This window comes from Mytilus californianus, unplaced genomic scaffold (assembly GCF_021869535.1).
Source record: "Mytilus californianus isolate M0D057914Y unplaced genomic scaffold, xbMytCali1.0.p SCAF_9, whole genome shotgun sequence".
Classification (NCBI taxonomy): Eukaryota; Metazoa; Mollusca; class Bivalvia; order Mytilida; family Mytilidae; genus Mytilus; species Mytilus californianus.
Genome location: NW_026262745.1, coordinates 4,716,911 through 4,788,999, shown reverse-complemented (window position 1 = coordinate 4,788,999; position 72,089 = coordinate 4,716,911). Strand labels below are relative to the sequence as shown.

Here is a 72,089-nt window from a genome sequence, read left to right as displayed (position 1 = left end):
AAGAAGATGTGGTATGAGTGCTAATGAGACAACTATCCATCCAAATCACAATGTGTAAAAAGTAAACAATTATAGGTCAAAGTACGGCCTTCAACACGGAGCCTTGGCTAACACCGAACAACAAGCTATGAAGGGCCCCAAAATGACTAGTGTAAAATAATTCAAACAGGAAAACCAACGGTCTAATCTATATAAAAAACGAGAAACGAGAAACACTTATGAACCACACCAACAAACGACAACCACTGAACAACAGACTCCTGAAGCATGGATCAATTTAACATATCCACATTTCAGTTTTAATCATTTCATCATACTTCCAGTAAGTATATCTAGCCTATTTGACTTTAAATTATAGAAGAAGGCTTAATATGACTTGCAGCAAATAAATCCGTATTCAGATTTTTCAAATGACTGCAAATTCCTAAGGCCTTGATTGTGTGTTGAGTAATTAAATCTCATATGACATTTGGTATGATCGAAATTATTGTGAATTAATTACTATCAGTTAACTCATTTCCCTGACGTCAGTCTATGATTCTAACTAGATAATTTTTCAAGAATCCACTGACCACTCAGAAAACTGTTAAGTTGCTACGTTCGAGCTTTTTATCGCTCATAAACAAATTTCTTATTTAGTTTTCGAACTTGCGCGTATTTTCTTTAATACTCAACATAGTGTACAATTAGTGAAGCCCACAAGGTTGACTGGGGAAGAAATATGGTCACTACAGGTCTTCTTCCGACCGGCAGTAAAACCCTTGCCAAAGTGGGGCGTCTGTTTGGCTGTGCGGGATGTACAAGTACGCAGCCAAGTCCGGTTAGAATTGGGGAAGTTAAATCCGATGCCTCGTGTAGAGAGTGCCACGCTCTCTGCACGTTAAGAACCCTTGCAACAACTCTTTTAGGGGTCCGTATGTAGCCTGTTATCAGGCAAAATTTCTATCCCTATCCAATTTACCCTCATTTTCCAGTGGCAGTCTAAATGGCCTCGACCTTCATCCCGGACGGTCTCTATTACAGGACCTACTTATTATATTTATTGTTAATTTGTTTTCGTCCTGAACATGCATGAAATATTTGCCACTGGACGTTAAGCATCCAAAAATTAATTAATCAATCAATTAGGAAATGATACCACTTGACCACGACTGCTGACATACAATATGTGAAACCGTATACTCTTAAACCGCTTAATTGAACATTGTCCATACGCTGTCTTCTTCTTCTTCTTCCAAATACTGCCCACATTCAACATGATGAATATTCTGTCTTGTTGGGCTTCTTTAATTTGTTTAATACATATACACGTAAAATATATTATGTCTTGTCTTTTGTTGATTTATTGTATTGTGAACATTATTTTTTAACTTAAGGAAGATACCATTCGACATTTAACCGTTCTAAATTAAAGGTAGGATCATTATTACGAATTAACGAAAAAAAAAATAAACAGTATAATTGTATAGCAATGTAAAAGAGGGGGCGAAAGATATCATCGGGACAAACATCTGTACACCCTGGCAAAACACAGCATAGAAAACTAAAGACTGAGCACCACGAACCCCACCAAAAACCGGGAGTGATCTCAGGTGCTCTGGAAGGGTAAACAGATCCTGCTCCACATGTTGCACCCGTCGATTTGCTCACGTAAGTACAAACCTGATGAGAAGTTTAAAAATCGTCGCTCGTTTGTTTTTTTTTTTATGAATAGTTATCAAGTGGATTAACCTTCTACTCTACCTCTATCCCTAGAACTTTGATGAATGGTAGTTTATTGCTTAACTTCATAAAGACCAAACGAAACAACAATAACTGCAGATATTTAAACGGCATTTAGCAATCACTGCATATAGTTTCAGTACTCAAAAATGATCTAGTCCTGCCTTATGCATATCAACATGTCCCAAGTCTCGATCCCCGTCAATCATTGACCTACCGCAAATCTTAATGTGTTGTCCTGTTTGGAATTCTGGTATTAATGACATTTCTTTAAAAGTCTTTGTCAAATTTATTTGATCAATTTCCAGAGTTTGAGCTTGATAAACTGTAAGCATCTATATGCACTTATCTCTCTTGTCTAACACTGGGTTGATACCACTGCTGGTGTACAGTTATCATCAGCTCCGGTACTCTCTCTTGTCTAACACTGGGTTGATACCACTGCTGGTGTACAGTTATCATCAGCTCCGGTACTCTCTCTTGTCTAACACTGGGCTGATACCACTGCTGGTGTACAGTTATCATCAGCTCCGGTACTCTCGCTTGTCTAACACTGGGTTGATACCACTGCTGGTGTACAGTTATCATCAGCTCCGGTGCTCTCGTTTGTCTAACACTGGGTTGATAACACTGCTGGTGTACAGTTATCATCAGCTCCGGTACTCTCGCTTGTCTGACACTGGGTTGATACCACTGCTGGTGTACAGTTATCATCAGCTCCGGTACTCTCGCTTGTCTGACACTGGGTTGATACCACTGCTGGTGTACAGTTATCATCAGCTCCGATACTCTCACTTGTCTAACACTGGGTTGATACCGCTGCTGGTGTACAGTTATCATCAGCTCCGGTACTCTCGCTTGTCTAACACTGGGATGATACCACTGCTGGTGTACAGTTACCATCAGCTCCGGTACTCTCTCTTGTCTAACACTGGGTTGATACCACTGCTGGTGTACAGTTATCATCAGCTCCGGTACTCTCGCTTGTCTAACACTGGGTTGATACCACTGCTGGTGTACAGTTATCATCAGCTCCGGTACTCTCGCTTGTCTGACACTGGGCTGATACTACTGCTGGTGTACAGTTATCATCAGCTCCGGTACTCTCGCTTGTCTAACACTGGGGTGATACCACTGCTGGTGTACAGTTATCATCAGCTCCGGTACTCTCGCTTGTCTAACACTGGGTTGATACCACTGCTGGTGTACAGTTATCATCAGCTCCGGTACTGACATGATTTATAACATACTAGTATATTACTTACATTCTCCCTTGACAAATTAAGAAATTATTATGAAACTACGGTTTCAACTCCATCAGCCAAATTTTACATTAAATGAATAAAAAAGCACCTTCGTATAATAGAAAAGCAGCAAAAAAGACACATAAGACAGCTATGGCGTTCCATAAATTTGGCTATTCTGTCTTTTTTATCATACAGCTTTTAACGTTTCTACTTATCCCTGGATTCCAACTCTTTAGCTTTGAGCGTTTCTGATGAAGGTCAATCCTGCTTTGAGCGTTCCTGATGAAGGTCAATCTTGCTTTGAGCGTTCCTGATGAAGGCCAATCCTGCTTTGAGCGTTCCTGATGAAGGTCAATCCTGCTTTGAGCGTTCCTGATGAAGGTCAATCCTGAAAGATGTTTCGGACGCTTGAAATTTATAAAGAGTATTTTTTATTTACTAGCACAGGTTGATACCATTGCTGGTGGACTGTCAGTCCTTGAGTGTATCATCAGCTCTGTAGTCAATGATTCAGTACCGAAATAATTTATAATATGCATAAACGGTACATATTTACATAAAATCACTAGTTGACTCCTTAGATATGATCCTACAAACACACCGCATAGGAAATTGTTTGCAAAACAAGCCTATCGACTAATCATAGCTCTACTACTGTTTCGGGTCTTATACATCCATGGCTTTCAAATATTCGGCTTTTGGACGTTCCTGAAGAAAGTATTTCTAGGACAGCGCTTCAGACTCATGCAATTTATAAAGTATTTTTTCATATTTTTATCTATTAGTAATTGAAATATGTACTGGCTAACAAATTTAATAATAAAAGCAAAAAACAAATGTACAAAAAGTACACAACACAATACTAAAATCAAAATGTCCCTTACTACAGCAGTCTACTCTATTGTATATTGTAATAGTGTCAATAGCATACTGCTCTCCAAGATCAACTGTCCACCAATAGTTTGCTTGATCTGGTAGCGTGTGGCTGCAAGTTGTTCTAGAGTCTAGATCATAGAAATTTTGTTCCCTGATACCATCATTAGCTAGGTAAGAATTACCTCCCTTATATGTTGAGCTCTGCATACTATCTTTGTTAAGGGCAATGTTCTTCCTCAATGCTTTTCAAAAATCATAAAAAACAAAATCTTTATTTATCAAACTTTCAAACAAAACCTAACTCTTAACGACACATAGTAGATAATACGAATACAGTACTACATGAAGTAATAACTTTCTTTTATAAAAAAAAAAATACATCAATCTAATCTTATTATATAATTACTGGGTTTGAAAAGACGTAAAAACTGCACTTTAACTGAGACGTTGAGAAAATGCCTTGGTACTAACAGGGATCTCCTTTGTTATTGGTTTCTATTGATAAAAAAGTCGAAGAAGTTGAGATGATATTACAAACTCAAGACATATAAACGAAATGGGGAAAAGAAAAAATAAGCTTATCTGACGTTGCTTGTTTGAAGGAAGTCTCTTTAGTGTACATCAGCGCTTGGGAATAGATAAAAATGAGACATTTAAATTCAATTAAGTACAATAAAACTTTTTAGATTCTTTGGACATATATACAAAATGTTTTTTTTTCAAATGCCCTTAGGCTTGTAACTTATATTTTGATGAATTCATTCAAGATATGAAAATATAATGACAGTTTTTATTGTACAATACTTACCAACGCTTTGCACAACAAAGTTCAACAGAATAATAATCCAGTTCTTTCTTATCATCTTCGATTTGTTTGTTAAGAGAAAAAAACTCAAAGATACCTAGACTTCTAGTTTTGTGCGCAAGACGTGCGTGTCGTCTACGAAAGACTCATCAGTGAAATGGATTTTTTTTTATCAGAACAAAATTGTATTACAGAACCTGTAAGCTTCTTTCAATCATTTCATAGGTATTACTAATAAGCAATCTGTCAGCCGCTATCGACCAATTGGTGCATCGCATTTGTCAGACGAAGAATCTGAATCACTGAAATTGGTCGGATATTTTACGGAACTATATATATACGAAAAGTACTTGTACTTGGTATTAATAGCAATAGTGTTTCAGCATTAGTTATTTAGATAATTAAATTCACGAAATTTAATTCATTTTCCAAATGTAACGAAATGATAACATGTAAATTATTTTTCAAATGGATTTATACAAAACAGGTTTTAAACAATTCTATGCAATTTTAATTCAAATCCTTTCCCTTTCCAATTTAAGTGCCTCATCTGACCAGTACTTGTTCGAACTTTTGTTGTTTTGAAGAATTCTGTAGATTTTACGAACAGTTCCTTAAAATTTTATTACAGATTAAGAAGTTGAATGTCTCATTTTTCGGTATAGGAAATAAATAATTTTTGCATGTCTGAATAAATTGTATTCATGCGTTAAGTTTTGAAAAATTGTATTGTATTTTTTTACCAAACTAAAATTAATACGCTTTTCTTCATTAGAAATATTCATCTGATATAGAAAGGGAATGATATTGGTATTTCAGAGAAAAGTGATATTCAAGGGACAGGTAAATTTTGAATGCAAGAGTGAAATGGTGCGATGTACCAGTCGTGTTGCTTACGGCAAATACACACTCGGTGATAGATCGTATTCGGTGATGTCAAAATCGACACAAAGTTGACAAGATTTTTGCTGCGAAAGTGGAACATATACTTAGTAATCTGTGACACAAACATTTCATAACGGTTAGCTAAATTATGATGACGTTCGTTAAACTTTCGAAGGGAGAACTTCAACTTTACCATAAGAACTCTAGTTGCAATAACTTCCTTGAACGTAGCAACCCTGCATTTCCACATGCATACGCGACTGGAATCATGATACCGTTAAAATGGAAATTCTCTCTGCTGTTTGTTTAGTTGTTCAGTTTAATCCACAACCGACCATTGCTATCAATTTCTACATGTTAGCTCGGATATGACACAGAATTGTAATAAAGCAACTGTTGTTGACATTATAAAGTAAGAAACAATCATTTCAGGTTAGCAGTTCCGAAAAGATGTGGACACACATGTTTTACCCTGCTCCCTTATGTACTATGTGCTTGTCCCAAGTCAGGAGCCTGTAATTCAGTGGTGTCATTGGTTGATGTCCATCTTATTTGTTTTTCGTTTATTGTTGTGTACATAAATCATGCCATTGGTTTTTTCAGCTCGAATTATTTCACATTTTGTCATTTTGGGGCCTATTATTGGGATTTTCCCATGGTTGAATGTCGTACGGTTGCCTGGTGAATAATTGTGTCATTCGCAATCATACCACATCTTCTCAATTTTATATGAATAATTGAGACTAGTATAAAGCTGGATAAAGGGATACTATTGAAGTATATTTGTTTATAAAGGATTGAAACTACGTAACTACGTATGGAAAGATTATTTGCCATGATTATAAAAAGAAAAGATTGTTGATCATCAATCAAATTACAGACGAGACTTCCAATATATCTATCTGGTGATTATGTATCAATTCACTGGCGAAACTGTAGAAGAAATGTTGAAACTTGAGACAATTTACAAAATAACAAGGGCGATTAATATCATAAGGCTATGGAAAGAGAAAGTTGTTCTATCATTAATAATTCTAGTACTGTAGGGTTCGTGTAGAAAAAACAATTTGATGGTATTAAGACGGATAACCTGAATATTAAGTAGATATTCAATTACCTAATGATATGCGTTGAAGAATATAAAGCTTTTCTTGCATCTGTCTTAAATGATTAAGTCAAGTGTCTTTGGACATTTCTATGTTTTCAAAATAAATCAATTCTAATGTTTAAAAAGCACCTCTTCTCACGCCTTATCTAGAACCAATAAGAGTTATTTTTTTCATCTAACTAACTTCTATTATAATTGATTTTATATTGCCCAATACTTTTTGTTGATCGAATTCTGTTGTGCGTTTTTTCAACTGTATTTTGTTTTATCCACTGATCGAAATAACAGGTAGAGTGAAGAGTATTCATAAAACTAGTGTGTCACAACACCACATGTGTGTGCGCATTTCCTTGGTCAGTCATCTTGTACGTATATGTGTCTCTGCTGGTCTATACAGAACCTGGGTTTGATGTCCGATATTTGGTCGATCCTTTGAAATAGTTCACATTAGTATTAAATGGATCAATTCAGCACTAGTCGTGTTGTGTAGACTGTTTACCAGGTTAAAGATCGTTCGATACGAATTATTGAGTTCCTATCCCATTTAAGTTTGTCCAATTCAGCATAGCTTTAAAAATGTTGTCAAAAATAGTGAGTTAAAAATTAAAAAGATAACGCTAACATAACCCAGGTTTCGTCACACATTGGCCTACTATACCTATCAATGATAGATTTGAAAAAAAACTTGACAAGTTCATTTTTATTTTGCTGAGAACAAGCCTTTAAAATACACTTATAAATTGATATGTTTCCAAGGATTGCCCATAAAAGCGTCTTCGCTTATTTCCAATGGGGTACTCCTAATGTATATCACTTGTTAACAACGAGCAAAATGCCAGAAATTTAGCTTATGCTTTTTTCACGATGTAATTTAGATATTAATTTTACACTTCAACGATTTCTAAGATATAATCTTAACTCGGCAATTATATGGTGTAAACATTTCTTTCCTTACATAGCAAAATTTTTTTTGAAGGAACTATTCAAACCCGTAGTTATGTGTACTGTTCTAACACCATATATGACTCATTACCGGGTACTGCAAATTGTTGATGCCCACAGTTGTGCCATATGCGATGTGGGGATGGATGACCGTCCATTTGAAATTAGGGTTTTTATTGTCCAGTATTTATTAGAAAAATTCCTTGTTTACAAAAGCAAACATGCCAGGTAAACCAAAGTATTTGCAAAATCTTTAACAAATGGCAGAAACAGCTGAAATGATATATAAACAGTAGTGCATAAACTAATTCAATATATGTGATATTATTGCCATGTCGTTAAAAATTTATGACTTTGTTTGCTGTAAGTGGTTCTTAACGAGAGAAAGTTACGGAGGAAAAGTCAACACAGTTTTGTATGATATATAGAGGTTCCAGCAAATACTGGAACGTCATTTTTGTCATGTTATTTTATCGACCTTCCAACCGTTTACATTTTGCATTTTTTTATGCTCATGTTTCCCATGTTTCCTGCTTTCAAAGCCAATATGACGTGTAGTGCAGAGGAGTTCTGATAAGAACATATAAACGATCTCTCGTTTGTTAACTTCATTGAAGATATCACGATAACAAATTCATGTTTCATGCAACTGAAATACAAATCCCTACTGAAGACATCTGGTTTACTGTGTGCATTTTTTTTTAAATAAGTCTTTTTTTTCGAAATGCTAAGGATTTTCTACACCAGGAATACATTACCTAAGCTGTATTTGGAAAACATTTTGATTGACGGATACAATACGTATCAAAAAATTTGATTCCACCTTCCTTTTATAATTAAAATTGATGTTGTCAATTGAGCTTTCCATTTTCAGATATGAATGACGAAAGGAGTAACACGCATCTTTCGTGCATATATATATATAACAAGCATTTGATAATAAAATTAACATGAACGTAAATTTCAGGTACGAAGAATACACACATGACAAGCAATAAACAAATCAATATAAACAAATGTATAATACCCTTTTAAATCGATCGTTTGATGGGCAGGCGATCCAGTGTATATAAAGTGCGAATCCAGTTAGTTCATTTTCACTGTTGTATGCGAGTATGTCTATTGTAGAATAAAGGATGATGGGAAAAACTGCGTTTGTTTACTTTTTGAAAATACACAATAATTGATTTGACTGTATGTTTTAACACAATTTCATTACAATATAACTTTTTAATGTTTAATAACAGGATTTAAGTCCAAAAAAGTGTATTAAAGCTGCAGAATCCATATTATTGATTACTGAATGCGATTCATTTTAACTATAGATGCGATGAATTGTCACTGTAAGTGCAATCATTTCTGATGTGGAATTTTTGGAGGTGCGATGAATTTTCATTGTTGTTTTTTATATGTATTCGACATGCAACAACTGAAAATAGTTTTTAAATGACTTTAATATTGATGATATTTACAATTTGAAATGCAAGCTAGTCGTAGATGCTTACATGTACTTGAATAAACATGGGTATAACCACGTTCATATCATGCATATTCAAATATTGTTGGTGAGTTTGCTATAAGCTTGTCATGGATCCGAAAATTTACTGGAGCAGAACATTCTTGAATATAACGTATTTCTACGGAGAATTTTCCTTTAAAAGTTTAAGAACTCTCTTAAAAAAGCTTTGAAAATTTGTCACGCCGTGTCATTCGTATTTCTACCCTATTGATAAGCTTTTTCACAACGAACAGTACAAGAATGTACAACGAACGGTGCTAAAGAAAGTAAACATCTATACAAAGAGAATGAATCGTACAGTGCCAAAATTCTGAGGTCAATTTTGCAAGTAAATGTCTTCAAAAATAATTAAAACAACGGGTTTCTCATTCGCATTATGTATTTTTAACAACAACAAATCACAAAATACGGCGGTCGAATTTAGTGTAAGAGCCAACCCACTACTAGTATGCTCTATTTGTAGTTTAATCAAGTTTGAGTTACACAGTGTTTGTTTCGCGATGTTTACAAGTAATTCACAGACCTGTCTATTTGAAATAGTCACATGGTGTTCATGTAATATAAATACTATACAATGATGTCAGGAGCAGTAAACTTTGTTTTAATAAATATTGAATACTTATTATATAAATAATATTACTTCAATTAGTCTTTAGTGGAAATATAAGAACAGTCTATCTACCAACATCGCTTCGCGATTAACGTCCGGAATCAACTGTACGGCGGTTATACCACGTAGTATAGAACCATTAAAATGACTGTTGTCAATAATTCCTTGTATTCTTACAACTGCGTATTTGCTTATTTGTAACACCAACTTATAAGAAATTCAAACATAAATTAAGGTGACTCGACTGTTGCTCGAACTTTCTTTACTGTATTAGATGTGTACACAATTGCACGATAAATATCAATTATCCAGTCATCAAAGCGTCAATTGTTTGTACAAGATGAAAACGTTTTCACTCATTTAATCGTGAAATGAAGATCGTTTTGTGAATGCTCTTTGTTATCTAAAATGCATCCATTAGAGCTATTTTCCTAGTGCTTGTAGTTTAAAGGTTTGGTTGGCTTGTTTGCTTTGTTTGTTTTTATAAATGTTTGCTCAATCTCAATGATAATGCTGTAGCAAACATTTATACAAAGCAAGCAAGCCAAACATACCTTTAAACTACAAGCATTAGGAAAATAGCTCTAATAACGTTTATTTTATTGGTATGCGATGTAGACTTAGACCGAAACAGAAACTTTGCTTTTTTCGGTGACGTGGATTGGCTTAACTTTCCAAGATATATGTATTAAATGATGTCGTGTCATAGGAAAAGATAAATTTTATCCTACATATAGATCTGGATCTGGACAAATTATTAGAGAAAATAGAAATAACTATATTAGCAATAAATGCCATTTTTAAGGTATCTTTGGATGTATTACCTCAGACTTTCACTCACTAAATATGCATATATAATCAATCCTTCTGACTTCATAAATTTTGTTAGAGAGTCGGCTGAATTAACACTCTATATAATGAAAATTAATTAATTTCCTTCTGTGAAAATGCATCGCATGTACAATAGAAATGAATCGCCCTACAGTGAAAATGAAAGTCTAGTATTATTATTCGACAGTAAACATGAATTGCATAACGAAAACAGCATAGTGGAATTTGATTCAATATCAAGAAGCTGAATAACACCACCTGTTTTAAGTTATACAACATTAATAATTATGTTAAAAGGTACATTTTTTTGCAAATGAAACTTAACTACTACTTTGAAATCTCTTGCACGCTCTGTTCGTGAACTATTCTTAATATATATCTATTTGTGTATCAATTTTGCACCTAGATGGCTGTAGACGCGGTGAAAACCCGTCCTCATCTCATACCTATATCATGAATTTAAAAAAAAAACAGTACACATCATATATTAGTTCTTATTTTATTAAAAAATCATGAATTTGTTGTCTGTTTATTTATCATTCTACATCAGAAATTCATCACGGATGCAGTGAAAATGACATTTCAGGATTCGCAAATTACACACACTGCGATTTGTTTATGTAAACACTTGTTGTAAGATCTTGTAGTTGGAAGATTTTTTAATTGTGCATTCAACGACGAATTCAAAATCCATGGAAAGCAGATTAGTTGTGGATTGTTAATTGTGAAAAAAAAATGTCTAAATGCAAAAGTTTACTTCCAGTTTTCCGTGGCAGCAGTGTAGACGTGTGCATTTTTCAAATGCAAAACATGATTAATGAATGTATTTTTTTATATATACAAATAAGGAGATGTGGTATGATTGCCAATGAGACAATTATCCACCAAAGTGCAAATGAAGTAGCTGTAAGCAATTATAGGTAACCGTACGGCCTTCAACAATGAGAAAAACCCATACCGTTTAGAATAAACAATTCAATTGAGAAAAGTAAAGGCCTTATTTATAACAAAACAATTTACGAAAAACAAATATGACAGACATGAATCAACGACAACCACTGAACTACAGGCTCCTGACTTGGGACAGACATGCGCATAAAGAATGTGGCGAGTATGAACATGTTGTGAGCGCTCAACCCTTCCACTAACATTGGACAGTGGTGTTACAGCACAGCATAAGAACAAACTATACAAATCAGAGGCTTTTTTTCACAAAAAATCATAAGAGTAAAAATACTCGTAAGTCATACACATTTTAGTATAACTTACGATCAATTTTAAGGTTTATAACCCCTTCTGTGGCACTTTGAATTGCGAAATTTTCAAAGTGTGATAATATCAAAACAGCAAAAATACTGAATAAATGAGACATACCATTTTGTATATATACCAAAGGGAAACGTCTTTAATATTAATATTTATTGTCTAATTGCATTTAGTAGAAAATGTGGATTTTGTGTCAACTCAAGCCCAACTTTTTGTAGAAAATCCACAGACTTTATCACAGAGACTTTCTTTATAACATTTGAAACCAAGATTACTCACTAGTTCATCTATGGAGTGCTAGCGTTTATTGTTTCCAAAAGTCCTAAACAACATTTACAATCCAAAAAAACCTCGTGGTGAGTCATTAAAGTCGAGCGCACCCTGAAAGGTGTACTTGAGTTGGTCCATATTTGTACTCGTTTTAACTATTAACTTTATTTCAAGACTTGTTTTGGGGAGATCATTGCTATCACTGCATTTATAAATCCATTTTCTATTTAGTACACAATTGTCAAATATAAGAGTACACGGGGAAAGGCTGTGGATTTTCTATAAAATTTACACATCCTTAGCATTGAAATAACAAAGGGGTACATAATCCTTAATCGTTAAATTTTTCGTGAAAAGAGTTACAGTTGAAAAGAGCTTAACACATCAGATCGATACAAAGCAGAAAAACATCTAACAAAATCACAGACCGCACATTGCAGGAATTTATACATCCCTAACAACAAAAAAGACACATAGTACAGATCTGAGAATACTCGCAGTTAATGACAGCTAGTTCAAAGCCAGCACAACTAATTTAAAAAATGCATGTATTAAGACTAAAATATCAATCAGTACACATTCAACTTCAAATTGATTTAGTGTAAAGACGTCATTCACTGTAAAAAAAAAAAAAAAAAAAAAAAAACATGACCTTGTGCAATGTCAAAATATAGGTATCGACAGATTGTAGTACCGTGAAAGTGCATAGGTGTATACCAATAATATTTAGTATGGTTTAAATTTACTGATAACAAAATCAATATTTATACCAATAAAAACAATATTCAAAGAGCTAATTACAGTGTTGAATTGGAAACCTTTTAGAATAAGTTTATTTAAAGGATTGATAAGTTTACCCGGATCGTATCTAAATTTTCGGGCTCGGTAAACAACATCACCGTAAAAATTAGGATGTGCTATTCCGGTTAAAATTAGTTTTCTACAGGTACAGCCAAACTTGTAAACCAAATCTTTGTATCTACGGAAGAATTAATAAAGTAGTTTAATAGTTTGTGGTAACGGAATCCCTTACTTAATTGAAATCCAAAACGTCACTAATATACAGACACAGGCATAGCGAACGAGTTGGGGTATTTAAACACCGTAAGACGGTGTCAAAGGAAAATCACCGTCCAAAAAAGGAGAATTGACAATAGGGAAAGAAAAATCGTCCCTTTTGACGTGAATATTTGTTTAGAGTTTCTCGTGTAAATCTAAAATATCTTAATCTAGGAAAGAGAATTCTTGATTATTTAACGAACAAATATTATCAAGATAACGGTAAGTGTTATTGAATTTATAAATCAAATGTAGACGGGTGTTTACTGAGTTTGGCCATAAACTGTGATTCATAACAGTACATGAACAAGTCTGCTATTAAAGGGGCGCAATGACGATTGAAGTATTATCTGATTTTTTTCTTATATACAAATGCATTTTACACTTAAAAAATTATTTTCTTTGCGTAAGAAGAATATTATAAGCAAAAAGTACTCAGTATCTTAAGGAATTTGCAATATTTAATATTCAATACTTTTTGTTTATTCACTCACTTACGACGCACCAACTGGATTAAGTGCTACAAGAGGAACTTGTTAGTAAACCTCTTTTAAATTAACAATCTCTTTAATTTGCCCTTTTGTAAATAGAGTAAGCCCATTCAGGGGTGCAGGAGGCCCGAATTCCTACCCCTTATGGAGCTACAAATACGGTAAATGCATACACCTTTATATGTCAAACTCCTAACGTTGCCTAGTTTTGGGGCCCCCTTTTTTCAAAATCCTTGATCCGCATATGCTATTTGAATTTTTCTGCAATGTGAGTGAAATTTGGGCCGGGTTTATATTGAGCTAAACTCGGTGTGGTGTTGTAAACGTATATTTGTTCCGCCTAACAGAAGTTCCATGCACTGGAAACTTTGTTATAAACAATGTCATAATATCAGTTCCTGTTGGAACAAATATTCTATAATCTTTATTCCGTTAGGAACAAATACTATTGTAATATTTGTTCCAGAGGGAATACTATTACAGAATATCTCTTCCTTTGGAACTTATATTATGAAGGAACTTCTATTTCATGACAATGTAAGTGTACTCTACACTTAAACTAAACTCTTTTTCGTTCCAATTGATAAAATCAATGTTTAAAACTCGTTTTGACTTCATGCAGTCGATAGTCAATGTAGGCCTTGTGTGGGTTAAGTGTTCATAAAACTAGATATAAAGAACATGGATTGTATTGTCAAAATTTAAGGAAGTTACATATATTGAATAAAATAATTATAATAATATTATGAATTAAGTTCTTTACCTTAAGTATTTATATGACAAAGACTCAAAAATTGTTCAGTTAAAAACACGATTAAATTTAATAGTATTAGTGGACCCTTTGATTTTCAATGGGAGGGGGATTTTTGGCTGATAGAATATCATTTTACACCGGTTGATAGTTCGGCTTATTTATTTAGAGTGAAAATCATTTTCAATTTTTTGTACACAACTATTTCTTGAAAAGTCTTGCATTTTGAATGACAAAATATTCATTTTCAGCATGTCTTGGACAAGGTTATTTTTACAGTTTAGTACCAGTTCAGGCTATTCATTTCCAAAATCACCCATGTGTGACTGGGGAATAGAAATATGGTCACTTAGGTCTACTTCCATTCGGCCGTAAAACCCTTGCCAAAGTGGGCGTCTGTTTGGCTATGCAGAATGTATACAAGTACTCAGCCACGTCCGATCAAAATAAGGACATTAAATCCGATGCCTCGTGTAGAGAGAATGCCACGCTCTCTGCATGTTAAGAACCTTTGCAACAATTCTTCGAGGGGACCGTAGGTGGCCTGTTGCAAGGTAAAATGTCTGTCCCTATCCAATATACTCTCATTTTTCATTGGCAGTCCACATTTTCCCGATCTTTATATCAATGAATAACATACATAAACATTTTTTGAAATCCGGTCGTTTTCAAAGGAATCAAACAATTTTTCTCACTTCCCTTCTGAAACAAATATTTAAAAAAATAATTTTTTTGTAATTTTGATAATGCAAATGTTGAAATTAAAATAGATACTTTAACATGCAAGTTATGCAAATATTCAAAGTCGATGAACCATGACTGAAGGTACATGGCTAAACAATCTCCATGGAATGAGATGTGCCAATGCTAATACAACTGCATACCAAATACCATTGACTTATTATAAGTCGTTCCCTTTAAACAAACCTAAACACAAACATTAACTTGTAAACTATGTAAAAGTTTCAAAGTCAATGAACCAGGATCAGAGGTAGGGCTATATAATCTCCATGGAAACGATACTTGCAAATGCTCATAAATTTGCATACCAAATATCATTGACTTAACATTAACAGTTCATCTTAAACTGATCTAATCACAAACTAATACATGTAAACTAAGCAAAAGTTTCAAAGTCAATAGACCATGACTGAGGGGGCGGGGCCAAATATTCTCCATGGAAATGAGATGTGGTAATGCCTATACATTTGCACACCAATTAACATTGGCCTATCACTAATGGTTCCCCTTGAACTGACCTAATCACAAACTAATACATGTTAACTTAGCAAAATTTTCAAAGTCTATAGACCATGACTAAGGGGGCGGAGCCAAATAATCTCCATGGAAATGAGAGATGCCAATGCTTATACAGCTGCATACCAAATATCATTGACCTACCACTAGTGGGTCCCCATAAATTGACCTAATCACAAACTAATACATGTAAACTATGAAAAGTTTCAAAGTCAATAGACCTTGACTGAGGGGGCGGGGCCAAATAATCTTCATGGTAATGAGATGTGCCAATGCTAATACAACTGCATACCAAATATCATTGACCTACCACTATTGGTTTACCATGAACTAGACCTAATCACAAACTAATACATTGTTGACGCCGCCGCCGCCGACGCCGGAAATAGCATACCTATGTCTCGCTTTTAGACTCCGTCAAGGCGAGACAAAAACCAATTTATCTCCCCCTCCAAAAAATAAATAGATTAAAATTGAGAAATATAAATATGAATTGGTCTGCGCCTAACTGATACAAAAGTTTATATATATGTTGTGTACAAGATGTAAGTTTGTACAAATTATAATTTGTACAGGGTTTTTGTACAAGTTATAAGTTTTTTGACACATACCTTCTTGCACCAGGTGATAAAAGTTTATCTTCTAAAATGTATCAGTTTAATGTCTTAAATTCAAATTTATATTCTTCAACCTAACATTTAGTGCTATTCTCTTTGTCCTCAAACTGGAAATGAGCACACCTGAATGGTTTAAATTCTAATTTTATTTTTCTCCTTATACCAAAATCATATCCATAAAAATTCTTTTTGTGTTCTTATAATATTTTTGTATCAATGCTCAGTATTAGACTGTATCATGTAGTTGTGGAAATATGACAGAAATATGCGAAACAAAAGACTGTGTGCTTGCATCAGTCATTTGTGTTTAGCGGTTCATAAAACACTGATAACTTGTACAAAAAATCTGTACAAATTATAATTTGTACAACATTACAACTTGTACACAACATATATAAAGAGAAATTTGTAATTTAATTCTATGTAATGTACATGTAAATTACGTGTACATGTTGTTTACTGGTGTGAACAATTTTAATATACAGGTAATTAAAACCGATGTTTAGATGAGAAAAAAATTAATGTGAAACCAGTGTCTAATCGTAAACAGGTTTACACTTGACCTATAATGGCTTACTTTTATAAATTTTGACTTGGATGGAGAGTTGTCTCATTGGCACTCATACATGTACCACATCTTCTTATATCTATTCACAGTACGCAGCGTTTGGTGTGGACACGGCCTTGTACATGTAGCGACAACACCATGTACGTAATATGAACTTATATTATTTGGAGGTCATGATTTGTTGAGATTTTATACTTTCTTGTCACGACCTAGTTGCTACAAATTGGTCATAATATTATATACCGACCGGATGTTTGAGTTGACACAAGTGAATACAATTCGATCGAAGTTATAAACAGGTAAGTGCGTTTGTACCGCGCACAGAACAAGAATAATAATGTGATAATTTATTAAAAAAAAGTTACAAATTTATTAAGACACTAAATCTATGAAATTTAAGGTTCATCTATACACTTCATCAAAAATGGCTATGTTTACACCATGAAACTTTCTCTGAATGCAGACAAAACTGTGTAATTTTAATAGTTTTAAATCCTGGCAGCACCTCGATATATACAAGTTGTATTCATTTTGTGTTTTAAAAAGATAAAAACCTGTGTGGTTTTTGCTACACATTTTCTTTCCTTTCCACAGGTGGTTTAAAAATAAATTACACCCCAGTTCTATTGTTATACTTCATAGTTTCTATTTCTGAAACAAGTGTTGTACGACTTTGCCCACAGCAGAGCTATAGAAAAACAGTACATTAACGGGTGTTACACGGACACTTTTTAGATGATACACGGACACTTTTTAGTTGTTACACGGACACTTTTTATGAATAGAATCACTCGTGCATGATCAGTGAGTTCATGGGCACTTTAAATTTCAATCAGATTTGAACTTTTTGTTTCACCGACATATTTCCTGTCTTTTTAATTAAAAATATTTACGTTAGCACCAATAACTATATTTTTTTTCAAACAATTCCAGTAACTATTCATATTAGTACACTAAGGGGTTGACCATTTAACTTCAAAAGGCCGGTTATGGACTTTTCCTAAAAAAACACATTTTGATCCCCAATTTTCTGAGAAAAAATATATAATGGTCAAGCAGATGACACTGAAAATAATGTTCTGGCTCCTGATTTTCCGAATACCGTATATAAAAGTGCTGATTTCGAAAAAAAATATATTTGGGCGATAGCGTTGAAAAACTAAATAATTTTCTTACTCAGAAAAGAACACACCCCCTTTTGAAGCTAAATAGTCGGTCCGTAAATGTAATTTTTTTTCAATATATGGACATGAATAGTATTCTGGACAATGCTGAAAGAAATGCTGGTACCAACGTTTATATTTCAATAAAAAGACAGGAAATATATATATAAAAATCAAATCTAATCAAAAGATAAAATCCCTATCAACTCACCAATGCACGATTGATCCTATAAATAAAAAGTGTCCGTGTAATACATGTTCAAATATGCAGCAAATCGTAAAGAAAATAATTCAACTTATGTCATCAATTTTGGACGGTAAGCTCTGATTGGATCATATAGTGACACGTGTTTAATCCTGATCAACACTATCAGAGACATATAAAAATCTATAAGCATGAACATTTTTTTTTTAATCCAAAACATATGCCTATATATATATATATAATAACAAGACATGGACATGGCACATCCTGCATTTTTTCAACAAAAAAAGGATGAAGCCTGTTTATCTTAAATTTATTTTAACCTCCCCCCCCCCCCCCCCCCCCCCCAATAAAATCAAATGGTAGCTTGCTTACCTCTGAAATCTTTTTTATACATTACTTACTTGCGAAGTTGTATTTCAAAAAGTCTCAAATGTGTATAACATTCACCTTTAACTTGAAATGGTTCTTTTTATAAAGTTATTAGATTCTTGATTTTTTTGAGAAAAAACTCTCGGCTGAAGGGAAGTGAGAAAAAAAATTTAGTTTAAACTGTAACTTACATTAACTGGTATATGGCCATTTAAGTTTCTAATATCTTTAGTTTTGCTACCTCTTCTAAATGCAAAATGTACTTCTTCCTTCTTGAAACGTCGTACAAGTCAGATACAAAACAAAGGTAACAAAAAACAGGCCGGAAACAACCTGCCGTATAGTTTGTCTGCACTTGTAGTCAGGTCAAGGTCCTCGGCTATCGCCTCGGACCTTGACCTGACTACTCGTGCAGAAAAACTATCCGGCAACGGTTGTTACCGGCCTGTTTCTTTGTTACCTTTGTATTGTATCTAACACTAAATTGAATAGATCTTTTGTTACGAATAACAATTGATTTTGACCACAGGGTGTGACGAGCGGGGTTTCTGGAAACCCCTGCTTCTTCATCCCGAAAACACAGTCCTTTGTTATTCAAAAAATAGAAATTGATTTTTTTAATAGCATGAACATAAGAGATTACTAATAGTGTTCACTACAAGTTGTTTCAAGACATATTAAAGTATTAAAATATTAAAAAAACATATTTCAGGAAATTCCCGTAGCGAAAAAAAATATTGTTTTGAATAAAAAAAATCATTTAAATACTCCTTTGCTTGAAGCTACAATTTTAATCCCATAAGGCAATGTCTTAAAGAACATACATGTAAAGAACTTTTATTTGAATTATACATTAAAAACATATAGTTTTCATTTTGACTAAGTCTTAATCATAAAATAAATATTAATTGTTTGGATTGTTGAAGACTAATTAATGATAGCACCCAGGGGCGGATCCAGCCATTTTTAAAAGGGGGTGTCAACCCAGAATAAAAGGGGAGTCCAGTCATATGTCTTTATTATAAAGCATTGATCGTACAAAAATGGGGGCTTAGATCCCCCTGAACCCCCCTCACCGTTGGATGGCCCCCAAAAAGGGGGGTATCTAAATATGCAATCTGTATTTTTGTATGTTAAGCGTGTCCGGTCGTCGGGTTTCTAATTCAGACACACCTATCCCTCAGTATGTTCGAATATGAATGTTTGTTTAATGTTGAGAAGAGTGGGGGGGGGGGGGCTTTTTTTTTTTGATAAATCCATCCGTGACATATAAAATACATTTATGATTACTTTAATTAAACTGATACTTGTAAGTACTTTGGGTTATAAATATTGCCTTCATCTTTAGTCTCTTCTACCAATTCAAACGCCTGACTCAAAAGGTCGTCCGCCTTATACCCGTCCATATTGACAACTGCATACAAAGAGCATGATGTATTTTATTTTTGTAATAAGAATGCAAGATACGATCAACCTTGACCTGCTGATCCATTTTAGCACATGGATTTAACGGGAATATGCGAAACGGCAACTTTGACATTTGTAAAATCTACTCACTTGTCAAAGTAAGGTTACTAGTGGGGTTTCATCTAAAGAAAAATTCTTTTTTTCTTATAAATCATGGTTTGATATTTTCAATAAAAATGCTATCCGTTCTTTTTCATTTAATATTCAATGTAAACAAATATAGGGTTTAGCATCGGGTGTAAGTTAGTTATACACTTCGGGATACAGCGTGTCTGGATAAGAAACCCCTCCGGCCGTCGGGGTTTCTTATACAGACACACATATCCCTCAGTGTATAACTATTACTTACCCAAGTCATGTAAAATCTTTGAGATGGTCCCCCTCAGGTAATGATTGTATTGTATCATATTGATTGAAATGGACAATAGAGGGACAATAGAAATCTACTCACAACAAAGGTGATTTAAATAGTGTAAATGAGTGGACTGTATCAGAGAAAACTCAGGTGTTTGTTTATTTCACCATCTTATTTGGCAAGGAAAGAAAATGTTCATCAAAATCCATAAAGTATTTTTACTTTTTAGAACATAAATTGGATGTAACATTTATTTATCTAGGTGCTGCCAGGCTTAAAAACTTCAAAAATTACAGTTTTGTCTGTACTCAGAGAAAATTTCATGGTGTAAACACAGCCTTTTTGTTAAAGTGTATAGATGAACCTTAAGTTCCTCTTTTGTTATTGATGTGATATAAATGCCAAAGTATCATTGACTTAAATGACATTTAAAAACGACCGAGGTGTTTACAACCATGGCGAGATTAAAAGATAGTATGTTTAAGGTTCATCAAAAGGAATTGAAAAATAAGGCCGAGTTTACACCACCAAATCTACTATGAGTACAGACACACTGATGCATCTAGGAAAGTTTTAAGTCATGGCAGGACCTAGAGTAAACGTTATATGTAGTCTTTGTTTCAGAAAATTAAAAACTTACCTGGATTTTGATGTGCATTTTTTTCCAGTCTGCAGAAAATAGCAAAATAAACAAACTATGGAACGCCACAGCTGTCTTATGTGGAACTCTGATATTACTTTATGTTGTTTTATTATTACTTGATGATATTTTGTCTTTACTTAATATGGTTTTGACATTACGTAATGATGTTTTGATATAACTCAATATGGAATAGTCATTATTTAATGATATTTCGATATTACACGATATGGTTTCGTATTGACTTGATATAGTTTTGTCATTACTCAATATGGTTTTGTCATTACTCGATGTGGTTTCACCATTATTTAATGTGGTTGTGTCATTAGTCAGTGTGGTTTTAACATTACTTGATGTGAATGTGACTTAACGTTATGTAGTTGTTTCCTTACATGATGTGGTTTTGTTATTTCGTAGTGATGATTTGCCTATTCTTTATGTGGTTTTAACATTACGTAATGATATTTCAAAATTTGACGATTTTACACTACATGATGTGTTCGTTTCATTATTTGATGTGGTCCTGTCATTCTTTGATGTGGTTATCCCATTACTTGATGAGGTAAAACCACGTGACCGATTCGGAAAAAAATATGTTCTATTTTTAAACAGATTTCAATATATCATTTGTTTAATGTGCTTTGGATGGGTATCGCTATCCATTGAGTTAAAGTTCAAATTAAAGTTCGAGTGGTTGTTCAGAGTTATTTAGCATGAAAAAGGTAACCGACAGACAATAATAAGAAAAAAAAGTATTAAATAGTTTACAGTATTTCTTACATAATTGGGATATCCCCAAACCACTTTGTCTTGTTGTTTTTATCATAAGTTATCAAACGGAAGCAGCATTTTTGTAATAAATTTGTAAAATATTCCACGGAACCCTATGTCTCGCCTGATATTGCTGCTGTAAGTGTAAAAGCGTCATGTTGATCGGCTGTATATTTACCTATACATTTATCGGTTAAAAAAAAATTCTTCTGTAGATGCTTTTACCTGAAATTGAGGAATAACTCCTATACTCCTATACAAGTTTTAAAACACTTCATGGAGGTTTACAAATTTATCATGTCAAAACAGTTTAATTCGGTTTTATTTAACTAAAACAAAACTGTATGGTTTTCAACAATAAGCAAACCCCATACCCTATAGTAAGCTATAAAAGGTCCTGAAATGAAAAATGTAAAAAACTAGAAACCTAACGATCTATAGATAAATAGATAGATGGATAGATACTTTATTCTCTAAAAACTAGTTACAAGTTTACAGTCAGAAAAACATACAATATAAATACAGATACAATAGTTGAGGTAAACAAATACAGTATGATATTCTAAAAGTACAAAATTATAACTGCATACATGTTTAGTAACATGTATAATGAAAGGTTAAACTCAATAAAAATAAAAAAAAATGGAGATGGAGACGCCGACGCCACTATCGACGACGAAATATCGGTTTGTTGGGTCTCACTGCCGCTACATTGATGTCGCAGGCTCGACACAAATCAAACGACTTGAACTTTAATGTTAACAAATGAAGCACTTCAAATCAACTCACACTAAAGTTACAGGGAAACGGGGGCAGGGGGCTCGGACTTAGCGACAAAGCATCAATACTATAAAATAAGAATTCTCCGAATTTTTTTTAGCGTAAATGATCATTTGAACTTAATATACAAATATCATCCTTTTATTTGTAATCAATTGAATTCCCTGATCTACCTCGCACTAATTGAAAAATAAACTTTTTGGAATATCTGTTTCACATGTGACGACGGACATGTTCCAGTGGTCGTAACCATAATACCGTCATCTTTTTCTTGAATGTGAACTACCAAATAAAACCAAATCACTGGGTTTGTACTTTCTCGAATAGCACGACGGGTGCCTTTCTGGCCAGGAGCATCCGAGATCACCCCGATGGATTTATATTACCCAGTCATATCGATCTATTGAGTCAGCCAAATGAAACTGTTTTGTATGCCACCGCAACTGAAAGTTTGGGGGGACATATTGTTTTACCCCTGTCCGTCCGTCCGTCCGTCTGTCCGTCCCATGATGGGTATATAGTTATTCCGCATAACTCCTCCTTCAGTTTGAATCCTAGGAAGTTTTCTCTTTACTCTCTGTTTGTACATATATTGAAGGTGTGCATGTGGTCAGGGTTTAATGTTTATTAATATTTGCTCTTTTGGGAGATAGTTGAACTTTGTAATTTTTTGGGAAATTTACTTGCATAAGAAGAGCGTTTCCAGATAACTCTCCTACAGTTTGAATGCTAGGAAGTTTTCGCTCTGCTGGCTGTTTGTACATATATTGAAGGTGTGCATGTGGTCAGGGCTTTTATTTTTATTATCTTTTGCTCTTTTGGGAGATAATTGAACTTTTTTTTGTCATTTTTGGGGTATAAGCGGTTAAATGAGTTGAGTGCGGGGCATCACTTTGTCTAGTTTACATTTGTTCTCGTGTTGTGCTGTTACACAAGTGTAACAGTCCGATGTAAGGTTATGATTTAGCGCTCACATACATGTTAAACTCCGCCACGTGCACTTTCTTTATGTACCTGCCCCAAGTCAGGAGCACGAAGTTCAATTGTTGTCGTTGTATAAATGTGTCAATCACACCACATCTAACTTTATTTCAACTTCTATGTTGCGTTTTGTATACTGTAACATTGTTTATCTTTTAATTGTACGCATACCCCGGAGCCCTCTTATCGGAATCCCGAGCAAACGTCCTTGTTCCGCGATAGAAAATTTAATTACGAACTCATATAAGATAGCACGAATTTCAACTCAAAATCTTAATTAATCTAAATGAGACTTAAATTCGAATCTTACTCAAACACAAAAAGTGACTCAAATTTAATGGTGTAACTAGAACTCTACCTTTAAATGTGACTCAAACTTGAAGTCCAACTCGAAACTCAATGCTAACTAAAACTTTAATTCTAAAAATGACTTGAATTCGGAATCGGAGACTAACTCAAAGTTCTACTCAAACAGTAACCCTAACTTTAATTTGAACTCTAATTCGATGGATGGAAACACTCATCCAAGGCACATACAACATAGAAATCTATCTAAAAATAGAACAGGTTTTTTTCCAAATTGGTCACGTGGTTTTACCTCATCAAGTAATGGGATAACCACATCAAAGAATGACAGGACCACATCAAATAATGAAACAAACATATCATGTAGTGTAAAATCGTCAAATTTTGAAACATCATTACGTAATGTTAAAACCATATAAAGAATAGGCAAATCATCATTACAAAATAACAAAACCACATCATGTAATGAAACAACTACATATATTAACGTTAAGTCACATTCACATCAAGTAATGTTAAAACCACATTGACTAATGACACAACCACATTAAATAATGGTGAAACCACATCGAGTAATGACAAAACCATATTGAGTAATGACAAAACTATATCAAGTCAATACGAAACCATATCATGTAATATCGAAATATCATTAAGTAATGACTATTCCATATTGAGTTATATCAAAACATCATTACGTAATGTCAAAACCATATTAAGTAAAGACAAACTATCATCAAGTAATAATAAAACAACATAAAGTAATATCAGAGTTCCACATAAGACAGCTGAGGCGTTCCATAACAAACACATGAGTTTCATTTGACACGGTCCACTCAGTTACACAGTTTAAATGACCTATTCGGCTATTGTTTGCAGATGCCTATTGTCCTCGCAACATTTATTATATGAGGGGAGTTTCTCAAAACTCTTTCCCAACTTAAGTTTATTTTGGTACCTTCTGCAGGAATGAAAAAAATGAATAGCAAAATCCAGAAAAGTTTATAACTTTCTGAAACATAAAATGCATTTAAAATCTAATTATCTAGTTTCTGCCATGCCTTAAAACTTTTCCTGGTGCACAGGTGTGTCTGTACAGTAAAAATTGTGGTGTAAACAGGTAAATACGGTCATAGTAGCCTAAAGATTATGATGAACCTCAAGAAGTTAGAGCAAAGACGTGTCAGAATAATGTGTCCGGGTAGGGTGACATGTTTTCCTATGGACTAATACCTTGTGAACTAACTAGCACGTTAAAAATTTGGCTCAACGTGAGTCCGTCTAGTAGAAAGCAGGGTTTATATTCATATCACATTAACAATTTTACGTCCTGAATATGCAGTTATATATTTGCCACTGGGCGTTATTTCGTAGTAAATATACATCCTGCTGATAAGTGTCGTAGTAAGAGTAGGAATTCAAATCTCGTATCAATTGACTAAATGTAGTACAGTATCTGTGGAATGTGAAGAGATGATATAATTACTTATATTTTGAGGTTTATACATGTCAAAGATGATAATGTGTTCACCATGTTTTAATTTGAAGAGGAGATTTTTGATTTCATGATATATGAAAATCTGACATTTTAAAAAATTCACTGGCGTAAGTTTGAGTAAATCCTCAATCATTTTAAATATTTTGAATCGTATAAAACGGATGTGACAAAGTAGAGAATACTTAGCAAGCGACGCAACTTTACTTTATATAAGTATATGATAACATAGGATGTATTTGTAATGAGAGACTTGACCCATTCGCATTGCATCCTTTGGTTGATAAAAAAAATCCGTCGCCTTATATTTAAATACTTGTTAAATCCGTTGCCTTATACAGTTTCAGGTCAAATGTGTTTCACCTATCGGAAATTCACCTATTATTTCATATAAAAACACATTTTTCATAAAATTTCTACTGAAGATATTACTTGTCCAAATTGAATGACTTTTTTTCTTTACAGTAAATATAGAAATGTCTGCAGTTTCTTGCAATATTTATGAAATATGTTTTTCATTCATATTTTTGGAAAAATCACAGTTTAAAGACAAATATGAGTTTCGGCATAAAAAAATCATAAGGCTATATGGGAAAAATGACACTTAATTTCAATATGTGTATACAAATAATGATTTCTCAGTAATGGCATGTCCTAAAAAGATGTCTAATTTCAATATGTGTATACAAATAATGATTTCTCAGTAATGGCATGTCCTAAAAAGATGTCATAATAACCATAAAAAACTCTACACATTTCTGAGTTTAACACAAAAAATTTCATCAAAATCGGACCTCAAATTGTATAACACCCTCCAGTCATACAGTAGTTCTTTGTTGTATTTTATAAAGAAATACTGTCAGCAAACCAGTGTAAGTTATTAGTATGCTCCCTAGATTTCAGTTTCCCGTATAGGGTCTTTCCCCTCAGTGACGTTTCAGTGAATGAAATATATACATGTTCACAGTTTAATTTTAGGTATACTGATTATAGTTTACCTATGTTTATGGAAACGTACTTATATTCTCGTTTGAATTGTTTTACATTTGTCTTTGCTCATTGTTGAAGGCCGTACGGTGACCTATACTTGTTAACTTCTATGTCATTTGGTCTCTGGTGGAGAGTTGTCTCATTGGCAATTATCATACCACATCGTCTTATTTATTATAATTATTATATATCTTTGATAATTGGAATGCTGTTAAATTGGCATTCAGGACCACCTCCGGGTGCGGGATTTTCTCGCTGCGTTGAAGACCCATTGGTGGCCTTCGGCTGTTGTCTGCTCTTTGGTCGGGTTGTTGTCTCTCTGACATATTCCCCATTTCCATTCTCAATTTTATTCATGCATTTTATTTGAAACCATACGACTTGCTGCCCTTCAACAACAATTCAGTGACCTTGGATACTTGTTTTTATCTAAAAGTTTTCTGATTAGATGTACTTAGCAAGAATAATCAAGTGTATTAAACCCATGATATTTGCAATGCTACTGTACTACCTGCTAAAGTATACAATTTTAACGTAGATGGTAACTCACGAATTAAAAGGAGTACGCGAACCAATACTTTGAAATGTTTCCAAGCTTGAGTTTGGTCAAAATAACAAAACCAAAACAAAATTGGTGATAACATTTTCCTATAGAGAAACAACAGGATCCTGAGAGCCTGAATCGCAAAAAAATCGTCATTAAAGTGCAATAACTCCTTAAGGAGTCATCTGATTGTTTCAGTCATATTGGCATTTTTGTAGATCTTGAATAGCTGATCATTTTGCTGTCTACAATTTCCACCTATCTACAGTAACTATAGTTTTCAAGGTATTTGCAAAATGATAAGTATTAGTCAAAAATATGTTTTAAGGGCAATAACTTCTATACGGATTTTTGTATATCCTGTATTGCTGATCATTTTTGCTGTTTATAGTTTTTATCTATTCTTTCCTTAGTTCTTGGGATAAGTGGCAAAAACACGAAAATTCGTCAAAATTCGTCTTTAAAGGACCATACATGTAACTCCTTATTAAGGAGTCGGTCTCTTTGGCTTATTTGTAGTGCATACATGACTGTTCATTGTTGTAGCTATTCTTGGTCTTAATAAAATTCTCAGACTGATTTGAATGTAGTTTATTTCGTTACTTCGTTCACATCAAACCGTAAGAACTACAAAAAACAAATATAACAATCATAAGAAAAAATTCCATACTATTTGGATTTAGTAATTATATACATAACAAGGCAGGTAAGTTATATCGTTTACAAATACAGTACATGTTATGCGGTGCTAATAAACCTGATCACTAATAAATAACCTGTTGTTCGTTAATAACATGTATGTTTTGTGTTCGTTTCCGTATAAGTCCAATAAAGCAATCGTCATTGATCGATAAGTTCAAAGTATCAACAAATCATGGTTGAAATCATAAATTTATACACAAATATCAAGTATTTCCTTATAATAATCATAAACCTTCCATGTGTGTTCGATAAAAATATTCAAGCTTATTTGAATACTAAATCATGAATTAACTAAGTGTTTTCATCTTAAAACCTTAAAATCTTAAAATTGTTCACAAAAATCATTTAACCCTTTCAAGCACATAATTTTACAATTTACGATAGTTAAAGAAAGATAACTCTGACCATAAAATGTGCGGGTAAAGGGAGATAATCCACTTTTTAAACAGGGGTTCAATACAATCAAAAGTTTCATAAAACGGAACTTAAAAAAGGTAAAATTACACATAACTTGCCTAGATAGTCTAAAAATAATATATGAAATGTATATTATAATAAACACTAATAAAAATGAAATATCAGGAGTGAATGGGACGTCTGACCAAGATGCTAATCGTTATTTATTTAGTTGAAACATCAAAAACATTCGTTCACATGTTCGTTCCTTTTGGATAATAATAAGAGTGGGGAAATAAACCACTCAAACAACAATAACAACATTTCGGCCCAAATACCTTTCGTCCCAAAACACTGACATTTACACTCCCCCAAAAATCAAAATTGATTTTTGTCGAGCCTGGGACTTTTGTCGCAGAAAGCTCGACATAGGGATAGTGATCCGGCGGCGGCGTTAGCTAACTTCTTAAAAGCTTTATATTTTAGAAGGTGGAAGATCTGGATGCATCATACTTTGTATATGGATGCCTCATGTTACGAAGTTTTTTTTGTAATGTTAAATTCTCTCTTATTATAAGTAATAGGATAACTATATTTAGTATGTGCGTACCTTGGAAGGTCCTCATGCCCGTCAGACAGATTGCACTTGACCTCGACCTCATTTCATGGAACAGTGAACAAGGTTAAGTTTTGGTGGTCAAGTCCATATCTCAGATACTATAAGCAATAGGTCTAGTATATTCGGTGTATGGAAGGACTGTAAGGTGTACATGCCAACTGGCAGGTGTCATCTGACCTTGTCCTCATTTTCATGGTTCAGTGTTTATAGTTAAGTTTTTGTGTTTTGGTCTGTTTTTCTTATACTGTATGCAATAGATCTACTATATTTGGTGTATGGAATGATTGTAAGGTGTACATGTCTAGCTGGCAGGTGTCATCTGACCTTGACCTCATTTTCATGGTTCAGTTGTCAAAGTTAAGCTTTTGAGTTTTGGTCTTTTTTTTCTCATACTATATGCAATAGTTCAACTATATTTGGTGTATGGAAATATTTTATGATCTATATGTCAGTCACGCAGGTTTTATTTGACCTTGACCTCATTTTCAAGGTTCATTGCTCAGTGTTAAGTTTTTGTGTTTTGGTCTGTTTTTCTTAAACTATAAGCAATAGGTCAACTATATTTGTTGTATGGAAAAATTGTTAGCTGCACATGCCTGCCTAGCATGGTTCATCTGACCTTGACCTCATTTTCATGGTTCATTGGTCAATGTTTAGTTTACTTGGTTAATGTTAAGTTTATGTGACAGTTGTAATAAAGCTTTATATTTAGGACTATCAACATTATATCAATGATTAGTAAAGAAGGCGAGACATTTCAGCGTGTGCACTCTTGTTTACACAAAATGAAGTGTTTTGAATAAAATACATGTATGAAAAAAAATGCAAAAATACTACTCTCATTAACCAATACTCTTAGCAAAGGAAGTCTTTTTAAAAATGACATGGTACATAAAATCTTGGGCAAATAAGCTCAGATTAATTTTCAACATGTTCTACAAGCAAGACTTATTTATGCACACTTCGTTCAAGAACAGAAGATGACGCAGAGTCTTTTCTTCCAATTTTCAGTTTTACTCTTCTGACAAGTCCATCATCGTCTGTGTTCACCTCAACAACTTTAGCCAATGTCCACTGATTGCAAGAAAGGTCAATATCATTAACGAGAGCAATATCGCCTATTTGCATATTACGGCGAGCATTATGCCACTTTTGTCTAAGAGAAATTTAGGCTATGTATTCCTTCTTCCATCTTGCCCAGAATTGTTCTAAAAGATACTGAACACGTCTCCATCGTTTCCTAAGATACAAGTCTTCCTTCACGAAATCACCTGGCGGTGGGTATGGTATATCTGATTTAGACGTGTGAATATGATTTGGAGTAAGAGGCTCAGGTGCCTTTGGATCTTCTATTTCACTAACGGTTAGAGGACGACAATTTACAATCGACATCGCCTCATAAAGGATAGTTCGCAAAGACAAATCATCTAATCTTCCTAGACACAACATCAATATTGAGTTGAGAATATTTCGCACTGTTCGAATTTGTCTTTCCCATACTCCACCAGTGTGGCTTGAACACGGAGCATTCATTACAAAGTCACATTGTCTTTCCACAAGAAATGATGCTATTTTGGTCAATTATGTCTCCGGTCAAATTCGTTCTTAGCACCAATGAAATTTAACCCTTAATCTGAGCGGATCTGTCTAACCGTTCCACGGGTTGCTATGAAGCAACATAGAGCATTTATGAAATCATCAGTTGACATAAGGTCAAGCATTTCGATATGAATTGCACGCGAGCACATGAACGTGAGTAAAAGTCCATATCGTTTGAATTCCTTGCGTCCTTGTTTAACCATAAAAGGACCAAAGCAATCCATACCACAATACATAAAGGGTGGCGAAGGCACAACACAATCTTCAGGCAAGTCTGCCATTCTTTGAGTTTCGGTAAGGCGTCTAAGCTTTCTACAAACAACACACTGACGAATGAATTTCGCAACAACTTTGCTTCCTATGACAATCCAGTAACCATGTGATCTTAGCTTATTCAAAGTTATCCCTCTTCCTTGATGCTGGGTATTCTGATGAACATGTGCTAGAATCAATTGTGTGATATAGCTATCCTTTGGAAGAATTATCGGATGAATACATTGAGAAGGAAGATCAGCCTTTCTCAAACGACCTCCAACACGTAAAAGTCCATTTTCAAGAATTGGGTCAAGCGGATAAAGGTGGTTCGTTGACGATAACGTTGTTGACGATTCCGGAATATTCGAACGGTCGGCAGGGATAAAGTCCCTGGTGTAAGCATTATTTATTGTCACCTTCTCACTTTCAGACGATTTGAATCCTCGAACTTGTAGACCGCATACTTTTGAGCTTTCTATAATAGTATGCTGAGAGGTCATTGTTGATAAACTAAGTCTGATAGGTTCAAACGGTATATGCAGTGATGCGGCTGTATCGCTCTGAGTGTCCAGTAATGCATATGTAAGAATCTCTCTAGAGGGCTTATCTTTGTGAGACACCCACACGGGAACGATCATGGATGTACTCTGGCCGTTATTCTGACTAACCCTTTAAGAGCTTGCTGGTTTTCACTCTACGTTGTTCTATTACAGTCTTTGTTCAAGTGGCCTTTACGTAAGCATCCATAGCACAAATTGTTTTCACGCTCATATAATTGTTTATTTGCTATAGAAATAGACAGGAACTTTTCACATTTAAAGATATAATGTCCAACCTTCTTGCAGTATTCACAAACTAATGTTTTATTCGCAGATGTGCCGTTATAAGGCCTGGTGTCATTTGAGGCTGATGTAGCTAAAACTTTCACTTTGGTGTTTGTTCTTGGGTCTCTTGAAACTTTACGTTCATTGTCATTCAAGGCATAAAGTGATGATATTGGATTGCAGGCAACCTTTGCCTCCTTGACGACAAAATTCACGAATTTGTCAAAGGAGGGATATGTAGCACTTATATCAAGGCTTTGAGTTACTTCTCGATTCCATATCACAGATGCCCAGTCTGGAAGTTTGTTAAGAAGTTTTTGGTTTTCAGTACAGTCATTCAAAATACTTAAACTTGGAACATGAGGTATCGCATATCTACACCCTTGCAGAAAGTCAGCAAAGTCTCTAAGGGCTATATGATCCTTAGGTGCTATTCTAGGCCAGGATGCTAATTTGTCTCGGAAGGCCTTCTGCATTATAAAAGGTTTTCCATACCTTTCCTCCAGAACCTTTCTTGCATTGTCATAATCAGTCTGACTATTATTATAAAAGTATCCCTCTAACGCCTTTCTAGCGGCTCCATCAACATATTTTTTTAAATAAAAGATCTTCTCTGTTGTAGGAACACCTTTACGATCAATGAGCATTTCGAATGATGTTTTCCATTCCATATACTGTAAAGGATCACCATTAAATATGTTTGGCTCTGGCACTGGCAAACGATTAAGATTCACTGACTTATTGTTAGTGTCTGTAGTAACATTTGTTTCTGTATGTGTTTCATGCAAATGATTAATGTGATTCTGTATATTTGGCACGTCGTTATTAGTATTGTAAAGGATTGGATTTTGATGTGTGGATGTTAAGTATGTTTCCATAACTGTAGTAGGCAAGATGCTTGTTTCTGGAATGCGAGTTGGCAACACGTTTGATTCGGAAACTCTAGTTTGCAAAATGTTTGATGCTCCCGGTTCTTCATTTTTTCCTTGTATTAATTCAGTCATCCGACTATAAGCACCAAGCCGAGCGTTGGCTATCTCAAGCTCTTTACGAGCAGCTATCCTCTTCAGCTCACTTTGTTGAGCTTGCATTTGAATTTTTTGTTCATGTTCAAGTTCGATGAGTTTTGCTCGTTGCACTTCCTCTTCTTGTACCATTCTGTATTCAGCTGTTTTGGCGGCCAGTTCCACTGAAGCATCAACCATCTTTTGTGAAATTTTACTCTTTTCTGTTAAAGCAGATTCACTAAATATAGATTTTGCATAATCATTGTCTCTTAACTTTCTAAGGCGGTCCTTTTCACGAGGCAAATCAAACTCTTGAATTTCACATAATCGTTCATTGTCAATTTTCAATAGGTCTGCACTTATTGCAACGCATGCATCAACTTTCCTTGCTATGTCTGGTGTTATAGTTCCCAACGTGCGCAAATCTTCAAAGTGTTCTACCACAGATGATTCTAAATGTTTCACTGAATCAATAATATCCACAAGAACAGATTCTTGGCATTCCTTTTTAAGACGATTTCTAAATTTTCTGACATTATCCTTCCATTTGTCGAAAATGGTCATCAGTTTCTGTTTCCTTTTGTTGAATTCTTCCTGTCGGTACTCAGACATTGTCAGTGTATTTCACTTCTCTTGTTGATCGTCGAAGATCACTAAAAACATTGGGTGTTTCATCTTGCTTGTTATCATCAGCAATTGTATCATCCTTTTGGGAATCAATATCAGTTATTTCTTTGACTTTTTCACCAGGATCCATGACTAAAGGCAAGTTCTTACTGTAGCTGGTCTTGGTCTTAATAAAATTCTCAGACTGTAGTTTATTTCGTTACTTCGTTCACATCAAACCGTAAGAACTACAAAATACAAATATAACAATCATAAGAAAAAATTTCATACTATTTGGATTTAGTAATTATATACATAACAAGGCAGGTAAGTTATATCGTTTAAAAATACAGTACATGTATAGCGGTGCTAATAAACCTGATCACCAATAACCTGTTGTTCGTTAATAACATGTATGTTTTGTGTTCGTTTCCGTATAAATTCAATAAAGCAATCGTCATTGATCGATAAGTTCAAAGTATCAACAAATCATGGTTGAAATCATAAAATTATACACAAATATCAAATATTTCCATATAATAATCATAATCCTTCCATGTGTGTTCGATAAAAATATTCAAGCTTATTTGAATATTAAATCATGAATTAACTAAGTGTTTTCATCTTAAAACCTTAAAATCTTAAAATTGTTCACAAAAATCATTTAACCCTTTCAAACACATAATTTTACAATTTACGATAGTTAAAGAAAGATAACTCTGACCATAAAATGTGCGGGTAAAGGGAGATAATCCACTTTTTAAACAGGGGTTCAATACAATTAAAAGTTTCATAAAACGGAACTTAAAAAAGGTAAAATTACACATAACTTGCCTAGATAGTCTAAAAATAATATATTAAATGTACATTACAATAAACACTAATAAAAACGAAATATCAGGAGTGAATGGGACGTTTACATGTTTGCATTTAATGAGCCGTTATAACCACCATTAATCTAGAAAATACCATTTATTTCATGGTCAGGAACATTTGCACGTTAAACATACATATAAATAATTACCTTGTTCCTCTGACCAAGATGCTGATCGTTATTTATTTAGTTGAAACATCAAAAACATTCGTTCACATGTTCGTTCCTTTTGGATAATAATAAGAGTGTGGAAAGAAACCACTCAAACAACAATTTCAACATTTCGGCCCAAATACCTTTCGTCCCAAAACACTGACATTTACAATTTTTGCTGCTTAAAGTTCTGAATGTTTCAAGACTTACGATCAATTTAGTCGTTAGATTTTTTTGTGAAATGAGTACAGAGCTGTTAAATAGCTATGTTATTTTGTTACATTGTATTATTATTTTTTTGATTTTCCAATGTTGTTTTTTTTTTTATCTCGACCGTACCTAAGGAAAGTTATTCCAGAAACGTGCTTTGTGCTCACGGAAATCATAGCATGACTTATTCTATTCATGATTATTTTTTAAATATTACTGTACGATGTATTGACCATTTCTTAAATGAGCCGTTCCTTGGTTACCTGTTTATTAAAGCCATGCCCATCACTGTTATTTATTAAATATCATTTCATTTTTATAGAATGTATATGATATTAGCAACAATAGCTGGTGCCATAGGTGGCTTATATCTGCTAGTGAAATTAAAATTACCATGGTTACCTAGTGATATCAGATTTCTCAAATTTCTAATTGGATTTGGAAAGGAAATAGAGACATGCAAGAAAAAAAATATACTGCCAATAGACATCTTTGAGAAAACAGCCGATAAGTTTACTACGAAGCCAATGATCATCTATAAAGACGTGTCGTACAGTTTCATGGAAGTGGATAAAATGGCAAATAAATTGGCCAATGTAGCATGTGGGTTAGGTATAAAACAAGGTGATACTGTAGCCATACTGATGTACAATGAACCTGCATTTGTTTGGGCCTGGTTTGGTAAGTTGAGATAAAGTAATAACAACGTATTAACAAAAACTCCTAACTTCAAGGCAAAATCAAAAAGGGAAAATCCATAAAACATGATCACTACTAAACGTTTGACCATACATTTTATCAACCAATGGAACCGACTGAAAAACAAGTCATATTCGTGATATTGTACAGGCATTTTCCGAAGAAGAAAAAAAAAATGTTTTCAAAGTATATATCTTACCTAAAGATATATCCTATACAATTGATAATTAAATCAAAACCAATGCTTAGGACATCTGGTTATTTATTGATAACAAGAGTGCACACGCTGAAATGTATCGCCTGCTTTACTGATCATTGATTTTATGTTGATAGTGTTAAATATCAAGTTTTACTACCAGTATCACATAAACTTAATATGATTCGAGAAAATGAGGTCAAGGTCAGATAAATCAAGCAAGAAATACATGTACACCTTAAAATCATTCCATACACCGAATATAGTTGACCATTTGCTTATAGTATACAAGAATCAAACTTAACCAGGAAAACTTAACATTGACCAATGAACCATGAAAATGGGGTCAATGTCAGATGATACCTGCCAAACAGACATATAAAATAAGAAGATGTGGTATGATTGCCAATGAGACAACTCTCCGCAAGAGACCAAATGACACAGAAATTAACAACTATAGGTCACCGTAGGGGTTTGCTCATCGTTTAATAAAAACAGACCAAAACACAAACACTAAACATTGAGCAATCAACCGTGAAAAAGGAGTCAAGGTCAATAAAACCTGCCAGACTAACATGTACATCGTAAAACATTTCCATACACCAAATATAGTTGACTTATTTTTACAGTTTTAGAAAAACAGACCAAAATACAAAAACTTAATTTTAACCACTGAACCATGAATATGAGGTCAAGGTCAGATGATACCTGCCAGGCAGACATATACAAATGTACACCTTTCAATCATTCCATACACCAAATATAGCTGACCTATAATTGCCTATCGTTTAATAAAAACAGACCAAAACACAAAAACTTAATAATGAGCAATGTACCGTGAAAATTAGGCCAAGGTCAAATAAATCTGCCAGACTGACATGTACATCGTAAAATATTTCCATACACCAAATATAGTTGACCTTGTGCATACAGTATTAGAAAAACAGACCAAAACAAAAAAAAACGTAACTTTAACCACCAAACCATGAAAATGAGGTCAAGGTCAGATGACACCTGCCAGTTGGACATGTATACACATTACTATCGCCACCGCCGCCGGATTACTATCCCTATGTCTCGCTTTCTGTGACAGGAGTCGCAGGCTCGACAAAAATGGGATGTTGACTGATCAATTAGACAGCAACGGATCAAAATAAATTAGATTTGTATATGTCAACACGTGGTCTTTGATAATAGAACTTTGTCTATTTATTGCATGTCATTCTCAAGCAATAAGCTCTATATGTACCTGTAGAAAACTGATTAAAAACGGTATTTCACATCCTAAATTTTACGGTAATATTGTTCTTAAAGCGCGGAAATCACTATGTGATCCGTGTAAACTCATCGAACCTTTAAACAAACTTATTAGTAAAGGTTACCTTACCAATGTTATAATTAGATCTTTGAATATAGTTTACATTGGCACACATATCGATTTTGTCATCAGCAAATTAAAACATAACTAAATTTGTATTCTTTTCAAACGGGATGTATAAAGGTACACCCACGTTCATTTTGATCTATAAAGAGGTTAAACTCCTAACTATCCTACTGCCTGTCGATACATTTATTTTTGGCATTGCATAAGTCATGTCTTCTTTGACTGTCCATGACGTTAAAATACTAAATCCCTGGGATTTGTTTTAGTTGATTTTAGTCTCTGATGCATGATTTTTTATTATTAATTGTTTTTGGCTTTTAACTAGCTGTCAGTAACTGCGAGTACTCTCAAATCGTACTTTCTTGTTTATTTGACCTGTTGATACTAATTGTAATGCTTTTTTTGTTATCTAATGTTATTCAGGGTTATATCTGGTCTATATACCAGCTTTGCTAAGTGTTTGGTATTACTATAAATTTTCACTTCGTACTATGAACATCAAAATTATTTATTTTGTAAAAATATTTCCTTTCTCTATTTGAACTGTACACGTATACCTAACAACAAAATTATTTTCATTTACCTGTGTTTATAGTTATTGCAAATGGCTGATACTTTTGTTCGAGCATATTGTTTTTCTTAAATTGTTTAACATTTCATAGCTGTATAACATGTTACTTTTATTATTCTTCCCTTAGTTTATTTATTTTGTATTTACATTGTATCATAGGTCAAATTTATTTGTTCAGTGTATGTTCACTGGTGTTAATATGTCCTTTGATTAAGTTGAGCTATTTCAGTTGATACTTTATAGTGTGTCTTTCTATGTTGTGATGTTACACTATTGTTTCGGAAAAAGGGTGAAGGTTTGGTACCATTAAAACGTTTAAACCCGCTGCAATTGTTTGCACCTGTCCTAAGTCAGGAATCTGATGTTCAGTAGTTGTCGTTTGTTGATGTGGTTCATAAGTGTTTCTCGTTTTTTATATAGATTAGACCGTTGGTTTTCCCGTTTGAATGGTTTTACACTAGTAATTTTTGGGGCCCTTTATAGCTTGATGTTCGGTGTGAGCCTATGCTCCGTGTTGAAGACCGTACTTTGACCATAATGGTTTACTTTTATAAATTTTGACTTGGATGGAGAGTTGTCTCATTGGCACTCATACCACATCTTCTTATATCTATATATCCCACGAGTCTTAGACAGAGACCACCAAAGATCTTTCGTCAACACAAAATCCCCCAATGGGCAACATTAATCGTGAAGGAATTAATCAGGGACAATCACGTACCAGGTCGGAACGGCCAGTTATAGGTTCCTGAGTGTTTAATTAGTTCTGTGGGAACTCAAATATACACTTTTTAGCTCACCTGGCCCGAAGCTTTTCTCATCACTTGTCGTCCGGCGTCGTCCGTCGTCGTCCGTCGTCGGCGTTAACTTTTTACATTTTGAACTTCTTCTAGAGAACCACTGAATGGAATAAAACAAAACATGGCATGAATGTTCCTTATGAGGTGCTGACCAAGTGTTGTTACTTTGTAGCGGATCCATCATCCAAGATGGCCGCCAGCGGGGGACTTAGTTTAACATAGGACCCTATGGGAAATACATACAAATGTCTTCTTTTAGAGAACCACTGAATGCAATGAAACCAAACATGGCATGAATGTTTCTTATGAGGTGCTGACCGAGTGTTGTTACTTTGAAGCCGATCCATAATCCAAGATGGCCGCCAGCGGGGGACTTAGTTTAACATGGGACCCCTTGAGAAATATATACAAATGTCTTTTTTAGAGAACCACTGAATGGAATGAAACCAAACATGGCAAGAATGTTCCTTATGAGGTGCTGACTAAGTGTTGTTACTTTGAAGCTGATCCATCAACCAAGATGGCAGCCAGCAGGGACTTAGTTTAACATAGGACCCTATGGGAAATACATACAAATGTCTTCTTTTAGAGAACCACTGAATGCAATGAAACCAAACATGGCATGAATGTTCCTTATGAGGTGCTGACCAAGTGTTGTTACTATGAAGCCGATCCATAATCTAAGATGGCCGCCAGCGGAGGTCTTAGTTTAACATAGGACCCTATGTGAAATACGTACAAATGTTTTCTTTTAGAGAACCATTGAATGGAATGAAACCAACCATGGCATGCATGTTCCTTCTGAGGTGCTGATCAAGTGTTGTTACTTTGATCCTTCATCCATGATGGCTGCCAGATGGGGACAATGTTAAACAAAGGACCCTATGGACAATACATACAAATGTCTTCTTTTAGAGAACCACATACTGAATGGATTGAAACGAAACATCGCATGAATGTTCCTTATGAGGTGCTGACTAAGTTTTGTTACTTTGAAGCTGATCCTTCATCCATGATGGCCGCCAATGGGGGGACTTCCTTTAACATAAGACCCTATGGGAAATACATACAAATGCTTCTTCTAGAGGTGCACTGAATGGAATGAAACCAAAACATGGCATAAATGTTTCTTATGAGGTGCTGATTAAGTGTTGCTACTTTGTTGCAGATTTACTGTTCAAGATGGCCACCAGGATTTTTTATTAAATTACAGGACCAATATTAAACCAAATTTGGCCTCACTCATTATTAGGGTATCTGTTATGAATTTAATCTATTTTTACATGATTTCCAAAACCAAAATAGAATCAGGTGAGCGACACAGGCTCTTGAGAGGCTGTAGTTATTTATCTCGATCAGTAAAACAACAAAAGGTTATCATGGACGTGAAATAAAGACAGTCCACTTGATTAATGTTTTTGTGTATTTTAGACAATAAAATCATCGCATAAGTCATTCTAGACAATAGAAGTAAATTTAGTCACCAATTTGATGATACATTCATGTTGAATTTACTTTGAAACAATATAACTTTGATTCACATATTTCTTTAGACAATTTATTTTCTTTAGACAATTTATCCTAGTTGAAATACTTTTAGGTTTTGAGAAAATTGGAGTTGAAGTTGCTTTCGTCAATTTTCATCAAAGGAAGAAGACATTACTCCACAGCTTAACAATAAGTGGCGCAAAGGCCATCTTTATGAATAGTGGTAAAGTTGATACTTTCTATTATTTAATATATACAAGTTAAATTTGACGCATAAATCTTGGCCTTCAGCATAGGTTAAATTTGACGAGTAAATATTTGCTTAAAGCTATTATACTATTATAATTCCAAATTGCAAAGCGAAAAACATGTCGTCGCTGAAAAATGTACAACCATCCATTACTAAATTAATGTATCACTGAAATGTTTTACTCGATAAATGAGATAAACGAAGCCACTGAAAAAGAAATTGTACAGTATAAAGAAAAGGAGGTGTGGGTTCCGGTATGATTGCCAATGAGGCAACTGTCTGTCAGCGACCAAAGTACTAGTATCTTCCAACGAGGATGTAAACAACCATTATATGTCACCGTACGACCGTCAACAATGAGCAAACCGTATAGTAAGCTAAGTGACCTTTGTATGACAAAATGTGAAAAATCTATCCGACTTAGAACATAAGGTTTTTTTATAGGACGTTATACATCCCAAATAACTAACAAAATGTGAAACAACTCAAAGGTGAAAATCAACGGTCTGATTAATGCTAAAACAAATATAAACGAAAAACAAATATGGCAAACAGCATGTTGACGTTGTTACAACCAACAAAAACTATTGAATTACAGGCTATTGGCTCTTGTCTTGGGACAGACACATACAGAATGTGACGGGGTTAATACGTTGGTGAGCTCTCAATCCCATCACTTCCCTAATCCCCCCTCACCCCCTCCCGCAACATAAGCGAGGAGTAACAGCACAACATAATTACCAACTATAAAAATCAGTTGGAAAGGCTTCACTTACCAGAATCGGTACGAAGCAAAAGAACACCCTAACAAAAAGAAAAAATCAAAACGTACTTACTGATCTAGAAATACTCGTAGTTAGTGAAAGCTAGTTCAAAGCCAATTTCAAATAATAGATAAACCATGGTTTTCCAGACTTAAAATCAATTAGTATATCTCCAACGCATTAAGGGTAAATACGTCATAAACAATTTGAGAAAAGCATGACCTTGTGCAATGACCAAGTATAACCATCGACAGGATGTAGGTCCATAAGTGCTCATAACTGTATAGCAATACATTGTACATATTTAGTTTATATAATGTTTTAATTTATTACAAGCATACCTGACATTTGTTTATTTTACTGTATAACTATCTTACACTAATATAACGTAGATGTATTCCAAATTGGAAGCAGCAACAGACTGTCGGAAAATTAACAGTTTAAATTTTTCTCAACAATCCGAAATAATGATACATTATATTTGTTTTTCTATCGTTTTAGGCATAGATTTATACCAGGCTATAGACGATATCGCCAACGACTTACAAGATATAGCATTATACACATTAGAAGCTCAAAACAGCAGTATACCGTCTAGGTTTAAGAGCTTATCAGATGATCTTAAAACAGCAGTTGATCAAAGAATACCACGTGACAAGAGGTCGAGTGTCAACAGTAAATGTACAAATTGTTTGATATTTACATCGGGTACAACAGGTAAACATATTTACTAAAAAGCTAAAAGAAATCCAATACTAGATTTACCCCAGGTTGATGAAATATTTTGAATTGCAATATGAGCTTCCATTAATACATACATTTCTTATTATGTCAGATGTGTATTCTTACGTTCATTGACGTGTAAGCGTAAGGTCCTCAGTGGCCCATTTGTCTAAGGAAATCAACCGCCGGCGAATAGACATAAGCCACCTTCACCGGTCAGACTACAGTGGCGTAGCTGCATTTTAGCATTGTAAGCACGTGCTTACATTTGTACAAATAATTTTAGCAATTGTTTTTTTCAATAAGAATTTTACTGTAATAATCGTTTCCAGAAGGCAAAACTCCATCCATGCTTTGACTTTCCGGAACTTTACCTGAAATGTTCCGCCATTCAATCATCAATTCAATATTAATCGATTGCTATAATTACCAGCATCGTTATTATGATCATGGAATTTCAAGATTATGATATAAAGTTCAAGATCACGTACCACGTGTTTTTATTAGTTTTACAACTATTTGATCGAAAGCACTCGCTTTTAATCATCAATTGAAAGTTGAAAGTTAACTGAATCAAAGTGAAGATAAGCAATTCAGCGACTTCGTCTGAAAAAAATATTAGTAAGGGACAACTTAAATTGTCTCAGTTCTTCTCCAAACGTCATCGATGCTAACGATTATACTAGTAATGAAAAAACAATTGTTACTAGTTCTATATCAAATCAGCCAAATAATATAGGTCTTGCATTCCAGAAATCAAATGTTGACGACCAACATGCACAATTTGTTTTTGCTGAAAAAAATGGGATAATCCTACATCTTCTGTTTTTCCTCATACAGAAATTCGTGGTAGGAAAAGGGGATTTAACCGATCTGTTTGAACTATGTTTTATTCAATTGTACTGATCATGCTTTTGTTAGGGATCCTGTAAACGACTGGGGAAATTTGGGTGCATTGATAAAACGCCATTTGGGACAACCTGGACATAGCAAGTATCTTGAAATAAGTGAAAACTTTACTTTACCAGTCGCTACAGGAAAAAGAGAAGATGTATTGTCAATGTTAAGTAGCTCATTTCAAAATAAAATCTCACGAAACAGGAACATTTTGAAAAGTATACTGAAGACTATTTATCTTTGTTATAAACAGATTATTTCTTGCGTGTTCATACCGAAGAAAAAAGTAATTTCATATTTCTCATCAACTATAGGGCTGAAATTGAACAGACTTTAGCTGATCATTTACAAAACAGCCCGCAGTCGCAAGAAACATATCGCCTACAGTACAAAATTAATTTGAAATTCACATGTGTGGCAAACAGTTAACGTTACGACAACGTATCGTCACAGAGTGTAATACTGTTGATTGCTTCAGTGTACTTGCAGATGAAACTACTGATGTTTCTACCACAGAGCAAATTTCTGTGTGTGTCCGTTATGTAGGCACTGATAACAATGAATATTTGTGTGTGAAAGAGTCGTTTCTTTGATTTGCTGAGGCAAGTTCAACAACTGAAGAGGCTTTGGCCGCTACTATTATGGACAAACTGCGTGAGAATGGGATCATGACACAGGCAATAATAGGCCAAGGTCATGATGGGGCTGCTAATATGGCAGGTAACTTCCCTGGCGTTTGCACACATATTCAAGCAGAAATCCCGGAAGCTCATTATGTGCACTGCCATGCACATTGCTTAAATTTGGCTGTTTTCAAATCATTCCATTTGATCCACAATACAGTTGACATCGTGAAGGATATATAATTTGCTCGATGGTCATTTAGGACTGACGCTCTAAACACATTCAAATCTGCTCATGCTTTAGTCGTTGACATGTTAGATGATTTAAAGACAGACGTCTACGGTGATAGAAATGCCAAGAAGCTGAAACTAGCTAATCAAGATTTTGGATTCATTGTTACCTCTATTTTATCTCTATCGATTTATAAATTTCGAACAGCAGTATACTACTGCTGCCTTTATTTACCCTGGTTGTAAGAACATGTACTTCAATACAGTTTAAATTTATCTAATCTGCTACAAAGACCTTCCATTGGATTGGTATAAGCCGCGTCTGAAATTGAGATAATTATTGTCAGCCTTCGTCGAATAAGGTAGGATGACACCGTCTGGCAAGAGTTATATGGGAACATCATCAAACTCGCAGAAAAGCAGACTGCTACCGAGAAATCCAAGAAGACACCAGCATCGGGATAATATGCCAGTTGATACACCTGAAGAGTATTGGTGACGATCATTTATATTACCAAGTGCTCGACCATATTGCAAATGAAATTGAAACAAGGCTTGTTGTTCCCAAAGAAAGCTTTCTCGCTCAATACTTAATCCCTTCAAAACTTGCCTCTCGCACTCAAGAAACAGAACTTCAGGTTTTATGCCATTTACAGGAGATCTACCTGATACAAAGTTTGCAGCATATAGGACAGAAATGGTCAGACCATATTGCAAATGAAATTGAAACAAGGCTTGTTGCTCACAAAGAAAGCTTTCTCGCTCAATACTTAATCCCTTCAAAACTTGCCTCTCACACTCAAGAAACAAAACTTCAGGTTTTATGCCATTTACAGGAGATCTACCTAATAAAAAAATTGCAGCATATAGGACAGAAATGGTCAGGTGGAAATGCAAATTGCAAAATGTTGTTGATAAGCCAAGTACACTGATAGACACCCTAAACATGCATGAATTGTACCCTTACATTTATAGAGCTGTGAAGGTTCTACTGGCTATGCCATTCACATCTGCTACTGCAGAGAGATCTTTCAGTGCTCTTAAACGAATAAAAACCTCATTCGATCAACGATGGTGGAGGAAAGACTCATAGGTCTGTCATTGATGTATGTCCATCCTGAAATTCAACTTGATCTTGATTAGGCCATTTACACTTTTGCCTCGGATAGAAAATGGAAAATTAAACTTCTAATCCCTCACTAGTAGGTAGTAAGGTTGATATAAAATTGCAGGAAAAGCAATACAAGTTTTAAAAGAAAATATGAAAGTCCACTATAGACGTGTTCAAAAGGATTCTTTAATATACAAAACGTATGACACTCTCCTTCGCATGGTACCTCCTTCCTACTGAACGTTACTGTGTACTTATGCATCCCAAACAGCCACTTACAATTTGGTTTGTGTCATGTTTCTTTATTACAGAACCAATGTTTACCTCCTTCCTACCGGACGTAACTGTGTATTTATATATCCAAGCAGCAACGGTTGGTTTTTATTGTGCTTCTTTTTACAGCCCCACTGATAAACTTCTGCCCCTTTAACCCACTGCTTAGCTTCTGGCGGGACCCAATGTAAAGCTTCTGGTGGATATCGACCCCCTGACCCCGGCCCGTGCTTACAATTTATTTTCCAGTGGCTACGCCACACATCGGCAAGATTTCAGCCGGTCAAAAATGTATGGCGGAAAGCGCATTGTAAAGTAAAATGAAATTCATCTACATTGATCACTAGCCTGTCAATATTGAAGAATGAGTTCAAACCCCGCTCGTGGCAAGGTGCGTTTGACAGGTTTGACATATTTTGGCAAATTTTAATTACTTATCCCATATCGAAGAAGACCATTCTTAAAGGGGCATTAGCTACGATTTAGACTAAATATTTAAATACGATTCTTTTTGTTTCGGGTATTAATAAAAGCGGTATTTTGAAATAATAGTTCGTTATAATTATAAGCAGTCAGTTTAACCCAAATTTGTCAAAATAAGCTCAGAAACATCGCTTATGTATTATTCGCTTGCAAGACAATAATTTGACCTCATTGAATCCATATTCATGTGACCTTCAATTTAACCCGTTAGCTAGAGATGGGTTACGCATGTACTAAGCTTGCTTAGCTATTAAAAAGAAAAGAATATCAATATTAAAAATGAAACAAGGGTGAACCCTTCGGTTGACTGATTCGATCCACAAGAAAATCATTCTTATACAGGTAAAACCGATGATTAACATATTTTTTAATCTATAATATGAAATCAAACAGACCTTGAAAAATCCAAGTGCACGTGATCGCTATCTATTTATTTTTATGTTTCTGTTTATATCGGTTTATATGACCGTCGGCAGTCTTCGGGGGTCATCTCGATGGTTAATTATATGGCGTCTAGATTAAAATACCAACGAAATGCTGAGACATATTATCGAGTCCATGCAATGGTTAATGGTTTATTTAAGACCCTTTGTAATTTGGATATACGTTTTAGTAAACTATGTTATTAATCAAATATGAGAACTTGAGTAAAATCGGTGAACTTAAAGGAGTAGGTTCGATAAGGCCCTAAAATGACCCCTACTTCTAGCTAAAATATCAAATTAGAAATCATTGACCAATATCACAATGAATCATTGCTAATACAATTTACGTACTTGCGATCTATTCATGACGTCACAAATAGCACTCATTTTGATTTTTCACGAAAATTCAATGAAAACGGGTAAATCTCCATTGATTTTTTGGACAGGAAATATCGAGCGCATGCGTCAACAAAAAAGATATTTTAACATAATGTTTGCTATGACATTTTAGGGACGACATCAAAAGTTCAGTGTAGGATAAAAAACTTAATTTACATAGTTTTTTTACTGACCCCCCCCCCCCCCCCCCTCTTAACTTAATTTGGTAAAAATTGATTGACCAATATGGATATATGTAAAATCGATTTTCGATAAACAAAACTGGCAGCAATTTTTACCCCCAAACTATTTGATTTAAGTTTTTTATCCTACATTGGTCTTTTGATGTCGTCCCTTACATATCTGACTTGAATATTTTGTTTGTCGACGCCTGCGCTCTATGTTAAGGCCTTAATATGATTAAAATTCGAAAGATTTTGTCAAATTTCGCAAAAATCTCTATTTTTGACCTAATTGGGATGTTAAAATCAAAGCATTATAACACAACTTTGTCAAAAAGAGTTCTATTTAACTTTCTCACATGTTTTTTCTTCATTTTTGTTCTTGAAACATTGAACTTGATAATCGGGGCCAAATATGGCCCTTACCGATCTTACTCCTTTTGCAGCTAATGCCCCTTTAACAAATATCAAAATTATGCTTGACGTTAAGCTTAATAATGTCTTTCGAATACAAACTATTTCATTTTGGTTAGAGACGACGAAGCAAATTGTTTCAAAAGCATGTAAAATTTGCAATCAAATTGCCTTTCTTTTGGAGTATGTAAATTTGTTGAAAAAGATATTGTGGCTTCCTCTTGTTGATTTTTTTGTTATTTTTTTTGTTGTGTTTTTTATTTGTTTATGTTTTATTATTGTATCACACATTGATGAGTGGTATATTTTATTGTTTTATTTTTTCTTCCAAAGGCTTACCAAAACCTGCTATTGTTACACATGCAAAGTGTATGATTGGTTCGTTTATATACAACTATTGTCATGTGACACCGGATGATGTATTGTACGAATGTCTTCCCTTATATCACTCAGCGGCATCTCTATTAGGCATTGGGACATCACGAAAAAATGGTATGGACACATTATATATTTGTTTTTGTCTCATTTTGATCTTTGTGAGAGATAATGTCAGCACCAGGTAAAAAGGATACAGGTAGGTGCTTACGAGACAACATCAACAGGAAAGATTGGAGAATATCTACGAAAATGCACTTCGTGCCTTTTGTTATTTTAATTAATTAAAATGAACGTTTTAAAATTCATAAACAATCATAACAAATGTCTTCCATTGTGCGAGATATAAATTATGCTTACCGTGCTGCTATTTAGATATCTTTCTTAACCTTTAAAGATTCATGACGTTGCGTTTATATATAGACACAATGTATTCCAAAGTGTAGCCAATTCAACAGGAGAAATAATTAGTTCACAGGAAAAATAATTAGCTCCATTGTTGATGAAGAATTATACTATTTCTCAATTTTCGATAGTAACATTTTCTATATTATTATTAACTTGATTTAAACATGTCCGCTAAAGTTTGTCATTTTGAACAGAGCAGTTCAGCACAAATTGACAGTTTCAGATCAAAAATTGTTTACTAGTATATTGAAATCAATTTTGTCAATGTTACATGTAATTTTTTCAATGCAGATTAGAAATTTTTTGATGAAAAATAACTTGTTTCTAATGGAGAACTTAAACTGATACTTACAAGCACAATCAGAAGGAGAAATTTGTTTCTAAAGCTTGCATATCGAAAACTTAGAATTTGTTACTTTTTGGAGTAGATTATTAAGCAATTAGGAAGACAAATTGTTTCTTCCATATATTCAACAGTCTTTCAATGGAAACATCTATAGCCGTATCAGACAACAAGGATGCTGTTGCAAATCGATGTGTAGTGGAAACTAGAGGCTCTGAAGAGCCTGTGTCGCTCACCTAGGTTTATAAGCATCTTCAACAATGGACTCTCTCCAACATTGTGGACTAGAATAGAATTCATGACAAAAATCTTTTTTTGTTGATCTTGTACTGCTGATCATTTTTCTGTGTACAGTTTCTCTCTATTTTCCTTAGTTTTTACCCAAAACACAAAAAACGGTAAAATAAAATATCATTTAAGGCCATCACTCCTATAAAGAGTAAAAAAACTGATTTCGGCGAAATTTAACTTATTTGTAGATCTTGTCTTGCTGATCATTTTTGTTATATAAAGTTTCTATCCATCTTTTATATTTTTCAAGATAGTAAGCAAAAAAATAAAATATTGATAAAAATCATCATTAAAGAGCAAGAACTCTAACAAGGAGTCAACTGACGATTTCGGCTCTTTTACTTATTTGTAGATAAGTCTTGATGATCATTTTTGCTTATTTAAGTTTCTATCTATTATAGTTTTTCAGATATTAGACAAAATTGCAAAGAAAATGTAAAAATAATTATCCAATAAGGGGTCGTCAGAAGATTTCAAGATTGAAACTTATTTATAGATCTTGTCTTGCTGATCTAAGTTTCTATTTATCTATTTAAGGTGTTTCCGATATCAGGCAAAAGCACAAAAAAATGATAAAAATCTTCATTAAAGGGCAATCATTCCAATAAAGAGTCGTCTGACGATTTCGACAATGGACCTATTTGTAGATCTTGTCTTGCTGATCATTTTTGGTAAATAAAGTTACTCTCTATCTTTTACTGTTTTTCAGATAAAAAGCAAAAATGAAAAAAATCGGTAAAATTTGTCATTTCAGGGCAATAACTCCTATAAGAAGTCGACTGACAGTTTTGGAAATAAATAAACAATAGGTAGATTTCATCATTTTTAACATTTCTGCCTGTTTCAGATTTTCTCCATTTATAGCAGTTTTCAAGATATTAGACCAAACTTGCATTTTACCCCTATGTTCTATTTTTAGCCATGTCGGCCATGTTGGTTGGCAGGCGGATCATCGGACACATTTTTCAAACTAGATACCTTAATGATGATTGTGGCCAAGTATGGTTAAATGTGGCACAGTAGATTCAGAGGAGAAGATTTTTGTAAAAGTTAACGACGACGGACGACTGACTCCAAGTGATGAGAAAAGCTCACTTGGCCTTTTAGGTAAATAACATTGATAAAAAAGGGCAATTTTTGACAGATATGTACTTGAGATGCATTCTTTAAAAACATACATGTAGTTACAAATATAAAGGTCGCTACCAGAGATTACAAAATTTGAAAAGTTGAAAGTATGAGATCCTTAAAACAGTCTAAGATAGAACCGATCTTTATTGTGCGAGGTTTGTTTTGTACGCTCAGTAACTTCTGCTCTTTTATATTCATTGAAGGAGTGACAGTGGTTCTGTCAGAAAAATTTTCTGCCAGTAAGTTCTTTGAAGAATGCCATCGGAACAACGTAACAATGATTCATTATGTCGGTGAGATGTGTCGATATTTGGTGAACTCACCAAAGGTTTGTATGAAATAAGAAGAACAAAATAACCTAGAAATGTAAGTTAACTTTAAATCTAAGACCAAGAAAATAGGGTTTATTGTCCAAGAGACACAAGAAAACAACAAATACCATGAGAACTTATGATCTTGAATCAATCATTATGATACGTTTTTTTAGAATATCTCGACTTTTATGCAAAATGTTAGTTAAATGTCAAATTGTATAATGAAAATAGTGACATTTTTCCAGACATAATTCAACAAACATTACTGTAGACCGGAATATCAGTACTTTATGCCGTAAACTGACAAAATACAAAAATGTAGTGCATATATTGACTAAGGGAACGACCATTTAACTTCAAGGGGGAGGGTTATTGTTATTTTCCTAAATAAAATATTCTGATCCCCAATTTGATGAAAAAAAAATATTGTGGTCAAGCAGATGACAAAAAAATATATTCTGAATCTTATTTTAAAATGTTATGACTCAGACAAAAAACCATAAACCCCCTCCCCCTTGAAGTTGAATGGTTGCTCCCTAACCTACTATTTACATGTCATGTGACAATCTGACAATCACCATTTACTTTTTTGTTGTTGTTGCCAACTTGATTGTGTTGGTTTTTCTTGCCTTTATGAGGGTAGGGGGTTATTGTTTTTTATTTTTTATTTTGTGTAACTGTTTCTGAATCAATTTGTTATTGTGATTTAGATAGGAGTCGTAAAAAGGGGAACATATTTTAGTATTTTTCTTAAATATAATACATAAACGTTTTGGCGAGGGGAATATAATTTTTCAAAAGCTTATTATTGACTATCCAGTCTTTATATTTTTTCTATTTGATAAAATTTATTATTGAATAAGCGGTCTTAAGAAAAGAATAGACAAAATGTTTCAATGTCCAGATAAAAAAATCCGTCTATAACAGTTGTATACTTAAACCACCAAATATCTGCCATCAAAACTATTTTCCAAAATAAAAAAAATCAATACATTACGGTATAGATAAAGAAAAGTATTGACGAGGGTAGTGTTTTGAGGACTTTTTTTGTCTTTCGTTTGTTTTTTTTTTGTTTTTTTTTGTTTTTTTTGTTGTTATTTTTTTTTCTGAAGGGATGATTTCTGCCGTTCTTCAACTTATGATTTGTATTGCCTATCGGTATCTTCATATGATTTTGTATTCAAAGGTCAATGTTGTGCATATATGTTCACAGTGAAACTTAGCAGCGACTTCTTTGTGTCTCTTCTAACATGCATTTCTACATTATATACTGAAGGGCGATTATGATACCAATCATAGAATAAGAGTCGCGCTTGGAAATGGACTAAGGAAAGACGTATGGACATTGTTTCAAAAAAAGTTTAAGATAGAACGAATTCTGGAGTTCTATGGTGCAACTGAGATGCCAGCAGGACTTATAAATATCGAAAACGCAGTTGGTGCAGTTGGCAGAATATCTCCACTATTCGTAAGATTTTTTGTAAAATTTATAGTACAGAAGTTCAACCTAATCGGTATTGAATTGTTATTACCTTAATATTTATTCTGAGTTTCAATGACATATTTGCAGCTGGTTTTCAATAAAACATCAATCATTCATTAATTAACATTATCAAAAGTCATCAGTATTGCACATGTTGTACATGTATTTACCGTATTAGGGCTAATTCAATCATTTCATCCAACAAATTATGATGAAATTATTTACTTAAACAAACAAAATAATCAGTTGATAATATAAGCCTATTCAAATTTTCTTTTTCTGGGAAATTGATACGACTTGAAGAACAAAATTAGCTTGCTTAATAACCTCTGCACAATTCATCAAATACACTTAAACTAGAGCCATTATTATACAAACTATCAGTAAAACCGAGAGTCATACAAGTTGCTCCAAGGGATATACGAGGGAATGGAAAGGGGTGGGGATGGGGGGGGTCCTTCATTTCTGTATTCTTTAATTTTTTTGCCATTTTTCTCTATTTTTTATAAATTTTTTCTGTTATTCTCTATTCTTTATATTTAAGCACCCCATTATTCTCTATTCTTTATTTTTTTGACCTATTTTTCTCTATTCTCTATTTTGTTAGCCCTTTATGCTGCACATTTTTTCCATTATTCTCTATTCTGTAAACCCATCCAGGCCCTCCTACAAATGTACATGTATACTGCTCCAAAGACGTGATGATCGATAAAATCATTTTCCTTTAATTATTTAGAAACGGTTGCTTCGGATCCATTTTGTCAAGTTTGATACAGATATGGACCAGCCTGTACGAGATGAAAATGGCCAGTGCATTCCAGCTGCTCCATGTATGTATATGGATAATTGGATATGTGGAGGGTACTTCAATGATACAGCATCCCAACTACACAAAAACAAAGATATCATTAGGTCATTATACTGTCTTCAACAATACATTTATGTTTACACAATGTTTCAAGCTCTAAATTGTTCCAAGTCTAGAAAAGTGAAGAATAAAGATTAAAGAGAAAATTAAGCCCCAATTTTGGCCCAAGAAAATGAAGCTTTTGAGAGCTACAGTTTAAATCCGCTCGTTATGAAGGGAAATATATAAACCAAGAAACATAAATAAATCAGGCCAGATGTACAATGTTATGGCGTCATTATAATGTGTGCATTTATCGCATAAATGAAGAAAATGTTAATTAAATGCAGTTTTCCGTTCGTACTTCATTTGAGGAAACATCGTCCACGAGCAAATAACCAATAGCAAAACTATTTGCCTACGGTTAAAGTTGTTCAGAAAAAAAAAATCAATCATTTGTCATTTCGGGGCCTTTTATAGCTGACTGTGCGGTACGGGTTTTGCTCATTGTAGAAGGCCGTACGGTGACCAATAGTTGTTAATTTCTATGTCATTTGGTCTCTGGGGGAAAGTTGTCTCACTGGCAATCATAACACATCTTATTTTTAAATAAACCATTTGACGAGTTACCATGACAAAACTGGAGTATTTTGTTTAAAAAAGGTATTTTCTTTGTTTGGCATCATGATTTGAGTATATTTTGGAATGGAAAGGGTATGACACACTAAAATAAAACCTTATTTTTGGTGGGATTACATAAAAAGCTACACGAAAGTTTTTCTATTCAAAATGTTTTGCTGATGGTTGTTTGTGGACGATATTTTCTCAAACAAGTTCCAACCGCCTCGGTGGTTTCGTGTTCACCTCGAGTGCAGGAGGTCGTGGATTCGAACCCCGGCCGGGTCAAACCAAAGACTGTAAAATTTGTATTTGCTGCTTATCCGCTTAGTACGCAGCATTAAGAAGTAAGAGCAAAGGCTGGTCGGCTCGGAGTCAGAATAATGTGTCCGGGTAAGGTGACATGCCTTCCAGCGGACTGTTACCTTGTGAACTAGCACGTTAAAAACCGGCTCAGCGTGTCGGTCTAGTACAAAACAGGGTTAATATTCATATTACATTAACATGTTCTCGTCCTGAATATGCATATTAATTTACCGCTGGACGTTAAGCAACCATCCATCATCATCAAACAAGTTTCGTTGCTCAAAAAAGACAATCAACAATAGTCCCAAATTCACCTCACTTTGTGATAAAAGTGAAGGATGGAAGAAATGTGAGTTGTGTACAAATACATGCCCATAGCAAGCCGTCCATGGTAAATATCAAACAGGATAAAGTGTTATGAATAAGGAAAATGTTGATCAAAGCATTTAAACTCGCTATTATTCTTACTAGTTTTATTGTTCAATTGGGACATTTTAAGTAAATGTTTTAATTGCAGATGAGCCAGGACTACTTATTTTAACACTAAGTGAAAAAACTCCATTTGAAGGATATAAAAACCGGGAAGATGCAACTAAACGAAAACTTATCCATGATGTTTTTAAAAAAGGAGATGTATACATCAATTCTGGAGACCTGTTTTACCATGACGAATACTACTATTACTATTTTTATGATCGGCTTGGTGATACATATAGGTAACTATGAACCACGTTTAATGATTATTTTCGGATTTTTTGTTTACATATTTCATGTGTTTTGTTAGTAAGAGGGTCACGACCGTCATATTTTTATTGATAATTGAAACTTGTTGAAAGTACGTTTCTTTTGTAGTTATCAAATTTAGACCGTCAATAGACCTCATCATGAAGTATTACCAGATGACCCTGTGTAGAATTTCATCATCCCCTTTAGAAGTTATCTTCCTTTCATTTTTTTTTCGACATGGCCCTCCTCGTTCTTTTTATGAGATACCATAACCTTATTTGGACAATAGGTATATCTCATCATGCAGTAATACCAGATGACACTGCGTAGGATTTCATTATCCCCTTTTAGAGTTATATCCTCTTAAAACAATTTCTTTTCTTTGCATATATCTGAAAAATTGTTACAGATAGAATTGATCTGAAAATGACAACATGTACAGGAACATATGGCAATGTTAATATACTTAAACAATTATTTTGAAAACAACCCTTATAAGTTTTTTTGTGCATTTAATTCCCCCCCCCCCCCCTTTCTCTTTAGGATGAAAAATAGGGTTTAGAATTTTCATTTTTGAACAGCTCATTTGGATGTTCAATTTCATATGTCAAATGACCCAATTTTGCAAAGTCCAAAAAATGATGCAATATAAATTTTATAAATAGAACTTATGAAAAATCAATGTAAAACATGAACATTTCAACTTGCCTATTTTCCTTTGTTTTTTTATCAAATGATTTTAGTATTTCGTCATACATATAACCATATTAAATTCTGAAAATTCTGAAAATTTCAGGTGGCTAGCCTTTGTTGATTCAGAAATATATGCCCCCTCACAAAATTTTAAACTACAATATCTCTAAAACGACAACAGACATCTCAAATCTGCTAAGTGTAAGATGATCTGCAGATGAAGGAAAACACTATGAAAAATTGGGACAATTTCATAGCTCATTAAGGGCACAATGAATAATTAAATATATGATGCAATACCGAATTTGAGAACCGGAAGTCATAGACATGGGACTACCACCATTCAACTCAGGACTACTTGACCTTTCAAAAGGTCACAAGGTCAAGGTTATAGTATACTTTGAAAGTCAGGAAGTAATTTCCTCATGACCTTGATATTGAACTCAAATTGAAGGCCTTAAAATACTGATAATTTTTGCAGTTTATAGTAGGGTGATATCTGTTACCATTTCATAGATTTACACAAAAAATTATACTTTAAAAGAATTATCTCGTCGTAACTTTTGAACGGATGGTCGGACAGTTTTTGGTTTATATATAGAATAACATTTTATATGCTCTGTGTATACAGCTATCTCTTCGTTTTCTTAATATTCAAGCTTGAAATTTAAGCGTAAAATTTGTTTGCACTCTATTACCTTTGACCTTGGGTGCAAATCATAAATGAATGGTCGCATAATTTGAAGATTATTGGTGAAGGTTCAATGTCTCTACGACTTCTGGTTCTAGAAATATATTTTTTCCAAAAAATGTGTATAATATTTCAAGGGAAATAACTCTTATAAAATGATAATGTTGTCGCATATAAAATTTCTGTCTATAAAGTATACACTTCCAATATCAAATTTCTGTCCCCTAAAAATGAGTTGGGTTGGGTCATTGAGTGCAAAAACTAAATTGTCTTAGAAGGTAAGGTTGTCGCATATCAAATGAGTGGTCATCAAGTCTTCATTACAAATATCATACTTCCGATCTCGAAAATTGAGGAGGATAGGGTCATTAAGTGCTTAAAGAGAAAAAATTAAGAATGTATGCTTGTCGCATATCAAATGAAAGGTCGTAAAGAGTGCATTACTGATATCAGACTTTATAGAAAAAGACCTTTTAATTGTTTTACACACAATTGAGATACTGGTTATTTTTTAGTTCACCTGACCCATAGGGCCAAGTGAGCTTTTCTCGTCACTTGGCGTCCGTCGTCCGTTAACTTTTACAAAATTTTTCTCCTCTGAAACTACTGGACCAAATTTGACGAAACTTGGCCACAATCTTCATCGGGGTATTTAGTTTTAAAAATGTGTCCGATGGCCTGCCAACCAAGATGGCCGACATTGCTAAAAATAGAACATACGGGTAAAATGCAAGTATTATCTATTATTTTGAAAAACGTTATAAATAGAGAAAATCTGACAGGTGCAGAAATGTTCAAAATGTTGAGCTCTACCATTTGTCCATTTATGTCAAAACTGTCAGGGGACTTCTTATATGAGTTATTGCCCTTAAATGACAAATTGTACCATTTTTTTCAGTTTTACCTATTATCTTGAAAACTATAACAGAAACAGAGAAACTTTAAATCGCAAAAATTATCAGCCAGACAAGATCTACAAATAAGTCTTATGGTCGAAATCGTCAGTCGACTACTTATTAAAGATATTGCCCTTTGATGACGATTTTTACCAATTTTTTCGCGTTTTTGCCTTAAAAGTTATAATAGATATATAGGAACTTAAATAAGCAAAAATGATCAGCAAGACAAGATCTACAATTAAGACATAAAAGAGGAAATCGTCAGACCACTCTTTATTGGAGTTTATGCCATTTTTTATGCGTTTGCCTTATATGATAGAAATTATAATAAATAATTATAAATTTCAAAATAACAAAAATGATCAGCAAGGCTAGATCTATAAACAAGTCAAAGGAGAAGGTCCGGTAAGGGCGAAAGTAAATTTTGGCCTAAAATGTGAAATACATCTGATGAAAGATTTTGGACATTTTTTAAACACTCAAGTAGATATAAGAAGATGTGGTATGAGTGCCAATGAGACAACTCTCCTTCCAAGTCAAAATTTATAAAAGTAAACAATTATAGGTCACAGTACGGTCTTCAACACGGAGCCTTGGCTCACACCGAACAGTAAGCTATAAAGGGCCCCAACAAATTACTAGTGTAAAACCATGTCTACTTCATTCGATTCAATTAGTTTATGCAAAATATTTGAACTGATTTGGTCAATTAAGACGCTCAAATTCAAGCTTCAATATGTAAAATCTATCAAATATGCCATAAAACGTAACTTTTCAGATGATTTTTGTCTAAAATGTAAGTGGCCGCATTCGTGTTCAGTCCCAACCTTTATATATGTTATGTATTATCATCAAATACAACATGAATTAAAAAATTAAGACTGAACACAAGTGCGGCCACTTCCATTTTAGTCAAAAACCGTCTAAACATTAGCACAAATGCTTAAATTGTGATATTTCAGTAATTTCACATGAATTACTGGTGCTAGTACCTGATGCATGTGCATTGTATTGTCAAAAACAGGCCATATGTATGTAACAAAAGTATTTTACTTTCCAATAAATAGCTTAAAGTTTACATTTTAAACAAATTGTAAAAATGATATATTTTGGGGCCAAAAAGGGGTCTTACCGGGTCTACACCTTTGCTGATATAGTTAGTAGACTGTCACTCTTTATAGAAGTGATTGCCCTTAAATCAGGATTTTTTTTACCCTCTTTTGTGCTTTGAGCAAAAACTAAAGAAGATAGAGAGAAATTAAACAGACAAAACGATCAGCAATTATTATACAAGATCAACAAAAAAGAGATTTTTGTCATGAATTCTGTTCTGGTTTACAATGTCAGAGAGTGTCCTTTCTTGAATATGCACATAGACCTAGGTGAGCGACACATGCTCTTTAGAGCTTCTAGTTTTATTTTATTTTTTTTTAATTTTTTGTCCATCGTAATAAGGAGGAGGTATGATTAGAAGTTTTCTTTGATTTACATATACAGGTTTACATTAAATAATAAATTCATTTATCATTGTTTATTTGAAATAGTAATTTGTGATATAGTTTGGTCATCCTATTGCAGAAATGGTAAAATGAAAATAAAGGGCATTTTACATACATGTAACATTAAAAGTTAATACAAATTAAAAAGGAGCGACAGTGCTACCCTTAACTAAAAAGAAAATAGAATGTATCAACATCTTGGTGTTAGACATCGTGTGGCAAAATGTATGTTTGTGTAAGACTGTTGTTCATATCTAAAAAGTATTACGAAGATCTCAGTGTATCTCTTTAATTTTTAAAATGTGTCCTTCATTGCAGGTAGATGAGTCCGAGACAGAATGTGTAAATCAGTATCAAAATATAGTATTATTAATATATCATAAGACAGACTGATGTCTTGTGAACTTTAGCAGAATATTGTTTTGTTATTTGATAGATTTATGAAAGTTTGTGATGTTTTCGAATTTTTGGCCAAAACAGTCATTGACCTTATTGTACCTAAAAAAAGCTAAAACATAACTTTATATTAATACATATCATTAGTCTGACGATTTAAAATGAAATGCAATAATCTAGTCTTTTCGTTTATATTTTTAAGATGGAAAGGTGAAAATGTATCAACCACACAAGTAGCAAATATTATCACAGAGCTACCATTTATAGTAGATACATGTGTCTACGGAGTTCTTGTTCCAGGTATAGCGTACTAATGTTTACTAAAAACAAATTAATTATCAAAAATATTTATGTTACCAATAGATAATCACTAAGTAAAACAAATCTTTTGTTAACAATTGTAGCTTTGTTCTGCCAAGGAGCGTACTTTCATTGAATTGAACAATGAATTGCCCCTTTCACTTTTTTATATTTTACGCATACACTGGGTTTGATAACATAAGTATATACTGAGGTTAATATCTCATGTATGCACTACGTTAACGTTGTTACTGAGATTGATATCATACACAAACACTGAGGTTGATTTTATACGCATACACAGAGGTATATATCACACGCATACACTGATATTGATACCATACGCATACACTGAGGTTGATTTTATACGCATACACAGAGGTTGATATCACACGCATACACTGAGATTGATACCATACGCATACAATGAGGTTGATTTTATTCGCATACACAGAGGTTGATATCACACGCATACACTGAGATTGATACCATACGCATACACTGAGGTTGATTTTATACGCATACACTGAGATTGATATTATACGTATATACGGAGATTGATACCATACGCATACACTGAGGTTGATATACGTATACATTGAGATTGTTACCATACCCATACACTGAGATTGTTACCATACGCATACACTGAGATTGATATTAAAAGCATACAGAGATTGATATCATACACATACACTGAGGTTGATAGCATACGCATACACTGAGATTGATATTATACGCATAAACTGAGATTGATACCAAACCCATATACTGAGTTTGATATCATACGCATACACTGAGTTTGATACCATACGCATACATTGAGGTTGATACCATATGCACACACTGAGATTGATATCATTCGCATAAACTGAGATTGACATAATTCGCATACACTAAGATTGATAGTATACGCATACACTAGCTGATGTTGATATTATACGCATACACTGAGGTTGATACCATATGCATACATTAGCTGAGGTTATATGATACACATACACTGAGGTTGTTATAATACGTATATACTGAGGTTGACATTATACGCATACACTGAGATTGATACCATTAGAAAACTGTGAGGTTGATATTTTTTTAGAAAAGAAGTTTGCAAATGCTAACAATCGTGGTGTGAAAAATTCAGACCAAAATTATTCACCGTCGTTTTGCAGCGATGTTTACGTTGCCCAGTCTGGTTTTCTGTACGGCGTTTTGAGAACTGCTGTTTATCTGTTAGTCTTTTTTTACCATAATTATGAAGTCTTTTTTTTTCCAACTTATGGGTTTTAAATTCTCCTCATTTAGTGCAAGAATGTATCTTGGAAACTATACCAGTATATTCCAAATAAAGGGCATTCTGAAATTCATTTAGTGCATCGTTGGTTTAAGTTTTTAATGTTAGTTTTCGTCCGAACTCAGTTCTTTTATGCAAAAACTGTATCAAGTGTCCTATAATGATAAAATTTGATACATGGGTAAAATTTGATACAGGAATCTGATGTACAGTAGTTGTCGTCTGTTTATGTAGTTCATACGTGTTTCTCGTTTCTCGTTTTTATATAGATGAGCCCGTTGGTTTTCCCGTTTGAATGGTTTTACACTAGTAATTGTTGGGCCCTTTATAGTTTGCTGTTCGGTGTGAGCCAAGTCTCCGTGTTGAAGGCCGTACTTTGACCTATAATGGTTTACTTTTACAAATTGTGACTTGGATGGAGAGTTGTCTCATTGGCACTCATACCACATCTTCTTATATCTATATATGGGACCGCAATAACATAAAACCAAACGCTTCATCTCATGTTGGACTTATTTTTTGTACATATAATATGATATAATAGAATATACTAAGTGTATTAGTTTTAATCCACGGCAAACAATATATAGAAATAACATTACCTGTGCCAATTGTAATGCACTAGATACGCATCTCGACAATTAAAGTCACATCAGTGATGATTGTGACCCGAATAATTCAGTCGTTATATTCCGCTGATCTACGAAGGCTACATTAACGCCTGAACGTCTTCCTCGATAAAGACCGTCAACCGGAAAATTCACACCGCTATGCAATAAGGGAATTTTTATTTAAGTTGTGGGAGAAAATTCGGACACAGAAAGGGCTTGAATTATTCGAGTTATGATGATTGAGGCCAAAATGTTTGAACGCCGAATACCTCAATTATAAACGTTGTAGAGCTGATAAAATCAAAATTGACCAAAAGTAAATCTAAACCCGGACAAGGAATCAGAGTCATGCATGAGGGAGATACATGATTCCTTCATTTTATTTAAATCTAGATTTGTTACTAAAATAACACAGAGAAACATAAAAATGACATGTACTTAAACATTACAAGCAAAATCAAACGAGGGAACGTTATTGGAAATCTTCATTTCCGCCCAGAGCTTTTATTTGCAAACATGCGCGCTTGTACTAAGTCGGGAATATATATGCATTTCAAATGATAATCATTAGGGAGATTTGTTCCAAGAATTTGCCGGTATAATTATTATTAGAATTGTTTTTAATATACATGTACTTTAAAGTTAAGTACACCTACAGTATTGTATATTGATTCAACACAAGGGCATTACAAAATGTTTAGACTGTTTCTCTCTAAATGATATATGTGAATTTTAGGTTCTGAGGGGCGAGCAGGAATGGCTACAATCAACTTACTTGATTCCGAGAAGGAACATCCTACTGAAGACATGATTTCCAAAATAGAACAACAATGCATCAACGAACTAGAATCATATGCTATACCTAGATTCCTACGATTTACACATATGATAGACATCACATCAACGTTCAAACAAATAAAGGCAACTCTGAAAAAAGAAGGATTTGATCCTACGGTGGTGAAAGAACCACTTTACTACTTTAATACTAAAAACCAAAAATATTGTATTTTGGACAAGGAAATAGCCATGGCAATTGAAGAACGGGAAATAAAATTATAATATGAACACGATGCTATATTCGAAGAGATAAAGAGAGATTACTGATAATTGTTTTGTTAAACCTATGTATTAAATATTAAATGGAACACTTGACAGCAATTATACATGTCTTTAGAAACTACTAATGTTTTACTGTCAAATTATGTTTTTATGCATGTTTTACTGCTTCAGCTTCTCATGTTGGTAATAAGTATAATCAAGCTGTATGCTATGATTAAAAAACAAATTTCATATTATTAAATTGGAGTAAAATTTGTAATATCTATATCTAGTAAATTTAATGATATTTATACGATTATCATGCATATTGAATCGATATTATTTAGTTTGGTTTTACTGGTACACATGTAGCTGTGTTATCTGTAATCTTTTGTTATTAAAAGAACGGGGGAAAAAAAACATAAACTGAACACATTTTTACTCGAATTTTTTCAATAATTTTATTTCCCGTTCATTGAGATTAATTGGAGAGGTTAAGTACAAAAATATATATATATATATATAGTTTACTCACAACACGTTCATTTTCCTTTCAAAATCAAGAACCTTTCGTCGCTGGTTATAAGTGCCGATGGCTTATGATATAGAATATAGACATTTGTATACATTGACAATCATACTACATCTTATTTTGGTATTTATCTACTATTCAGGAACATAAATACTGTAAACATATGTCTGTTTTGGTTTTACTATTTTGCTGAGTTGCTTTCTCTTTGTGGAGTACATTTATCCCATGTGCTATGAGTCGATTAACAAAACCAAAATTTACATTTTCTTTTGATGTGATTCGGCTAATAGTCTTTAGTTTTTTTTATTGTTTATTTACTAAACTGTTGTTTGTCATTTTGTTTTTTTTTCGTTTCATTTTGCCATGGCGTTGTCAGTTTGTCATCAACTTGTGAGTTTGAATATCCCTTTGATATATTCGCCTTCTTTCGTATACACAGAGTGGGACCCACTACTCGAACCTCAAAATACAATACCTTTTTTAATTCCTTTAATAATGACGGAGACTGCAAGACCGGTAAATCTTATATAAAATTTATTTGTACTTTCTACGAAACACGAGAAAAGCTCGGCGAGGCTCGCTTTTCGACCTGTTTCTAAAGCTCATACAAATAAATTTTATATTTTCCGACTATGTACATAATATTATATTGTATATTTATTGAATTAGTCGACTAAAACATGAAAAATATACACAACGATATATATATCCATGTACAATAATGTACACACAAATTCTCAGTGATCCAATGTATTGTCACAAAAAAACTCTGTAGCTATAGGAGCACTGTATGCACGATGCATTAGAAAACACGGCTCGATCTAAAATAAAGACGTCGTACATGTGTAAGAGAGAAAGATATTTTAAGCTACCATTTAATTTTTTTCTGTCGTTGGAACTTTATAATCAGAATGTGTCGATTCTCTATTTGTATGCCGAACACATCTATAGTCATGCTTGTATTGTTATGTATGTCAGTGTACATCAAGAAAGAGATCCTTAATGCAGATATTCTACATAAAAAAATATTTTGTCAGGTCTCCTTCTGCGACTTGCTTTCGTTCTTGTATTGGGAACGAGTGAAATTGACTAACAGCAATTCAATAAATGCTTGATGAATGATGATTATAAAATAAAACTAGACTACAGTCTTATGAATAGTCAAGATCCCTGAATCATCATGAGATGAATCATCATGAGAGTTCACCATACTTCATTATAAACAGATCTGATGACGAATACTACTGTTTTAAGGGGTCTTATAAACAGTTATTGCAATATAATTTCAATATAATTTCAAAAATAATTATAATGATTTTCCATCGAATTTCTGTACTCCCCTTTTGTCTCTTTTTTCTTAGTAACTTTCAAAATGCGAAAAGTACATAACTTCAAAGTTTCATAATTGAAAGTATGAGGTCTCCAATTTTGTCAGGCACGTCATCCTATTGTTCAGAATTTGTAGATAATTTCGCAATACTCTTATTCAATACCCGTGGTCGAACAGGTTACGTTCTAGTATTATATATATATATCACGTGTTATTTTAGAGATCTGCAGAATAAATACTTAAGGTACAAATGTATAATTAAACATATAACCCTGCAATTAAACACAAATTGAAAAAGAAACAAATAAGAGGCAAGTGAACGCACTTATTTAATATAGAATCGCAACCTGCAATTTTGAAATGTTATGTATTTGAAAAGCTGAACGTAGACGCTTGTTTCACACATTAATATTTCATAACTTCAAACGTACGTAAAATTTAAAAGCCGAAATGCAAACATTATGTTCTTTTTTGGTATATAATCAATTAAGTTTCTTCCAATTGGATTATTTTTTGTATGTGAAAAATACGAAAAACGAAATATGTTCGATTATTGGCGCAGCTAACATATAATTATGTTTATATTATAATAAAAAAACTAGAGTTATTTTTGGGGCCCTTTATAGCTTGCTGTTCGGTGTGAGCCAAGGCTCCGATTTTGATTTGGATGGAGAGTTGTCTTATTGGCACTCATACCACATCTTCTTATATCTAATTATAGAATTATTCCCGAGTAGAAATGATATTCATTGAAATAAGCAAGTCATTTCAAATCTAACAACAGAAAGGAATCACCGAGTCCGATTGTATTGCCTTAATTTTACGTCAATATGATACCATCAAATTAATATTAATAGGTTATTCAAAAAATAAAAATGACATTTAATGAAAAAAAGCTTAGCTATTCACGACTATATGGCAAAATTTGGGGTACGTCACTAATTTGCATAGCTCATATTGCTTATTGTGACGGCAGTCATTATAATAGGATTATACATGCCCCTAATATAAACATTCAAATATGCCAATTCTAATCGCATTAACAATTTGCCGCATCTATACTATTAAATGAGAAGACCTCATTTAGTGTGTCGCTTCTCTTCCTTCCACAATAAATTAATCATCATGCCTCTGTGTCCTATAGGTACCATGTATAGTCGCATTTGTCATCTATTCTAATGATTATTCAGTTTTGGTTATTTTGGGAGAAAAACGAAAATAAAGGCGTCCGGATATTGTTTCCGTCATCGGACGGACTTTTAAGTCATAGACAAGACTTCCGTATAGGACTGTTAAAAATGACACATAATTTTCATAAGTACTCGGGGACAGGACAATTATTTTCGCTTTTATCTGCATTTGTATTATGATCATACTACTATGAAATATAGAGATTCTCTATATAATATATTAGTGACCGCTGATGATGATAAAGTTGGAATTGATAGTAAATAGCAAATACACTTTCAATTATTTATGATAAACAATTATGTATGTTCATAGTATACAGAAAACGCGAAAATAATTGAAATTAACTGAAAACAAAAAAATAACGGACTTTGGAAAAAAGGGAGCGGGCTAGAAAATATTGTCCTGTCGCAGTACCTATGACTTTTGATACCTTTCCTGAAATTCTCCAATCATAAAATCTTTTACAAAAATTCATCCTACTACAGTTTACATACTTTCAACCACGCTCTAAATGCCCGCGATTTCGCGGGTGTGTTCTAGTATACATAAATTGTACATGTTTTTGCCTACTGTTCGTGTACAAATGAAAATTGTATTCTTTGGAAATTTTCGGCCTTTTCAGTTTGAAAATCGGAATGATAACCGTAGTATAATTGCTATATGAAATAACGAAATATCGTTAACAAGCAAGATTCAAAATAGAAATTAAGGATGTACACCTCTTAGGAGCCAAAACATTTCTAGAATTAAACTTTTTTTCTTGGCCTGATTTCTGGGTTTATATGATTGTAAGAAAGTAAATGGTGAAGAAAAAATCATATGGTGGTGCACTTCTTTTTTTCGTACGGCCATTTGAAAATACCTCTTTGTTAATGATTTTCCCATTTTTCATCAATTTTTACCCATTTATGGGCTATTATCATGAAAAAAATCACAGTTTCACAATTGGAAGTGGACCAATCTGAATAAATTTAACTTAAAAACTATAGGTTGGTGTTAATATTCGAATGTTTTATAAAATTTTGTTGCTTTTTCGTGTCAAATTGACCATTTGTCAATTTTGTAAATTTGGGATTTTTCTCCACAAAAAGCATACTGATACATAATAATGTAGCTACTATTTGAGGCTGATTATAATACTTACTTGGCTTTTTCTCTCTCTCTTCAATTCGTCAGAATCGGCTAGGGGATACCTGTTCAACGAAGCATGTGACGAGTTCAAACTTGTTGAAACACATTTATCCTTCAACTATTAATTTGACGTTTTCGTATAGAGCAAAGGTATATCCTATTTCAGCTTGAACAACACTGTATTTTGAAATAATCTATTGTTTTAAAACACAGAGAAATTTTACGTAAATAAAGCGGATAAATTGTACGGCGAACAGCGGCGATAAGTTGTTTATTGTACGGGGATAAGAATAGGTACTTTTTGCGATCATTGTTTCTATGTTTCGGGAGTACCTATATCCGGTGGTGATGCTACACAGTGGCATTCCTCAATGTAAATTTAGTTAAACACCTCCTTCGCTACTTATAAGATTCAGTACCGCCTCCGTCGGTGGTATCGTGGAAGAGTACTGACCTCCCATGCGAGATGAAGTGGGTTCGATAACCAGGCGGGTCAATTCTAAAGAGTTGCATGAAAATTGGATATGCTACTTCTCTGCTAAACAAATCACGCAGTATTCAGTAGTAAGGCAAAAAAATAAGTTCGTGTAAGATAACATGATTCCTGCGGAATCTTACCTTGTGTACCCCAGATTAGGGGGAGTCTTGTCGCATTTAAACGAGTTTAACCCCGCCACATTCTGTATGTGCCTGTCCCAAGTCAGAAGCCTATAATTCAGTGGTTGTTGTTTGTTGCTGTGTAACATATTTGTTTTTCGTTCATTATTTTGTACATAAATTCGGCCGTTAGTTTTCTCGTTTGAATTGTTTTACATTTTGTCATTTTGGGACCTTTTATAGCTAACTATGCGGTATGGGCTTTTCTCATTGTTGAAAGCCGTACGGTGACTTATAATTGTTAATTTCTGTGTCATTTGGTCTCTAGTGAATAGTTGTCTCATTGGCAATCATACCACATCTTCTTTTTATATATAGCACGCAAACATAATCTGATTCGGCGCGCCGATCTCATATCACATTATCATTCTCTCGTCCTGAATACGTATTAATATTCCACTGAACTTTAAACAGTCATCTATCAATCTATCCATGTAATTTAGATCTAAAATAAAGACGTCGTACATGTGTAAGAGAGAAAGATATTTTAAGCTACCATTTAATTTTTTTCTGTCGTTGGAACTTTATAATCAGAATGTGTCGATTCTCTATTTGTATGCCGAACACATCTATAGTCATGCTTGTATTGTTATGTATGTCAGTGTACATCAAGAAAGAGATCCTTAATGCAGATATTCTACATGAAAAAATATTTTGTCAGGTCTCCTTCTGCGACTTGCTTTCGTTCTTGTATTGGGATCGAGTGAAATTGACTAACAGCAATTCAATTAATGCTTGATGAATGATGATTATAAAATAAAACTAGACTACAGTCTTATGAATAGTCAAGATCCCTGAATCATCATGAGATGAATCATCATGAGAGTTCACCATACTTCATTATAAACAGATCTGATGACGAATACTACTGTTTTAAGGGGTCTAATAAACAGTTATTGCAATATAATTTCAATATAATTTCAAAAATAATTATAATGATTTTCCATCGAATTTCTGTACTCCCCTTTTGTCTCTTTTTTCTTAGTAACTTTCAAAATGCGAAAAGTACATAACTTCAAAGTTTCATAATTGATAGTATGAGATTTCCAATTTTGTCAGGCACGTCATCCTATTGTTCAGAATTTGTAGATAATTTCGCAATACTCTTATTCAATACCCGTGGTCGAACAGGTTACGTTCTAGTATTATATATATATATCACGTGTTATTTTAGAGATCTGCAGAATAAATACTTAAGGTACAAATGTATAATTAAACATATAACCCTGCAATTAAACACAAATTGAAAAAGAAACAAATAAGAGGCAAGTGAACGCACTTATTTAATATAGAATCGCAACCTGCAATTTTGAAATGTTCTGTATTTGAAAAGCTGAACGTCGACGCTTGTTTCACACATTAATATTTCATATCTTCAAACGTACGTAAAATTTAAAAGCCGAAATGCAAACATTATGTTCTTTTTTGGTATATAATCAATTAAGTTTCTTCCAATTGGATTATTTTTTGTATGTGAAAAATACGAAAAACAAAATATGTTCGATAATTGGCGCAGCTAACATATAATTATGTTTATATTATAATAAATAACTAGAGTTATTTTTGGGGCCCTTTATAGCTTGCTGTTCGGTGTGAGCCAAGGCTCCGTGTTGAAGAACGTACGTTGACCTATATTGGTTTACTTTTATAAATTTTGATTTTGGATGGAGAGTTGTCTTATTGGCACTCATACCACATCTTCTTATATCTAATTATAGAATTATTCCCGAGTAGAAATGATATTCATTGAAATAAGCAAGTCATTTCAAATCTAACAACAGAAAGGAATCACCGAGTCCGATTGTATTGCCTTAATTTTACGCTAATATGATACCATCAAATTAATATTAATAGGTTATTCAAAAAATAAAAATGACATTTAATGAAAAAAAGCTTAGCTATTCACGACTATATGGCAAAATTTGGGGTACGTCACTAATTTGCATAGCTCATATTGCTTATTGTGACGGCAGTCATTATAATAGGATTATACATGCCCCTTATATAAACATTCAAATATGCCAATTCCTAATCGCATTAACAATTTGCCGCATCTATACTATTAAATGAGAAGACCTCATTTTGTGTGTCGCTTCTCTTCCTTCCACAATAAATTAATCATCATGCCTCTGTGTCCTATAGGTACCATGCATAGTCGCATTTGTCATCTATTCTAATGATTATTCAGTTTTGGTTATTTTGGGAGAAAAACGAAAATAAAGGCGTCCGGATATTGTTTCCGTCATCGGACGGACTTTTAAGTCATAGACAAGACTTCCGTTTAGGACTGTTAAAAATTACACATAATTTTCATAAGTACTCGGGCACAGGACAATTATTTTCGCTTTTATCTGCATTTGTATTATGATCATACTACTATGAAGTATAGAGACTCTCTATATAATATATTAGTGACCGCTGATGATGATAAAGTTGGAATTGATAGTAAATAGCAAATACACTTTCAATTATTTATGATAAACAATTATGTATGTTCATAGTATACAGAAAACGCGAAAATAATTGAAATTAACTGAAAACAAAAAAATAACGGACTTTGGAAAAAAGGGAGCGGGCTAGAAAATATTGTCCTGTCGCAGTACCTATGACTTTTGATACCATTCCTGAAATTCTCCAATCATAAAATCTTTTACAAAAATTCATCCTACTACAGTTTACATACTTTCAACCACGCTCTAAATGCCCGCGATTTCGCGGGTGTGTTCTAGTATACATAAATTGTACATGTTTTTGCCTACTGTTCGTGTACAAATGAAAATTGTATTCTTTGGAAATTTTCGGCCTTTTCAGTTTGAAAATCGGAATGATAACCGTAGTATAATTGCTATATGAAATAACGAAATATCGTTAACAAGCAAGATTCAAAATAGAAATTAAGGATGTACACCTCTTAGGAGCCAAAACATTTCTAGAATTAAACTTTTTTTCTTGGCCTGATTTCTGGGTTTATATGATTGTAAGAAAGTAAATGATGAAGAAAAAATCATATGGTGGTGCACTTCTTTTTTTCTTACGGCCATTTGAAAATACCCCTTTGTTAATGATTTTCCCATTTTTCATCAATTTTTACCCATTTATGGGCTATTATCATGAAAAAAATCACAGTTTCACAATTGGAAGTGGACCAATCTGAATAAATTTAACTTAAAAACTATAGGTTGGTGTTAATATTAGAAAGTTTTATAAAATTTTGTTGCTTTTTCGTGTCAAATTGACCATTTGTCAATTTTGTAAATTTGGGATGTTTCTCCACAAAAAGAATACTGATACATAATAATGTAGCTACTATTTGAGGCTGATTATATACTTACTTGGCTTTTTCTCTCTCTCTTCAATTCGTCAGAATCGGCTAGGGGATACCTGTTCAACGAAGCATGCGACGAGTTCAAACTTGTTGAAACACATTTATCCTTCAACTATTAATTTGACGTTTTCATATAGAGCAAAGGTATATCCTATTTCAGCTTGAACAACACTGTATTTTGAAATAATCTATTGTTTTAAAACACAGAGAAATTTTACGTAAATAAAGCGGATAAATTGTACGGCGAACAGCGGCGATAAGTTGTTTATTGTACGGGGATAAGAATAGGTACTTTTTGCGATCATTGTTTCTATGCTTCGGGAGTACCTATATTCGGTGGTGATGCTACACAGTGGCATTCCTCAATATAAATTTAGTTAAACCCCTCCTTCGCTACTTATAAGATTCAGTACCGCCTCCGTCGGTGGTATCGTAGAAGAGTGCTGACCTCCCATGCGAGATGAAGTGGGTTCGATGACCAGGCGGGTCAATTCCAAAGAATTGCATGAAAATTGGATATGCTACTTCTCTGCTAAACAAATCACGCGGTATTCAGTAGTAAGCAGAAAAATAAGTCCGTGTAGGATAACATGATTCCTGCGGAATCTTACCTTGTGTACCCCAGATTAGGAGGAGCCTTTGCGCATTTAAACGAGATTAACCCCGCCACATTCTGTATGTGCCTGTCCCAAGTCAGAAGCCTGTAATTCAGTGGTTGTTGTTTGTTGCTGTGTAACATATTTGTTTTTCGTTCATAATTTTGTACATAAATTAGGCCGTTATTTTTCTCGTTTGAATTGTTTTGCATTTGTCATTTGGGGCCTTTTATAGCTGACTATACGGTATGGGCTTTTCTCATTGTTGAAAGCCGTACGGTTAACTATAATTGTTAATTTCTGTGTCATTTGGTCTCTTGTGGATAGTTGTCTCATTGGCAATCAACAATTCAAACAGGAAAACCAACAGTTTAATCTATATACAAAACGAGAAACACCTATGAACCACACCACTGAACAACAGGCTCCTGACTAAGGACAGTTGCATAAAACTTCCGCCGGCAAACGATATTGCAGTTGAAGGCAACACTTCTCCTCCTTCTGCGTCCTTTATTCTAACAACGAACATCGGCATGATTTTGTGAAGAATTGACTTTGATAAGAAATCTTTGTTAATGCTCGAAACAGTTTAAAGGGTCGCGATTTGACGTCGATTTAAAACGTTAACGCTCTGGCGATTGCTCTTTATTTATTTAATGTTCACAAAAAAAAACCGGCGCGGGAAATAGACACGAATATTTTTCCGGATGCGGGAAGCGGGAATATTTTAAAATATTTTTTTCCGTTTAGAAAAAAATATGTGCGGGCGAGTCCGTCGAACAAGGATTTAAATTGGCGTGGCCATATCTTTTAATTTGAAACAACAGTTTTTTTGTTTTTTTGTTTTTTTTGTTTTTGTTTTTAATAAACTGTCTATTAGTTTCAGTGCAGACCAATAACAAAACCTATACTTGCTTACATCTATGTCATTTGAACTTGGTGGATAGTTCTTGTCTATATTTCTATATTTTTATAAATAGAAATTTTAAAACATTTGGAGCTAATGTTTTTCTTAAATATACAAAGACTAACAACCTATTTAGTAAATGCATCGTGATTTCAAGAACTATTGGTTTTATGATCTAGTAAATAAAGCTTTCCATAAAGGAACGACCATTTAACTTCAAAGGGGGGGGGGGGGGGTGGGGGTTATGTTTTTTTCCTAAAAATTTTATATGCACGACCCCCCTCCTTTTTTTATTACCCCTTCATTTAAGTACTTGTATTTTTTTACGTATTAAACGTAAAAATATGAATCTTATACATATATGTTTCTTTTAAGAGTCTTTGTAAATACTAGCAAAATTTCTAATAAACATTTGTAATTTGTATTTATCGAGTAATTTCGTAAATGTCTTGCGTTATAAGTTTATTTTAAACTCCATATTTCCTCATTTCTACGTTTGTGTACGTTCAATTTGTAACAAAAATAATAAACAAATAAGTAAGATAAAATTAAAAAAAAATAATACCAAAGAATAATTGACAACATGGAACGAGAAATTGTATATTACATTTTAACTTACCGCTGTTTTTGTGAACAAAAACATAATATAACTAGTAAAAACAACTTCTACGTACACGTATAATTTTTATGTGTATGATTGTATTCTAAGACAATTTTGTAGTATATATTTTGGATATAAAATAAGATGTGGTTTGCTTGCCAGTAAGACAATTAGAGAGCAAAGGACAAATATGTGATCAGAGAAAGATTACCTTGTACGGTATTCAACAATGAGCAACGGTCATAAACATTTTTGTAGTGAAGAACGCTTTAAAAGGCCAGAATTGAAATCAAAGGTGAACAATTCAAAAAAAAAAAAAACGATCTGACTTGAGTTTGATAACAAAGGTAAAAAGAAAGAAAAAGGTATTATTACTTTTTTTTCTTGAATTTATTGACGTCATAAACTGTGATTCAAGATAACAAACTAGGGTATTTTTTTTTTTAAAAAGCAAACATTTAGGTTGGTTCCTTACGTAAAATATTCAGCATGCCTTCGGAATATAAAAGTTGTTATATACCGGACGGGTACCGGTCAAGCAAACATGGTGCTCATAGAATAGAAACTCTACTAAAGTAGAAAGTTTTGTCATCACTGAATAGTCTCATTACAGTTTCCTTACTATAAGGAATAAGAATAATTAATGGTTCACTTAGGAACCTTGAAGCATAAGAATAGTCGTTAAAAGACAAAACAAGACCAATCAATCACTTTTTGAGACGTCCGGCTCGTACACCGTTTTAATACCAAATTGATGGTTGTATTTAAACATCGATCTCTAGGAAAAGTATTTCCGAAATCATTATAAGAAGTAAATATGATTTTGATCAAAATAATAGTTTCATCAATTTTGCATAATATATACATGTATATAGTTAACACTGAGACGGATGAATTATTTGAATAATTATAATATAATAAAATATGATAGAAGTAAATCAATAAAAATGATTATTTTAATTTTTGTATGCATCTAAGGAGTTATTTGAAATAAATAACGCTTAAATTAAGGTATATGTTTCACTTTATGTTCTTAATACTCTTCGACCTAGTACTAATTTTAAACACAGAAAAAAAGTTAACTGGAAATGTTCAAGTTTTTTCTTCGATTTAAATTATATCTGTGTATAACAAGAAAAAAAAAAGTCAACGGTTCATTGATTGGTGTACGACACTTTGCTAGTCCACAATTGACAGACCATATTACAACATGCTGCGACTTCTGATATTGCTTTGTCTGATTGGACCATTATCAGTTTTAGGTAAGACAAAATTTAAAAAAATACAATATAGGAAAACAAAAAACTAAATAAATATATATCTCGAAAAAAAGGATTAATTTCTTTATCATGGATTTGAGAAATAGTGGAACATATTCATATAATTCGTTACCACAATTTTATTATGATACCATTTTCTAATAATTCGTGATTAAGGATTAAATCCAAGTAAACAATTGTAAAATGTTACGTCAAAATGTACCAAATAATGTCTCGTATTCGATATCACGAATTTAATCCGTCATA

At 33.6% G+C, this 72,089-nt stretch overlaps 1 protein-coding gene across 4 annotated transcripts; it reads left to right on the top strand.

Moving 5' to 3' along the window:
* The first annotated feature begins 16,728 nt into the window (after window positions 1–16,728).
* On the top strand, window positions 16,729–60,989 carry LOC127714307 (long-chain fatty acid transport protein 2-like). Of its 4 annotated transcripts, none has more exons than XM_052220370.1 (12): window positions 16,729–16,964; window positions 27,112–27,178; window positions 34,461–34,819; window positions 39,389–39,499; window positions 40,792–41,007; window positions 46,364–46,522; window positions 48,782–48,906; window positions 50,169–50,360; window positions 51,112–51,205; window positions 52,664–52,862; window positions 57,253–57,350; window positions 59,992–60,989. In XM_052220370.1, exons 3-12 carry the CDS (start codon window positions 34,462–34,464, stop codon window positions 60,312–60,314), a joined length of 1,875 nt encoding a protein of 624 aa, XP_052076330.1. In that variant the 5' UTR covers window positions 16,729–16,964; window positions 27,112–27,178; window position 34,461; the 3' UTR covers window positions 60,315–60,989. The 4 variants fall into 4 exon arrangements, with proteins under 4 accessions (XP_052076330.1, XP_052076328.1, XP_052076327.1 ...); XM_052220371.1 differs by lacking the exon at window positions 16,729–16,964 and adding an exon at window positions 16,989–17,123; XM_052220368.1 differs by lacking the exon at window positions 27,112–27,178.
* The last annotated feature ends 11,100 nt before the right edge of the window (window positions 60,990–72,089 follow it).

What these genes read in the sequence shown, in the direction of transcription:
- LOC127714307 (XM_052220368.1), top strand. Translation starts at nt 34,462, where the DNA reads ATGTATATGATATTAGCAACAATAGCTGGTGCCATAGGTGGCTTATAT. An exon ending in CGGCTTGGTGATACATATAG is followed by an intron (nt 52,863 to 57,252) that starts GTAACTATGAAC and finishes TATATTTTTAAG; the next exon opens with ATGGAAAGGTGAAAATGTAT. An exon ending in CTACGGAGTTCTTGTTCCAG is followed by an intron (nt 57,351 to 59,991) that starts GTATAGCGTACT and finishes TGTGAATTTTAG; the next exon opens with GTTCTGAGGGGCGAGCAGGA.